Here is a 61674-nt window from a genome sequence, read left to right as displayed (position 1 = left end):
GATCAATCATGTTAGAGTCGTAAAGTAGAGAGGTCAATTGTGCTTTATATGTACTTTTTAGCTCTGGATTTCGACCACTTTTAAGTACTAGTTTAGGAGCGACAAACGAGTAGGTTGAGCTGAATATGAAAAAGTCGAAAACAAGTTGAATAAAAGATGAACAAAATATGTGATTCGTAGAGATCTTTCACTCTTTATTTGTAGAGTAAGGGATATTGTGTTGCCATGTTCTGTCTAGAAATGATCGATCATGTTAGAGTCATAAAGTAGAGAGGTCAATTGTGTTTTATATGTACTTTTTAGCTTTGGACTTCGACCACTTTAAGTACGAGTTTAGGAGCGACAAACGAGTAGGTTGAGTTGAATATGAGAAAGTCGAAAATAGGTTGAATAAAGACGAATAAAATATGTGATTCGTAGAGATCTTTCACTCTTTATTTGTAGAGTAAGGGATGTTGTGTTGCTGTGTTCTGTCTAGAAATGATCGATCATTTTAGAGTCGTAAAGTAGAGAGGTCAATTGTGCTTTATATGTACTTTTTAGCTCTGGTCTTTGTCCACATTAAGTATAAGTGTAGGAGCGACAGACGAGCAGGTCTGGTTAAATATGAGAAAGTTGAAATTAGATTGAATAAAAATAAATAAAATATGTGATATGTAGAGATTTTTTTATCTCTATTTTGTCGAGTAAGGGACATTGTGCATTGTCGTGTTCTGTTTAGAACTGATCGATCATGTTAGAGTCGTAAAGTAGAAAGGTCAATTTTTCTTTGTGCGTACTTTTTAGCTCTGGTTTTTAACCACTTTAAGTACCAGTCCAGGAGTGACAAACGAACAGATGGAATAAAATATCAGTAAATCAAAAAGAGGTCGAATAAAAATGAATAAAATATGTGATTCGTAGAGATTTTTCACTCTTTATTTGTAGAGTAGGACGTTGTGCGTTGTCGTGTTCTGTCTAGAATTGATCAACTTATATATACATAGATATTGTACAATAATTTTTATATTATGATCATAATTTAATATGTTATAGCTAGAAGAAATAGAGGAATGAATCATATTATATATATCTATATATATGTGTGATTAAATTTTTCGTGTAAAATATAATAAATATTGAACTCTCTAGACGAAACATGTCTTTGCGAAATCAAAAAAAATGAAAATCCATTTTCTTCTAAAACATATTTCATATTTTAAAGAAACTTACCTATAAATATCATTTAAATGACCTGATAATGTATAACAAAAGTTCCTTACAGTTAACAATAATATATATTAACTTACTTATACTAATTAATACATTTATTAGCTAGAAAAATTATATATAAATACTTGATTATCTATACAAACAACCTCTATATGATGGGATTAAATAATCAGATCCATTATTATTTTCATGATATATTTGAGGAGTAAATGAAATTGGGAATAAACAAAGTCCTTTGCTCCTTAAATCAACTTCATTTTTCTCAAATCCTCCCCAATACCTTTCCTAAATCATCAAAAAAATATATATATATTAGTATTAACGAACAATTAAACAATTTAATTAACGCTGAGAATGTATATCTAGACACTTAAACTCATTCTTACTATGTCTCGTGAGACACCTGATGCTAACGTGAGATATAAATTTTGAAGGTTTTTAGATGATTATGTTGAAAAACTTTGTTAATATTAACTTTGCGTAATAAAAACAACCCTAACCTTTATTTAGTACTTTAATCATAGTATAATTATTAGTGTGTATACATGTATATTATACATACATTATAAATGGTTATACATTGAGTATACACCAATGACCGTTGTAATTTATTATGGCGTTAATTGGTAATTAAACACTTTAACTTTGAGAATGCACATTGAGATACATGAACTGTTGATTTTACGAGTATCGTCATTCTTTCATGGACACTCAATGCTCGAGTGCTGACATAATAGATAAATTTTAAAGATGTCTGAATAATTATTTTGTAATTTAGAATATTTAACTAACACATTGAAAACGAGTGTTACTTAAAAATTAGAATTAACTCACCTTGCATGTATTGCTCTTCATGTAAGCATGGCTCAGTAGCTACACAAAATGAAACAGTAATTAATAAAAAATTTTGATGTTTGATATATATATATATATATATATATATATATATATATATATATATATCATACCTGTATTTGCCCTTGTAAGAATCTAACATAGTTGATTGTTTCCCATAAGACAGATGCAGTATCAGTCTATAAACAAAAAAAGAAATTTTTCAATTAGAGATAATTAAATATTCTGGTTGAAATAATAAAATTATTCTAATATTTTTTATCATAGTAATATATAAATTAAAACTAAAATTCGAGCAATATACACGATTAACATTAAAGTAAAATTATTATCTAATTTATTTGAGTACATTAAATTGTTATTTATTAGTAACAATGAGCATAAAAATAGAAAAAAAATATAAAGTATTAAAATGATGTGGAATAAGATGACTTAGCTTCTTGCATTTTACATATGATAATATGTATTTTGATGAAAATTATTTACATTCTCCAATTTTATTTTTAAAAATCAAAACTCCTCTATATTTCCTTGACTTTGAAAAATAATCATTCTCATTTTGTGTTTAGTAGCACGATTGGACCTCAGAGTTTTTCTCGTTAGGCATATTATATTATCTTCTTTTTTAATTTATGTGCAGGAAGAAAGTATTACGTACTTCTCTGATTTTATAATATTATTTGATTGAACACGAAATTTAAAAAAGAGAAAAAGAAGACTAACCTTTCCAAATGGGGATACAATTTGTTGGAGAGCCGTAATTTTATCTCCAAGTCTCATTTTTGGAACTTGTATCTATAAATCAAACCACATAAAGCAATTTTTAAAACCAAAGTTCAATGAGTTATTTAAAAAAAAAAAAAAAGAAGTAAAACATCATATATATGATATATTAATTAAGAAATAGTACTTATATATTGTTAATCTCATAATTCAATATATATATATATAGAGAGAGATAGATAGAGTATTAAATAGGGTGTATTAAAATAAGAATAGTATCTCGTATTATTAATAGTACCATCTATTGATAATGTCATGGTGTAGTAGTAGTTAAATAAAGTGTATTAGAATAGAAATAGTACCTCGTATTATTAATATCATGATTTACTATGTATACAAATAATATTGAATAAGGTGTATACATAGATTAAAAATGCAAATAATACCAAAACTAATAATAAATAATGGAAAAATAACATAAACATACACATTAACTTACCATATTTACATAAATTTCCACCTTTATAAAGTAATTTTAAGAATTTCAACTAAATTATGTACCGAAAGCTAATTATGTATCTTGATAGACTCAAAATCAAAAGAAAAATGTATCAGAAGCTAATTATGTATCTTTACAAAGGAAAACATTTATCGGCGTTGCATCTATTTTACGTATCTCGACAGATTCAAAATCAAAAAAAATATATCGAAAGTTAATTAGGTAAATAATGCCCTTACCGTTGTAGAGGAAAATTCATTCTTTTGCCTTTTTGAGTTAGTCTCTAAATTGTCTTCTAATTTCCTTTTTTTTCCATCACTTTGATATTCTTGTGCTCTTCCATTGTTTCTCTTCAAAGTGTTGCATGTTGATATTGTACCCCTAGACTTGGTCTAAGAAAAAAAAAATAAAAAAAATAAAAAGAACAAAAACAAGTGGTATTAGTTTGAGTGCATTTCTATCAGAGACTATTGCGCGTATAATTTTAAATTGAATTTCCAAATTACACTTTTTGTTTATCAAAATTTGTTATTATACTACGAATAAAAAGGAATTAGCTACGAAATTCATCAATAATCTAGCATCAAATAGCCAGGTAGCACGATAACCTAATTTTTTGACAATCCATCGTTAAATAGAATTAGCGATGAATTTTTTTCACGATTAGCAATAGAAGTTGTCCATCGCTAATTCCTGTTCTTTTAATGTTTCTTCTTCTTTCATGCATCAAATAATAATATGTACTTTATACTATTTTTTTTTCATGTAACACCGGATGGAAAATCAAAAAATAAAAATAAAAAATCTAATTCTAGAGAGAGAGTGTTCTTACTATTTCTTCTTTTTTCATGCATCAAATAATAATATATACTTTATACTAATTTTTTTTTTCATGTAATATAATTCTAGAGGGAAAGTGTTTTCTTACTATTTCTTCTTTTTTCATGCATCAAATAATAATATGTACTTTATAATATTTTTTTCATGTAATATAATTCTAGAGAGAGAGTGTGTTTTAATACTATTTCTTCTCTTTTCATGCATCAAATAATAATATGTACTTTATACTTTTTTTTTCATGTAATATAATTCTAGAGAGAGAGTTTTCTTACTATTTCTTCTTCTTTCATGCTCAAATAATAATAGAATAAAGCATCCAGTACCCCCTCGAAGTATGGTCAAATTTGCTACAACACACTCCAATTTCACAGGGGTCCTATTACCCCCCTCCCCACTACCCCCTACCCCTGAACTCAATTTCAATATATTTTTGTAACATTTTTTAGCTGACGTGACACCTTTGATATGGGCTCCATTTTTATATAATAAAGGTGGTACGTCAGCACAAAAGGGTGATAAAAATACGTTAAAATTGAGTTCAGGTGGGTAATAACTAATAAGACCCATGTAAAGTTGGAGCGTGTCATAACAACTCTGGTCATAGTTCGAGGGGATACTGAATGCTTATCTCATAATAATAATATAATAATAATATGTACTTTATAGTATTTTTTTCATGTAATATAATTCTAGAGAGAGAGAGAGAATTCTTACTAGAGATGGTTGGAGGCCATGCATCTTTTTGTGTTCCCCTAAATTCAATGTTTTGAACCTTGGTTTGAAGTCATTGAAATTAGTATCATCCACCAATGGCTTGCTTAAATAGTCACCAAAACATATACTACCAAAATTTCTTGAATTATCCACTTCTACTCCAAAGTGATTATCATGTATAGGAAATTTCACTTCTTGATGAACAATATGATGATCACTTTTCATTGGAAACAAAGTGTCCATAGCATTATTATTATTATTATTATTATTATTATTATTATTATTATTATTATTATTGTTATTTGTAAGTGGCCTTCCAAGAAGATTACTATAAGGATGAAATGGGTAATCATCATCATCATCTTCATTATTAGCTAGTTGATTGTGATTATAACAAGATTTAGAAGAGATTAAGGTTGTTGATCCCCCTTCTAATAAGCTCATCTCCATATTGTTTTCCAATAGATTTTTAGTATTAATGCTCCCATTTGTTCCACTAGTAGAGTTGCTTCTGCAAATTTGGTTAGTATAGATACAAGTTAGGAAAAATGTAGGCCAAAAAAAAGAATGTATATTCAATGTATACAAATCATATAATTCTACAGGCGGAATCCCTCGACAGACCCCTAAAGTTGGTAGCGCTTTTCACTTAAACACCTCAAGTAGGCCTTGTACATTTTAAACACTCGAAGCAGGGTCCCGTTGTTTCATTTTAAGGGGCCGCGGATGGTCCAAAGGTATACAACAATATGAATAGTTGAATCACACTGTTGAATATTTTTTAAGGTATAAAACATGTAAATTGTATACCCTAAAGGTATAATACATACCTACCTACCGAATATTTTGTAAATATTTTTCACTTAAACGCCTCAACTAGGCCTCGTACATTTTAAACACTCGAAGTAGGGTCCCATTGTTTCATTTTAAGAGGTTATCGATGGTCAAAAGGTATACAACAATACGAATAGTTGAATCACACTATAGAATACTTTTAAGGTATACAGCAATACGAATAGTTGAATCACACTATAGAATAACTTTGACGGAATTTGCTGTAACACACATTAACTTTGCGGGGGTCGTATAATCCTCCCCTGACCCCCCCCCCCCCCCACCGGATTATTTATTACTGTATTTTTGTAGCATATATTTATCCAGCTGGACCACTGCGTGGATACACGCACACTGAACGCGTAAGGGTCTGAACTAGTCCAGCTGGACAAATATATGTCACAAAAATACGGTAACAAATAGTCGAGGTGGGTTATAGGATCTCCACAAAGTTGAGATGTGTTACAATAAATTTCGCTAAAATTTAGGTATGTTTCTGACTCTTTTCCCAATATTTTTCCTTTTATTTTTTCTCCACTTAATTCTCAATAGTGCTTCAAGAATCAAAAGTGATGTTGGTTTCCATTTAGAAAATAAATAGAGAAAGGCTAATTGGGTTTATAGATAAGTGGTATACTAAGAATTATGCTATAGATTCAAATATATATAGTTGGTGAAAATTTGTTATTTACTAGATTTTAACATTATTAGTGCCCCACTTTCAACAATGATCTTACTTTCCATATATCACATATATACTATATATTTTTAGGTATTTGAATAAAATATACTAGAGTAATATTAGAATTCTTCAATTTGTTGCTCACTTTTATAATTGTAATTTAATTTTTTTCAATTTATGCATTTTACTTTCCTCTTCTAATATGTTAAAAAAGAATGTTATGTGCCTCAAAGTTGATTAGATCAACTATCAATTGTTCCGTTTTCCTATTAGTTCAGATAGGAAAAGAGAACATCTTATCATAGTTGAGTTATAAATCTCTTTGAAAAAGCGATAGTTCAAAAATGTGTTTTCAATCATTAACTCTAATATTTAACACGTCATTTCTTGCTTTATTTTTCAGGTATATAACTAATTTTACATATTACTAAAAGTATGAACAATTACATGTAATAACATAGTCAAACAAAATTTAAAGGAAAGTTCGGTGCACTAAGCTTATGTTATGTGTGACGTCTGGACCACAAGGATCTATCGTCCAAACTTACTTTATATTTTTGCAAGAGGTTGTTCCCACAGCTCGAACCTAAGCAGTTCGAACCTTACCTTGCATTTCTGCAAGAGTTTGTTCCCACAACTCGAACCTACGAACCTTACCTTGCATTTCTGCAAGAGTTTGTTCCCACAGCTCGAATCTTACCTTGTATTTCTGTAAGAGGCTGTTCCCACAGCTCGAACCTTACCTTGCATTTATGCAAGAGGTTGTTCCCACAACTCGAACCTAAGCAGCTCGAACCTTACCCTGCATTTCTGCGGGAGGTTGTTCCCACAGCTCGAACCTTAACCTGCATTTCTGCAAGAGGCTGTTCACACAACTCGAACCTTACCATGCATTTCTGCAAGAGGCTATTCCCACAGCTCGAGCATAAGCAGCTCAAACCTTACCCTGCATTTCTGTAAGAGTTTGTTCCCACTGCTCGAACCTAAGCAACAACTTTACTAGCTACGCCAAGACAAACTAGTAAAGTAGTAGTAGAAGAAGAAGAAGACAAACTCACAAGAGAAGTTGGCTCCAAATAAGATGATTGTGATCATTAGAAGCATGAGGAGTTTCTCCATTAATCAAAGAACTATTAATATTCTCATCATCATGAACACCAAGTAGAAATTGATATTGATGAAGATTACTATTATTTGTTGCACTATTTCCATTATTATTAGAAATAGATATAACATCTTGATCTTCACAAGATGAACTTCTAGTTGTATTACATGAAGACAAAGAAGAATTATTAGAAATTGGATGAAAAATAGTATTGTCTACTTGTGGCCACCAATTTTGTGACAACAAATTATAACAATTTGGATTTATGTTGTTGGCTAAATTGGAATTTTCAAGAATGGATTTTTGAGACATGGTTTATACTATATGCTTTGTATTTTTCTTAATTTCTAACAATGGTGGACAATGTTTTTAAGTTTTTTTTTTTTTTTTGGTTCTCTCTTTAGGGCCAATGGTGGAATGATTGGAATATAAAGAGAATGTTTTTGTGGTTTTTTTTTTTTTTTTTCGGTGTGACGTATTTTGGTAGGTATTAGAACAATATTTGGGGTGGACAATATTAAATGCTTGTGAGCTTTTTAGCACTAGAGTTTGTGGGCAATTATTATAATATATGGTTGGAAAGGGAGGGGGTGTCAATCAGTGGCGGAGCCAGAAATTTAATGAAGAGTGTGAAGACTTTCTTTTCAGTTGTTTTCCGCAAGTATGCGACGCGAATCTATGCTTTCTATCTTTCAATCGGATACCAATTGCTTGGGAGGTTTTTAGTTCGAGTTGGAGTGGAACCAATGAAGGAGACCCGAAAAAGCGGCTCGCTTTTCAATATCTATACCAGCTGTCACGCAAGAACCAATAGAAAGGATTTCGACGTCCTTCTCCGACCAGTCAAGTGTTAAGGTGTGCAACATAAAATACACAATTATCATAGCTAAAACATTTAGCCTATATATACAACATAATTTTCCAGACGAAGGATATACAACTGACCATCCTTTGATATAGATATCTCCGTTCATGAGGTATTATATATTAGTTTGGTACGTAATTTCACAAGTAGAATATGAGAGGCTGTGCGTTCACAACCTTAATTTTATCTTTCCACAATAGCCAATTACTTTTACTTCTTTGATTGTGACTTGTAATTGCTCCTGGTCCTCAAATTCCATTACTTTTTACCTTCTAACTTATTTGACTTTAAATCACCTTTTATAATTAAAAGTATATAATAAAATGTACAAAAAATTCTACTAAACACAAATTATTTGACTTCCCAAACAATAAATGTATAGTATAAAACAAAACATAGAATGTTTGGAATGTCATAAAATAAAAATTAATTGACATGTTATACATTTTTGTTGTATTGCTTATGTCTACGTTGAATTTTGTCAACATATGAGTTTCATATCATCAAATCTCTAGAGTGAAATTTATAAGTAGATTAAATTAATATTTGAAATAAAACAACTAAAAATATTTGAATCTAAATAAAAATTGATTGCGTATTTTCTCTTAAATTCTTAAAAAAACTTCAAACGCTTATTTTTACAGGGCCAGAGAATCTATTGTCGTTTTGGTTGTGCTACGGGAAGCTTTAGTAAAGTCGGAATAGAAGAACATTCATTTTGAAGCAAACTTACTACTTAGATACTTTCAGTAGTTGTCTCCTTCAGCACTTGACTATCCAACATTTATTATGAACACGATAACTAATATATCAGAGGCGCTTCATTCGGGTCTTCTTGTATCAGGAAAAGTTCCTCTCAATACTTTAACGTCCACTTTAAATATGAATCAAACTATTTCACGATATTCTGAACTCAATTCACATACCACTTTAATAGTGTAACGCATTATAGTAACAATGTAAATGATGAATTCTTGAAATTAAAAAAAAAAAAAAAACCTAAGACATCCAATTTAAAATGGAGGGAATTGACTAATAACTTTGTCTTTTTTAGTGTTGGAATTTCTTGTGGTGTATATAAATCCAAAAAAACACTAAGTAATTAAACAATTATATATTCTATCAAAAAGTAAAATAATAAAATACACTTTACTATATTACTTTGGTGCTATATAATTAAAATTATTTTACGTTGCTTTCATCTTTAATTTGCTTTGATTTGGAATCCATCAATCTTTTTTTAATATTTGATCACTATATATCTTTGAAAAAATGTATTGTTTCCACTCTAAACTATACACGAAATTGTTGAGATACACCCGAACTTTAGGAGGGTCCTATTACCCCTGAACTAATTAAAACCGTATTTTTGGCAATCATAGTGCCTACGTGGACCTTCAGTGTGTTGATTCACTGATGTGCCATGTAGACACTAATGTTGCCAAAAATATAGTTTTAATTAGTCCAGGGGTAATAGGACCCTCCTAAAGTTGACTGTGTCTCAACAATTTTGTGTATAGTTTAGGGTGGAAACAAAGTATTTTTCCTATATCTTTTGTTATAATAATTTTAACCTCGTCCCCTCGAATAATATGGCACATTTCCAATTATTTAACTTGTAATGACGCATATTATAATTATTCATGTTTATATCGACAAGTATTTTGAAACGGAAGAAGTAATATGCTTTTTCTTTCTCCGAAGACAAAAGAAGGGAGAGTTTGGTGACTACAATAAAATATATGACATACTTTATTTTCTTTATAATTTAAAAGATATCCAATAAAAAGTCGACAAATGGGTAAAATAAATAAATTTGCACCCCATCCATGAAACTCTTTTTCCTCCAAAAAGTATTTCAGGATTACTTATATTATTTTTTAAATTCGTTAATCGATATCTGACTCGATTAATTTAAAATTATATTAGAAAATTTGTCTGTGGGAGTAAAATATTATAATAATCTTTTGTGAGTCTTCCTTAATGCTTCTATTAAATCATCAATATCCCTTTGATCGTCTCTTTATTCAATATATAGGTCATGTTAAGAATTAAAAAAAATATAAAGATGAAGGTTTTATTTCGAGATTATCAAGTGTCAAACTCTCATAGGCGATAGATAGATAGAGAGAGAGGTGGCGAGGCTGTTCTCAAAAGACCCTCGACTGTTTTTATTTTGAGATTTTAGGTGTCGAACTCTCACGAATGAATGGACTCCACTTTCCAACATTCCTTTCCTCACAAACAGGACACTATAGATGTACGTACGTACGTACGTATGTATGTATGTGTATATATATATTTAGGTGGCGAGACTATTCTCGAAAGACCCTCAACTATTTTTATTTTGAGATTTTAGGTGTCGAACTCTTGTGGATGAAAGGACTCCACTTTTCAGTATTCCTCTCCCCACGAGCAGAACACTATATATATATATATATAGAGAGAGAGAGAGAGAGAGAGAGAGAGATGGCGAGGCTGTTCTTAAAAGACCCTCAACTGTTTTTATTTTGAGATTTTAGGTGTCGAACTCTCACAAGTGAAGGACTCCACTTTCCAACATTCCTCTCCCCACGAGCAGAACACCATAGATGCAATATATATATATATATATATATATATATAATCATATCAAAGATAAGTAAAATATAATATTGAAAGGCAAATCAAAACCAAAAAAAAAAAAAAAAAAAAAAGACAAATTTGTATCTCCATTAGCTTAGTGGAAGAAGTTGTCCAATCATAACACATGCCTCTTAGTTGCAATGAAATTATAATCAACTAGTTATTGGTACAACCTTAGTAAACAATGAGTCAAAAGAATGTCCACTAGTTTATACTTTTATGGAAAATACACCTTATTAATTTGTATATGAAAGTATTCAGTTTTGTAGCTCTTTACAAATTTATTTGAGAAAATACTTTATTTTCACCTTGAACTATACGCGAAAACGCTGAGATACACCCGAACTTTAGGAGGGTCCTATTACCCCATGTACTAATTAAAACCGTATTTTTGACAACCTTAGTGTCTGCATGGCACAACACGCTGAAGGATCCACATAGGCACGCGTGTGTGCCACGTATGTGCTACGTAGGTACTAAAGCTGTCAAAAATACGATTTTAATTAGTCCAAGGGAGTAATAGGGTCCTCCTAAAGTTTGGGTGTGTCTCAACCTTTTCACGTATAGTTCAAGGTGGAAATAAAGAATTTTCTCAATTTATTTTAATTAGTTTTAGGTCTTTTTTAATCAAGAGTCTATTGAAACAGTCTCTTTATCTATCTCACAAAACAGGTATAAGATTGCGAACACACCATCCTCGGGCAGCTCGGTGCAATGCGCAGGGTCCAGGGAAGGGTCTCATCACAAGGGTGTGTTGTACGCAGTCTTACCTTGCATTTCTGCCAGAAATTGTTCCCAGCGCTTGAACCCGTGACCTCCTGGTCATATGAAAACAACTTTACCAATTACTCCAAGGCTCTCCTTCATTCGTTCTTACGTAAAAGAGATAAGAAAATATCATTTTCTTTAACTTAATTTATAAGTGGACATAAGAGATAATTTCGGTTTTTGTTTTGTATACCATGTGGAAAGTTGTGTATTAAAGTTGGAATTTTTTTTCGTGCTTACTTATAAACCAACAATAACCACATAAATATACTAAATTAATATAGATGTTGACCCTATTTAATTTTTTATAATTGGTCTTTTGAGTGGACATATAAGTATAGTACCAATTATTTATAATGTAGATGTTGACCCTTTTTATTTTTTGTCTTTTGAGTGGGTGACTAGTAATTGGAAGGTGGAAAATCAAGAATTTGAAAGTATAGTGCAATAAACTAAATAGTAAACATTGTATTACTTCCCACCCATCTTTTTTATTAAAATAAAAAATACTTAAATCAATTCATATAAGAATTTTATTTCAAGATGCAAAGCGTTAGATTTATTTTTTTAATTTTAACTTTTTTCCTTGTGTAAATCCACTATGAATTGTGGTCCCTTTACTTTCTTTTAGTGGAAATTCAAGAAGGGTTCCTAATAAAGATGTCCTCCGCCACCCCACCCCCACCCAAAAAAAAGTCAAATTTTATAAGGAGAAAGATTTGCTCATCGATTTTCATTCGGTGTTTGATATCCAACCAATTCAGATTCATGCTGAAAAATTCCCCTTTGAGAAGTAAAACGCTCCTTATCACAGGTGACTGACTTCATATATATCGTAACTCAAATCCGAGATCTTTAATTAAGAAAGAAATACTTACCACTCTATCAGTTCCTATCATATAAATTAGAAAAAAGTAAATACATAATTACCCCTGATGTTGACCGAGATTTTCAAAAAGACACCTAAACTTTGAATTTGACTTATTACCCTACGATTCTTCTTTATTTCGTTGCAAACACATCATTTTTCACTGAATCTCAGTCACAACTCACAACAAAGAGAGTGAACACACGCACCAATCAAGTGTTGTCACGTGTTAAATACGTTTAATTTCATATTTTTTTTATTTTTTCAATAAAAGTTTCCTTTTTATTTAATTTAACACCCCACCCCTTCTTCCCCCCACCCCCCCCCCCCCCCCACCACTCCGTCTGCATTTTCATCCATATTTTTTTTTTGGTTCAAATCACTTCAAAAAGTAGTTTTATGATTGAATTGAGTTTTAAAGATAGTTAAATGATATGATTTAACTAAAATAGAACTTTAATGATATGATTTTTTTTAAAGAAAAAAAGCTTCAATGGAGGAGCTTTAATGGTGACATTGTGTTAAAGAGCTTTAATGGTGTTGAAGAAGACATTGTGTTGAAGAAGAAATGGTGGATAATTAAATGATATGATTTAATTGTAAAATGGAGCTTTAATGAATGATTTTTTTTTTTTTTAAAAAAAAAAAGCTTCAATGGAGGAGCTTTAATGGTGAATTGAGTTGAAGAAGAAAGGGTGGGTGGATTGGAGGGGTGGGGGGGAGAGGGGGAGACAATTTTTAAAAATAAATAAATATTAATTTTTTTAAAAGAAAGAATATAAATTACATATCAATTATTTTACACGTAACTGCTTTTAATTGATCAAAAAAATCAAATTTGAGCCCTTTCATGCGCCTGCGGTATGTGTATACACGCAGAGGGTCAAAATGGTGTGTTTGCAACAAAATAAAAAAGAATCATGGGGTAATAGATCGAAGTGAAAGTTTAAGTATCTTTTTACAAATCTCGGACAAGATCAGAAGGTAATTATGTATTTACTCATTAAAAAATTTAGATTAAACAAGGATGCATGCATGCATCTTCACATACACGTGGATCACACCAACTAATGACTTATACTGCTTTCTTATTTATTATAATATATGATATAGTTTGAAACAGCACAAGCTTAATATAGAGTTTGAAGTCTAAAGAGCCACATTTTAAAGTTAAAACTTCATAAGGGAAGTTATGAAGTATATACCTCAAACAATTACTACTACTTAATTGTTTATTATTCACCAAATTTATCATCTGATTAATAAATGTTGATATTTTTTTAAAATAATTTCATTATAATGTATTATACTTTTGTCATGAACTTTTTCTTATTTGATGAGATTGTATAAAGAATGGAGACAATTTTAATAGTTTTTACAAATTATGAGTCTTTTTTATAAGAAAAAAAATATAACTTAATATCTCAAATTGCATGTCCAAACAGAACTTCAACTTCTTCTCGTATGATTTCATCTCACGTAGCCAAACAGGCCCTAAGAGTAAGTAAACTGATTACAGAACCCAAACTGGGAAACAACAATGAAATTTCACAAGGGAAAAAAAAAATGAATCAATTGAAATGTGACACATAGAAATACAAAATAACATACTAAAAATCATAAATACACTTCACAATTCCTTCTTTTAACTAATAATAAATACAAAACCAGAACTACAATCTGTCAAATGTGATATTCCCATTTACATTAACACTCTCCTCTTGTATTTCTTGCTTTCAAATCACATCCAGGTAGAATAAGAATCATAAAAAGCCAACTCACTCAACCTGATCCCGCAAGCTTGATTTCCGTTTTTTAAGTATCTTGTAGCGAATTAGCGAATAGGGTGGTACTGTGTGATCCCTCGCTTTGGAGGCAATTTCCGCAAAATGAAAAGAACAAGCGAAGAAGGAAGTATCTCTACTAACTGCAAAGAGTTTAGAAAGATTGCTTAGTGTCGAAACACAGAGAAGAGGATTCCCCACTCTTTGTATCTTATAGTGGGTATGAGGAGAGGTAGACACTGGCTAGAGGTGATTAGACAAGACATGGTACACCTGCAGCTTACCGAAGACACGACCCTGGATAGGAAGATCTGAAGGTCGAGGATTGCGAAAGAAGATTAATAGGCTAATCGAGCGATGTCTAGTTTCCTTTATCAGTATTGTCTTTATTACTCTTGTACTATCTTCTTCTTCGATAACTTATCATATTATTTGTTGTTACAACTGTTCTCTTCTCCATTGTTTTCCGTATGGACTTTTCACTACTGTATTTGCTTTACATGAAATTATATACTTGATTTGAAATTTAGTTCTAACTAAGGTATAGATGGGACATGGTCAAATAAAATAATAATCATGATTTAATTTCCGAACAGGATTCCAACTCCTTGTGTCTATAGTGTGAGAAGAGGTAGAGGAGAGCCGAAGAAGTATTGAGGAGAGGTGATTAGACAAGACATGGCACACCTGCAGCATACGGGGCAAATGACCCTAGATAGGAAGATTTGAAGGCCGAGCGTTGTATAGTTTCCTTAGCAGTATTGTTTTAACTACTCTCCTGCTGTCTTTGTCTTCGATTGTATTGTATCCTTGGCTTCACTTATCATATTATTTGTTGTTACAACTGTTCTCTTCTCCATTGTTTTCCGTATGGATTTTTCACTAATGTATTTGCTTTACATACTTGACTTTTAATATGCTTTACTTGAACTGTGGGTTTATCAAAAAACACTGCCCCACCTTCTCAAGGTAGGGGTAAGGTTGCGGACACACCACCCTGGCTAGACCCCACTTGTGGGATTACACTGGGTAAGTGGGGTCTACTAGGTATGTTGTTGTTGTTGTTGTTGAATCCCAATCCTTGTGTCTGAAGTGTTTCACCATAATCTTAAGTTCGAATCCAATTTTCAATTTAACCGAAATGTCAACCAAGAGAAAGAAACTCTCATCCTTAACTCAAATGACTAAATAGAAACGGAGCCAGACAGAAGTTTGGCGCGAAAAACAGATTGTAAGATATCACAAGCTGATAATGTGAATTATCCAATTTAGTTATATGATTGGGCAATTATAATATACGAAATACCGACAGCTGATACTTTTTTTGATTATGGCACAACGATCAATATGCATACCTTAAGAAGTACTACTCAAAGTTCGGTGATATGAAACTCACCAGGTAATATATCAAATTCAAGATTGGATGATCCAAAACATCAAGATCTGCAGCTTTATCAAATGCATTGAAGCACATCTGTAGCAAAGATGAACAGAGAAAAACTTACTATGAAGCCAAATAGAATAACCAAATAGGCTTCATGCCCTTTAGAAAGAAAGTTAATGCATCAGCTATGTTTTTTTTTCTGAAAAAAAGGATGTCCGGTCCTGCCAGCACGCATCTCGGCTAAGAGTAACTTATTGTATCAAGTAAGGTTTTTGAGAAAAAGAAACCGTCTAAGGCAAAACATAGATATCACACACACACCACAAACATGGGCTAGTTATGGCTCTGACATAGTAATAAGTCAGCTAATAATTGGTTAGTTCACAAGGAATATAGACTTACCATAACGCATCTAATGAGGAAACATGAAAAACATATTGTCGTGACGTAGCCAACCTGCAGAAGCCAAAATGTCGGAGCAGTCAATAGATCTAATAAGAAGAAACAACCCAACATGAAAATTACCAAGAAAGAGAAAGTACTATAATGTACCTCCTGTAGCTTCTTTCGTCTCCCTTTTGATTCTACTGGAAACCGCTGTAACATAAGGAAAAGCCTGGTACGAAGTGAAAGAATATCAAGGTAAATAGTGAGGAGCTATTAAACGATGAATATGAATGACATACAAGTTGCATGCACCTAATCATTCAAACATAAGAGTAAACAAGGTAGCTATGTGAGAATATAGCAAACAGCAATCAACAACATAACCAACTCTAGCTTCTAAAGAAGTATTAAGAATAGCCATGAATCAGAATATAAAGCATCCTTTATACAAACGATAAATAGAAGTGCTTAGCTTTATGTTTGTGTGCTTGGTTTATACCCATTCTGTATGCCAGACAACAAATGTATATTTGGTAATTACTGTCAGTGACAAAGCGACTGATAATAGAAAGTAGACTTTACCTTCCACCATAAAGGAGAAACCCCAATGCTGCAAATAGGGATAGACCTGCCAGTACATTGTGTTAGTACTTTGCAACAGATACATGCATTGGAAAGCACTTAAAATCAATTAAATCTTAAACAAGAACCTGCAAAGAACATCTTGGATATGATGACGAGTACTCGAACAGGTTTCCACCATATTATCAGCCATAATATAATCTGCAAAATATGAAACAAAGAAAATCAGCAACGAACATCCACCAAATAGGTACAGCAATTAAAAGAGTAAACCCTCGTCTGACACGTTTCATACAACAGTTCCACGAGAAAACATAAAGCCACATCATCAAACAAAATGTATTCCTGATAAAGTATCTCCAAGCCACAGACATATTGTCCTACCAATGACACTTCATTTGATGTACCTAAGATATATGAGTAAATCTCAACATTTTATGAAATATTAGGCACTGTGTCAGTTCTCATTTCTGCTAATAGAATTCGAAGGGAAAATTTTAATATTACCGAAGCTCAGTTAGAGGGTGTCCTTTTTGTTTGGGAGGTGGAGGGATGCCAGGGAACTGTGTGAACTACCTCATGAACGACATGTTTTAACAAATATTAAGTTAAATTCTGATCATATGAAACTTGTTTTCATTTTACAAAATATATTGATGTCCAAACTCCCAGACCAGAGTTTATTTCTAGCAAGCACTAAAATAAATTGATGCTCTTACAAGAAAGTACTACCATATAATATATAAATACTACATTACTGTCGCATGTTTACCTGAATAGCATAAACCACTCCATTAATTCTGAAGAAACTAGGTCTAAGCCCATCAGTGGATACAGCACGTGCCTGTAACAGGAAAAACAGATATGTAAACCTCGAGAAGAGATAAATCTGCACAAAACTGAGACAGAGACCACAAGAACCTGATAGTATATCTCAGCCCAGAATAATACTAGCAGGGCATAAGTTGTGAAGAATGCAAGACTTGGCATATCAAGCAAAATATGTTGGACAACCTGCAAAAATGTAGCATACAACGTCACAAATGAAAGGAGTATAAAGAAAAAAACATCCCACAGACGTCAAGATAGTTGGTGGCCTAACCTCTGGATGCAACTTCTGAATATCCCGACGAAATGCAAAAACTAGCGACCGAACTGCCAAAGAACATGAAGGCACAGTTACATAACAAAGCCAACACATCAAAACAAAGTGGAGTTTACAGGACCAATCATTTGAAAAGCAAGTGCAATGAAACTCCCAATCAGGACGTTTAGAAAAAAAAAATAGAAGGAAAGAAGGAAAGATACCAACCTCCATTCACAAAGAAATTGAGAAAGTGGAAGACTTTTTGAGTGGTCCAACCATACTCAGGAACTCTCACTTGAATGCGAACTAATTGAACCTGCAATTATCAAGTTGCAAATTCAGAAACTAATTCCGGAGCTGCAAATAATTTAAGTATTGGTAACAGTGAAACTTGTTTTTTTAGAGCAATTACTGAATAACAATATGATTATACGATACACAAGAACACATCTTTGACATGGAATTTAAACAAGTAGACCAAAATCAATCAAAAGACACATACAAAACCAACTTGGCAAAGCTTCAAATTTCATACTCCAAGCCATGTACCCCTCTTTTTTGGATACATAAACCAATTAGTGGAAATTAGAGAAAGTTCAACTTTTGCCAAAAATATACTCCCTTCGTTTCAATTTGTTTGTCTTACTTTCCTTTTTAGCCCATTTCAAAAAGGATGCCTCTTCCCTTTTTTGGCAACTTTTTAATTCTAATTTCTAATTTTCCACATGACATGTTTAAGACAAGAAGATTACTGGACATTACGGTACATTATACAATCTTTAGTTTAAGAATACTAATTTCAAAAGTCTTCTTTATTTTTGTTAAACACCGTGCCAAAGTCAAAATTCAGACAAAGAGATTGAAACAAAGGGAGTGCATATTTTAAGAGCAAATTTCCCCGGGTAACATATATAGTTTTGACATGACTAAATTACCAACTGAACCCCAACAACAACAACCCACCTCACCCGCCAAACGAATTAATAATCGTAAACTTTCAGGGAGGAAAAGGTGCAATCCTCTAAAAGTCTCACCTACTTCAACAACTTCCTTTTAGTTTCAAGTTTTCCTATTCATTTCAAGGACCATCAAACACAAGTCTAATATGCCTCAAATTTGAAAGTTCCACCCAGAATTCCACCCTTGATGAAAAGATTAAATTTTGAAGCTACATGATGCACAGGACATTCAATTAGAACAAATTACTACTAAGTACATGCAACTCATTCCATTTTAACTTGTATATTTTACTTTCTTTTTTAGTCTGTTTCAAAAAGAATGTCTCTTTCTTTTCATTTTTTGGCAATTCCTTAAGACCATGTCAAGTCATGTCAAGTACACTCTACATATCTTTAATTTAAGACTACAAGATTCAAAAGTCATTCTTTACATTCTTAAACTCCGTGCCAAGTCATCCATCCTCTTGTTTCTTTGATTTTTATTTTATTATTTCCTATTCTTTTTTTCGGTTATGTCATCCATCCCCTTGTTTACTATCCTTTATCTTGAGCCGGGGGTCTATCGGAAACAGCCTCTCTACTTCTTCGGAGGTAGCGGTATGGACTGTGTACATCTTACCCTCCCCAAACCCCATGTTGTGGGAATACACTGGGTTTGTTGTTGTTGTTGTTGTTGTTGTTGTGCCAAGTCAAAACTGGACAAACAAATTGAAATGGAGGGAGTACATATTTCAATAGCAAATTTTCCCCGGTAACATAGTACGATGACTAAATATCAGTTGAACCCCAACTACAACCCCCCAAAACCGTCATACCAAAAATATCAATCGTAAATTTTCAGGGACGAAAAGGTGCAATCTTCTAAAAGTAGGTAAAACTTCAACAACTTCCCTTTTAAATTTCAAATTCAATAAATTTCATGTTTTCATATTTGTTCAAGGACCATTAAACACAAGTCTTATATGCCTCTAATTTGAAAGCTTCACCCAAAATTGTTTCCTTGACAAAAAGATTAAATTTTGATGTTACATGATGCACAAGATGTTCAATTTGAACAAATTACTCATACTACTCACTTCATTTCAATTCATTTGTCTTATTTTCCTTTTTAGTCTGTTTCAAAAAGAATGTTTCTTTTCTTTTTCTTTGGCAACTCCTTAATAATAACTCTCCACATGACAAGTTTAACACCACAAGATTAAAGAACATATTCTACATATCTTTAATTTAAAACCGCAAGATTCGAAAGTCATTCTTTACTTTCTTAACTCTGTGCCAAGTCAAAAACAGAAAAACAAATTGAACCAGAGGGAGTCTCCAGTAGATAAACAAAAAGAACGCCTCTTTCCTTTCTTTAGCAACTCCTCAATTATAACTTTCGACATAACATGTTTAAGACCATAAGATTAAAAGGCATTTTGGTATATTCTGCACATCTTTAATCTAAGAGCATGAGATTCAAAATTCATTCTTTACTTTGTTAAACTCTGTGTCAAGTCAAATGCAGACAAAAGAATTGAAATGTATGGAGGTCTTAGGTCAATTCCCGACAGAGACAAAAAACACTAGGTGATTTCTTTCCATTTTTTTTAGCCTTAGTGGACAAAGTTACCTAACAAGCTTACTACCTGTTGCTTGCTGAAACAATACGTGATTTCTTCTCATATGTTCTAGCTTTGGTGGACAGTGTTACCTAATACCTATTGATATCGGTTGCTAAAACATTACGTGATATTTTTTTTGATAACTGTGCTGTTCGGGCCAGCTTGCGCGCACCTCGACTAATTCCACTAGATACCTTCCACCTCCCACCAGCAACACTACATGATTTCTTCTCATATGTTCTAGCCTTGGTGGACAGAGTTACTCAATACATAGTGCTATCAGTTGCTAAAACATTACGTGATATTCTTTTTTTTATAACCATGGGGTTCGCGCTAGCTTGCGTGCACCTCGACTAATTCCACGAGATACCTTCCACCTCCCACCAGCAACACTACATGATTTCTTCCATCTGTTTTAGCCTTGGCGGATAGAGTTACCTAATACATATTGTTATCGGTTGCTAAAACATTACGTGAATTTTTTTTTATAATTGTGGTGTTCATACCAGCTTGCGCGCACCTCGACTAATTCCACGGGATACCTTCCACCTCCCACCAGCATCACTATGTGATTTCTTCCATTTGTTCTAGCTTTGGGGGACAGAGTTACCTAACACACGTTGCTACCTCTTTGTTGAAACACTTTCCCATGTCTTCCTATCAATTCTAGCCTTGAAAGACATTATTACCTAAATACTTGTTGCTAAAACACTATGTAATTCCTTCCTATCTCCTCTAGCCTTGATGGACAGGTTACCTGTTGCTCGTCAAAGGCAACAAGTATATCATACTCGCAAGCTGGCTCGATCACCACGATTATCATAAAATGAAAACAAATTGACCCTGAACTCTGAAGTGTATCTAATAAACAAGCAAACACTAAACAAATTACCAAATTTATCATACATCTCCAATACAATTAACATCAAATTCCGGTAAAATTATGGTGATGTCGAAGTCAAATTTGTAACTTTTTTGACTTCAAAAACTAATTAAAATAATAATAACAAAAAAATATAAAAATAAAAAAATAAAAAGCAAATTCCGGTAGAATTACATTCACAAAATTCAAAATTCAAATACCTTGCAAACGCGAGCTTACTTTACCAATTAACATTCAAATCTGTTACTTTTTGCACATCAATCATCGTCGAAGACTTTAAATTAATTAATTAATTAATTAATAAGAATAATAATAACTAAATAAAAATCAAATTCTGCTAATATTAAATTCAAAAAAAAAAAAAAATCAAAATTCAAAACGGAAGACTTCACCAATGTTACTTTACCAATTAACATTCAAATTTGTTACTTTTTGTACATCAATCGTCAACGAAGACGTCAAATTAATTAAAAAATTAAAAAAAAAAAATCAAATTCCGGTAAAATTAAATTCACAAAATTCAAATGAGCTGAGAGAATAGAAAATTTTACGAGAGCAACGGCGGCGACAAGCCCGTAGAGAACAGCAAGTAAATGGAAAATACGATTTTGCCATTCAACAGATCTATTCACATCTTCCCACCAATTTATCGTCTCGTTCAGTTTATACGCCGTCGCCGTCACCGTCGCCGTCGCCGTCGTCAAAGGCAGCTGCTCCGCCCATTCCATCGCCGGAGAAATTTAACTGAAATTGAAAAAGGAAATCGGAGCTCAATTTGGCAATTTCCTTTTTGGTACCGAAATTAATTTAAATTTTCGTTCTATTTAAATTTTGACTCTTTATTTATTTTTTAAAAAAAAATGGCCGGCTAGAAATATAATAGCCACGTTTTGTTATTTAGGGGTAAAATTGTCAATGTAGTACTCCCTCCATTCTTAATTTGGCGGTCACACTTTTTAATAAACTACTTACTAAAAAAAATAAATGTTACTTTACCAATTTACCCCTGATTAAATTTTATGATTTATATTTAAACTCATCAGTATATTAAAAAGATTATGATCAAAGTATTTTTAAAGACTTAAACATATAATTATTTAGGAATAAAATTAAGACACAAAAGGAGGATTTATAAAGAAATAGATGGAGGAGTTTTTAGAGGTTCATCGAGTTTCGGTACTTGTTATACTTCTAATCTAACGATAGATAGAAAAGGTGGGCGAGGGGTCGAGGGACGACGAACATATAAAAATAAAAATTAGATGGCATGCGTACGTTAAATGGTAGGTCTATTTCGAACACGTGGTCTCCAATATCGTTCGACTCGAGGAGATCAGCTGAACATGGCGAGAAATTTAATCATATGATATCTCGATGAACATATTAGAATCCAGTAATCACGTTTTCTTATCCTTGTCGGATTTTAATTACAATCATGTCAGTTTGAGTTGTACAAGAGTAATATTGTCATAAATGTACAAGTCCTTAGGATAGTTGGTAAGCAAATTAAATTATCCTGAAATTATAATTTTTTGACTGATTTAGTTTATATCTAAATTAATTTATCCCACATAAAGATTGAATAAAATAATCTCAATTTAAATTGAATAAGATGAAATGTCTTAAATTAATTATGAAATAAAATTTATACTACATCTAATAGTCGAAAATGGATCATATACAATAATCGTGATTGATTCAAGAATCTTTCGTAGCGAACTCTTTTATCGTGCTATATTTTACGAGCACCCCACTATTTATTATTGGTCTAAATGACATTATTTATTATTAGAGAAAATGGTCAAAAACCCGTCCAACCTTTACCCCAAATCTCAACTACACACTTATACTTTACGGGGGGTCCTATGACCCCCTGTACTATTTAAAAGTGAAACTATTAACCCCTTAAAAACTCATACCAACGTGTATTGGAGAGTGAGCACCACGCGTGTGCCATGTAATGCCACATAATATTTTCACGTAATTTTTGATTTTTATTATAAAAAATAATAATTATTTTTTTCTTTAATATTTCCCTTTTCTCTTCCCTTTTCCATTCTCTTTTCTCTTTTCCCCTTTTGTAAATTTCCCGTCTTTCATTATTCCGACAACCGGAGAGCCACCAATAATGAAATTGGAGATGAGGAACAAGTGTTACCGTTGTGAAGATCTTGGTCATATAGAAAGAAATAGTCATAATAGCCCCAAGAAATTGAAGTATCCATCTTATTTTCACCATGTATATGCTTTAATATTCTCGAATTATATAAAACCAGAACAAAAACTCTTATGGGCAACGAAAATATACTATTAAAAGTAACACCTTCCATAAAAAAATGACTGGCAAGCAAGAAAATATGTGGTGTTGTTGCTTTGATACCTTCTTTATCGCACTCGTAAATTCCTTCGAATATATAGACTATTGGAGGAATAATCCTATAAGGGCTCCAATAGAAACGTACAGATTTAGAATTTTGTTGTTGAAAATCGGAGGATTTGTTTTAGATGAAATTTTTGGGAAGGCAATTTTGGAGAGGAAGAAGATGTAAATAAGGGAGAATAATACGAAGGCGAGATCTTCAAATTTAACCACATGTTGAGCTGTCGTAAATTGAAAATTCCTCCATATTGTTAGTGACTAGGGGATTTGATGTAGTGGAAATTTTCATCTTTGGGCAAACTAATGTCACTAGATGAACCAACTCCACCTGACATTTTTCTACGGAAAATTTGAAGTAAAAATTTGATATTTTTGATTGAAAGATTCAGAAAGTGAAGAATCCACTTGCTAACAGTTATAATTTCATTAGTAATTGTACTGATAGTGAAAAATTTAAGTGATATGATAATATAATTTTTATTAATGAGTTCAAAAAAAATAGAGAAAGATAATGAAATTGGAGATGAAGAAGATGAGGAACGCCATTAATGGGTTCTTGTAATTTTTTGTTTTGAGAAAGAGAAGAAGAAGACAAACGAAAAGAATAAGAAAAAACAATAATTGAAATTATATATATTTATATAAAAAATATTTAAAATAAATTTTTAATATATAATTTTCATTGTTCTCACTCTCTCAAGAGAGAGTGAAATGCACTCTCTTGCCATGTCAGCCTTTAGGGATGTTAATATTCCATTTTTTAAATATTCAGGGGGCCATAAGATCCCCACAAAGTATAGGTGTGTAATTGGGATTTGGGCTAAAGATTAGATTTTTTTTTGGCCATTTTCTCTTTATTACTATAATAATAACAACATACTCGATAAAATTTCATAAATAAAGTATAAAGTGAGTTAAGTGTATACAAACTTTATCACTACGTCGGATGTTAGATTGTTTTTTACTAACACAAAACAAAAATATGTACTTCTTTCATTTACTTTTACTACTTATTTCTAAAACCAAGATTTATTTTTCTTGTCACTTTTAGCATATAATAAGAGATAAAAAAGAAAAAAAAATTAGCCTAGTATTAATTGTTTATGCTCCAAATTATTTTCAAGATATAATACTAAATATTCATTAATAACGGTAGTATGGTAAAATAATCACGTCAGTAATTATTTTCTTAATGGATGTGAGTTAATATATGATAAATAAAAGTGAACGAGGGAGTATATCCATTTGAACTAAGTACCCCCTCCGTCCATACTGATTAACAAACAGTAAATAACATGGATAATTTTACTATATCACTCTTTGAATATAATAAATTTAGGGTTCGTTTTGTTGGAAAACTAGCTATCCCGAGATTAACTATCCCGGGATTAGTTATTCTACCATCCAGAAAGGACACAAATAACACTACAATTCAAGATAATTGATCTCGGAATGAGTTATTCCATGATTTTATCCCAATCAAACATGAAATAAGTTCATTCTAAAATTATCCTCGGGATTAGTTATCCTTTATTCCTCTCATCAAACGGTCTGAATAGTATTTAATAGGAAGTGTAGAATGAATAGAAAAGGTAAACTATGTATTAATTTTTCAAGAGATAAGCATTTAGTACTCCTCCGAACTATGATCAAAGTTTTTACGACACACTCCAACTTCACAGGAGTCCTATTACTTCTCGAACTCAATTTTAGCGTATTTTTGTCACCCTTTTGTGCTAACGTGACACTTTTATCACATAAAATGAGGTCCACATCAAAGGTGATACGTCTCCTAAAAATATTGACAAAAGGTGACACGCCAGCTAAAAAAGAATAACAAAAATATGTTAAAATTTATTTCGGGGGTAATAGGGCCCCATAACGTTGGAGTGCGTCGTAGCAAATTTGATCATAATTCAGGAGTACTGGATATAAATATTTTTCGACATCTGTTTTTAGTATAGTGAACAAGTATTGTTGGACGAACAAAATAGTAATTGTTAGAATTTGTGATCGGAATTGTGTTGATCCGGCCCTAAAACGTTTGCGGTGCGACCCATATTGGAGATTTTTTTGGGGGTCTGTGGTAGTAGCAGAGGGATTGGGCCGATAGTATGGAACCATATAGACCTGTATGGATCTGTATGTTTTTGGGCTTACAATTTATTTATATGCGCGTATTATATAAGTGCGATTCAGTGGGTCATTGAGGCTTTTGTCTCTTTTTTGTATTCCTTTCCATTATAGTAAATTTCCTCCTCCTCTGCTCGTGGTTTTTTCCAGCAATGATTTTCATGTAAAATCAATGTGTTCTTCTCGTTTTTCTTTTGTTTGTGTTATGGTTCAGATAGAAAAGCAAATCACAAGTAAAAGAAAAAGACAAAAACAACACACAGATTTACGTGAAAACCCTTGTGGGAAAAACCACGAACAGAGGCAAAGGAATTTCACCATGAAAGAAGGAGAAGAGTACAATGTGGAGAATGACATAATTTCTGAATAATCCAAAACCGACTCACTAATTGCACTTAAATATGGGTCGCACCACAAAACTTTCAAAGCTGGACTAACAAAATTCGGATCACACCTCTAACAGTTTGTGGTATTGCTTATTTTTGTCCGTTCAATAACAATAATAATACAAGATAAAAAGATGTGTATCCAAATACTTAAAACTTAGCAGAAGGGGAGCCTTCCTTGGAGTGAAGGGAGCCTTGAATAACCGATAAAATTGCTGGTATACGAGCAGGAGGTCACAGATTAAGCCTCGGAAAAAGCCTCTAGCAGAAATACAAGATAAGACTGCATATAATACACCCGATGAGACTCTTTCCCAAATATCATGTATAGCAATAACTTTAGTACACCAGATCTTTACGCTTAGAACTTAGTAATAGAATCTTTGAAAGTTTCTTTAATGGGATAACAATAATTTTTCAGTCAAAAGGAACAGAAAAGTGTAGGGACAACTTATATCAGTCTTATTTTTGTCCATTTTGATATTGACAAGATTCACCCACCCCACCCCCACTCCCCACCCCCACCCCCACCCCCACACCCATTACACTCTCATTCTCATTATACTACTATAATTTTCACTCTTTTTTTCAATGTCACAAGAAGGAGCAAGGTAAAAATGGAGTATGAAAGAATTGACAAGAGAAATTTACAGGTAAAAAATTGACATTGTTAGCTTTGTTAATCTTGAAAAATCTGTCATTAATGTAGTAAAAGTACAAATCTTGATGTATTATGCAATACTACTTAGTTGTTTAATATGTTTCTTTATATGCTTGGTGATTGGAATCTTGAAATTATGTGCTTAGAATCTTGGAGAATAGTGAAAATGGAGTAAAAGTACAAGCATTGATGCATTATGTACTACTGATTAGTTGTTAGTTTTCTTGCTTGTTTACTCACTTTGTGGTTTGGATTGCAAGCAATTTTGTTTCCTTTTCACTTTCTTCAATGTGGGGTTTTTGTTTTCAAGGGAAAATTGACATTTTGAGGTTGAATCTTGAACAATGGAGTAAAAGTACAAACATTGATGCATTTTGTACTACTGCTTAGTTGTTAAATTTTCTTGCTTTTTTGCTCACTTTGTGGTTTGGGCTGTAAGCAATTTTGTTTTCTTTTTTACTTTCTTCATTGTGGGGTTTTTGTTTTCAAGGGAAAATTGACATTTTGAGGTTGAATCTTGAACAATGGAGTAAAAGTACAAACATTGATGCGCTATGTACTACTGCTTAGTTGTTAATTTTCTTGCATTTTTACTCACTTTGTGGTTTGGGTTGTAAGCAATTTTGTTTCCTTTTTACTTTCTTCAATGTGGGGTTTTAGTTTTTCAAGGGAAAATTGACATTGTGAGCTTGAATCTTGAACAATGGAGTAAAAGTTTGCTTTTTTACTCACTTTTGTGATTTCCTTGGTGACTCGAACCTACAATCTTGGTTGGAGGTGGAGGGTGTTTAGCATGCGAGCAACCTTTTTTGATCCGAGGTTTTATGTTTTTTTAGCTCCCACCCTTTTTGGTTCTTGGTGACTCGAATCCACAAACTCAGTATTGGAGGTGGAGGTTGTTTACTGTCCGAGCAACCCTTTGTGATCTGAGTTATTCATTTTTAGTTCCCACCCTTTTTGGTTTTTGGTGACTCGATCCCACAGCCTCAATATTGGAGGTGGAGGGTGTTTACTATCCGAGCAACCCCTTTAGGATCTAGGTAATTTTTGACGTTGTCAGCTTGTTAATCTAGCTGAATCAGTGACAATAGAGTAAGGGTAGAGTACAAAAGACTGAACCTTGCAACCTTGGGATTAGCGGTGAAGGGTGTTTACTATCCAAGCAACCCTTTCGTGATCTGGATTGTGAGTTAGTGTACTACTTAGTTCATTATATTTTTGTTTCTTTTCTCTTACATAACCAATTTTCAGTAAAGAAAAAAGTTGCTTTTTTTCTCACTTTTGATCTGAGTTGAAAGCAATTTTTTTCACTTTCTCTTTCCCCAATGTATTGATATTTCATTTTCATTACATTTGGGCTTTTCCTACTTTAGATGTTGTTGGTTTTGTTTGTTTGTTTGTTTTTCTACTTCTTGCAATATTCTCCTTTTGTTTGAAAAAGAAACGTTCTGTTTGTTTTGTTGTAGCTGTCTCCTAGGAAGCTGAGGTCTATGCTACTCGGAGCAGAAAAGAAGAGAAAACAAGAAGGAAAGGATGATGTAGTAGAAGATCAAGATCTTGAATCTGCTACGTTGTCGTTGAGATCTCATTTGCCTGAGATTCATGACTCCGGTATAGTAATGCATTGACGTTTTGTACAGTCTCTTTGTTTCAATTTGTATGTCTGGTTTTGACTTGACACGGAGTTAAAGAAAGTTAGAAAAAAAATAGAACTTTTGAATCTTGTGGTTTTAGACTAAAGTTTAGTCTAAAACCTAAGTTGCTTGGACTCTCCAAAAATGTTGTTGCACCAGTGTTGGATCCTTCAAAAATGCACTACTTTGAAGGATCCGACACACCCCCGCGATGACATTTTGAAGAGTCTGAGCAACATAGGTCACTAAAGATATGTAGAATGTACCAAAATATCATTTAATCTTGCGGTCTTAAATGTGTACTGTGGAAAGTGGAAATTAATGAGTTGTCAAAAAAGGACAGAGGCATTCTTTCTGAAATGGACTAAAAAGGAAAGTAAGACGAAGTCTGAAACAATGATATTTGTACTTGGAGGGTGTCCTTATTTATTGCTTTATTGCGTACGATTTTAAAGTAGACTGATCTGTATTTTCTTGAATATCAACTTCTTTCAGTTCTGTTGTTGTCTAATTTCTAACTTGAAAGGCGTAAAATGTTGTAAAGATAGGCATGGTCTGCTTCGCTGAAGTTCTAAAAAGAAGAAGATAGGCATGATCTGCTATTGGCTTGTTTACGCACTTCGTTAGTTTGAATTGAAGTACTTGTTTTTTGTTTAACAGGTTGTAATTTGGAGAATTGCAAAGATGTAAATGTTGTAACTGTTGTTCCTGAGAGTTCGACTTCCTTAGCAGTTGATTCGTCAATGTCCTTGGAGATGAATAACGACATGAGAATCAAAGATCATTCTTTGGTCGGTACAAGAATTAGGTCTCAAGATGACAGTATTTTGGACTGTAATAGTGGAATCGATGTTAATGTTAGTGCTATATCTCCGCTATTTGAATTTCAAAAGGCCGAGCGGGCTGCACAGAGAGTGCCCCTAGGTCATTTCTCGAAACCTGCCCGTTCCAAATGGGATGATGCGCAAAAATGGATAGCAAGCCCGACATCTAACAGACCGAGGACTGGACAGAGCAGTCAAGTTGTTGGATCTCGTAAGACTAGTCATTCTGGATATGGCTATCGACAACAATCTACAAAAGTTGTAGTTGAGGTTCCTGATCAAAAATTGGTTCCTTATGAGGATCCTGTCGACACAAAACAGATAGACTCAGGCCAACCGAAGGACAGCGGAGTTCAGAAGTTTGTGAGTTGGGAGGCTGAGCCGCACCCAATTGCTGAATCATATGCGAAGCCAGTGCTCATGATTGAAAATTCCATCGGACAATCAGCAAGTAAGACTAATTTTGATGAACAATATTCTATATACCAACTGTAATAGATAGATATATTGGTAGAGAGATATGAATAATTACTATAAGCATGGAACTTAAGCTTTATGGTGCATTTGCGTCTTACTTGAGTCATGGTCGTCCACAGTAAATCGTTGAAATATGATGAACTTTTGGATGCAAGATGATAAACGGTTGTATATTTTTGCAGTAAATTTGAGTCGTCATGATTCATCTGTTTCGATACATAGTGCAACTGTTATTCCCCCACCATCGACTGCTAGGTCAGTCTCGATGAGAGATATGGGCACAGAAATGACTCCAATTGCAAGCCAGGAGCCTTCGAGGACAGGGACACCCGTGAGAGCAACAACACCAACTCGCAGCCCAACTTCTTCTCGGCCATCAACTCCAGGAGCTGCACCAGCTTCCTCTCCTTTTCGTCCTTCAAATGATAATTTGGATGCTCGTATAAATGAGTTGTCTGACCAGGAATTACAGATGAAAACTCGTAGAGAAATCATGGCACTTGGAACTAAACTTGGTAAGATGAATATAGCCGCCTGGGCTAGCAAAGATGGTGAGGATAGAAATGCATTGAGCCTGCTGAAAACTGATAAGCAAGACCAACCAAATACAACTCTCACCGAGGCACGTGCGGCTTCTTGGGAGGATGCAGAGAAAGCGAAATACTTGGCCAGGTATTTCCGGGATATTAGAAATCTTATTTTAGTTCACGAGCCTTTTGGTCGTAGTTTAGAATATAGTTATAAGTCAAGCTAGGTTATTCGCGGGACCTCCTTGGAGCCTCATTAATGACAGCTATGCTGTTATAAAAAAAATCATACCGAGTGTAATCCCTCAAGTGGGGTCTGCGGAGGGTAGGATGTACCTTTGCAGGAAGAGAGGCTGTCTCCGATAGACCCTCAGCCAAAAAAAGCGGAGAAGTAGGAGAGAAAAAGAGACAACTAAATAACGATGCACAAAACAAATGTAGCAACAAATATTGATACACATTGGAAAGAGAAAAGAAACGAAGAAAAGAGGAAAAAACTACGCTATACCAAAGTCATACTGCTAGAAGTACGAGAACACTCGACTAACCTACTACTATTAGTTGATAAATGCTGATTGCCAATGTTAGCTTATGTCGGTTTTCTATTAAATTGCTTCTTTCAATTTGCTATATAGCGTATGACTTGTTAGTTATCTTTCTCCAGGTTTAAACGAGAAGAAATCAAGATACAAGCATGGGAAAATCATCAACAAGCAAAGACAGAAGCTGAGATGAAGAAAAATGAGGTAATTATCTTTTGCGCGATCAAGCATCATGCTTCTAGTTCAGTCACCTACACAATACAAAATTCACTTTCTGCACCAGAAACAGATGACTTACAGGTTTTCTCTGTCGATGTTACATGTTTTTATTTGTTTTGTGATTTAGTGCAAATTTATAGAGAACCGATAAAACTAAAACTGCTCTTCACATTCTCCCTTCGCCATGGATAAAATTGTAATTGAGGTTCACGATATGTACCTCATATTCATATTTGTTGTCTCTGGTCTGTTACGTATTCGGCTGCATACAATGTAACTGAACTTGAATCTGCATGAACAAGAAGCAACAACATTTCACTAAAACTCGTTGATCAACATGATCTGAACTTTTCGTGAACTAAATATTCTTAGCTTTCAGGTGGAGGTAGAAAAGATGAAGGCGCTCGCACAAGACAAGCTAATGAACAAGCTAGCTGCGGTGAGACACAAAGCCGAAGAGAAACTGGCAGCAGCAGAAGCCAGGAGAAACAAACATGCTGTAAAAATAGAGAAGCAAGCAGAATACATTCGCAAAACTGGCCATTTACCAAGCTCATTCTCCTGCTGCCGTTGGTGCTTCTGAAGAGCTACGAATCGCTATAAATGCGCTGTATATTTATGCATTTCGACTAGCTAGTACTGTGAAGTTGGAATCTGGCATTATGTATGCTTGAAGCTCTTGTACAAACTCAACTGTTTTGGCCACTTAACATGTAATTGTTGATCAATGGAAGTTGAAGTTCAGGCATTCTACCAAAGCTTATTTTACATTTAGTACTCACATAGTCTCTTATTTTGTAATGTGTAGTATTATTTATCGCTTCGTTTGCTTTGTATTTTGCTATTTCGATATAATATTTTCTAGATACCCTGCTTCGTTGACTTCTCTTTTGAGGCGACGGCCTAGCGGAAACAACTTCTCTACGCTTTACCCTCTCCAAACCCTATTTATGGGGATTATACCGGCTTTATTGTCGTTTTTATATTTGTTGAAATTTGGATTTTTTAAATTGGTTATACCCTAAAAAAAAATAGGTCAGAAATTCCGACTGTCCGTCAAGACTTGTGAACAATTAGTCCCAAAGTCGTTAGGACTAGTGGCAAGGCAAGTCTCCGTCCATCCATCAGAAGTCTAACGGTCCATCACAATTAGTCCCAAAGTCGTTAGGACTTGTGGCAAGACAACTCTCCATCCATCCATCATCAGTTCTAACGATCTGTCAAGACTTGTGAACACTTAGTCCCAAAGTCGTTGGGACTTGTGGCGAGACAAGTCTCCGTCCATCTATCAGAAGTCTAACGGTCAGTCAAGACTGTGAACAATTAGACCCAAAGTCGTTACGATTTGTGGCTAGGCAAGTCTTTGTCCATCCATCAGAAGTTCTAACAGTCCATCAAGACTTTTGAACAATTAGACCCAAAGTCGTTAGGACTCGTGGCAAGGCAAGTCTCCATTCCATCCATCAGAAGTACTAACGGTCGGTCAAGACTTGTGAACGATTAGTCCAAAAGTCAATAGGACTTGTGGCAAGGCAAGTCTCCGTCCATCCATCAGAAGTCTAACGGTCCGTCAAGACTTGTGAGCAATTAGACCCAAGGTCGTTAGGACTTGTGGCAAGGCCAATCTCCATCCATCCATCACAAATTCTAACGGTCCGTCAAGACCTATGAACACTTAGTCCCAAAGTCATTAGGACTTGTGGCAAGGCCAGTCTCCATTCATCACCAATTCTAACGGTCCGTCAAGACCTATGAACACTTGGTCCCAAAGTCATTAGCACTTCTGGCAAGGCGCCAGTCTCCATCCATCCATCACAAGTTCTAACGGTCCGTCAAGACCTATGAGCACTTAGTCCCAAAGTCGTTAGGACTTCTGGCAAGGCAAGTCTCCGTCCATCCATCACAAGTTCTAACGGTCCGTCAAGACTTGTGAACAATTAGACCCAAAGTCGTTAGGACTTGTGGCATGGCAAGGCAAGTCTCTATCCATCCATCAGAAGTACCAACGGTCTGTCAAGACTTGTGAGCAATTAGTCCCAAAGTTGTTACGACTTGTGGCGTTGTTACGACTTGTGGCAAGGCAAGTCTCCGTCCATCCATCAAAAGTACTAACGGTCTGTCAAGACTTGTGAACAATTTGTCCCAAAGTCATTAGGACTTGTGACAAGTCATCCATCAAAGGTTGACAGGCTGTTTCCGATAGATCCTCGGCGACAGTCTAAAGCAGTCCAAAAAATGTAAGCTAAGTAAAAGCATAACAAAACATACTGAGCAGCAACTATGAAGGCTCTTTCTCTTAAACACCCTAAAAAGTTACATACACAGTCATGCCCTTTTGGGCAGACCTAGCCCCTACCAAACTAAAAAGTTACAAACAGTCATAACCCTTATGGGTAGACCTAACCCCCACCAATCACATAGTTTAACTACATGAGAAAAAAAAAAGTTTCTACTACAACAAAGGGCAAGAAAAAGAACCTGTTTCCCTACTTAAACCTGCTCATTAGACCTAAGAAGAGTTCATTAATGTATAGAAAACAAATGCAGCTTAGAGCGACGATGTCCCCGTCATTTACGAGGAACAACGCCCAGCTTCCTTGCAAACTCGTCGTCATCCTCATCCGAGAATTCGTCATCAGGATCACCTTCGTCGAAGATGTAGTCTTCACCTTCAACCGGCTCATCGCCAAGACCGCCTGCTCCTTCCACGACCATCTTTTCTTCATCAGCTTGAAGTTCATTTTCCAGGTTTTGAATAGGAAGGTCAGACACGTTCTTGGTGAAAGCGGAAGGAAAATTCACGTTCCCTGCAGTCATGGAAGTCCTTTCCTTTCTCTCACGTTGATCGTGTTCACTCCCACCGGATGGCATGCCACCTCCACCACCTCTTTTCCTCTTCAGAATCTCTTTTAACGGCATTGGTCCTTCAAATGACAGATCCTCCGTGCTATCAAGCTTTTGGAACTTCCGCTTTCGCAGGGGTTGTTGCTCATTGCTCTTGGCAGTTCTCCTACCTTTGACTTCTGCGAGACTCTTTGGACGTAGGAATTCAGATTTATTATCATTTATTTCATCTCTTCTTCGACGAGGAAATCTGTTGTTTCTGCTATCATTATTGAGATCCTCTTGCAATCTTCCTTTTATTCCGTCTCGAGGCCTTCCTTGGTAAGAGTACAGCTGTGGTCTTTCTGAAATCAACCTGCCACGGTCTCTCCCCCTATCCATTTCCCTATCCAACCGTAATCTTTCTGAAGTCAACCTGCCGCGGTCTCTCCCCTTATCCATTTCCCTATCCAACCATAACTCACCCCGATCAGCTAGAGAAGATGACCTAACAGGAAGCTTTATTCTTCCTCGAAAGCGACCACTAAGAGAATTGTCATGTGAAGGTAAGTAGTGCACATCCCTCCTAGAGCTCTTTTCGGTTCGATCTTCAAAATGCTTTTCCCTTGAAAAATCATGATCAATGACAGATTTCAAATCATTATCTCTCCTATGCCTCGATAACCTATGTCTCACATCTGACCTTTGAACACGTTCAGGGCTATCTACTCTACCATAGCGTCTCCTTTCAAGATGAGCTGATCCTCCTGGTTTTATCTCAGAAGAAGCTATAAGCTGCTCCAAAGCACGGCGATTCTGAATCCTGTCATATCCACGCACATCACGGTACATATCGCGCTCAATATCTTCCACTGAATCATAATCACCAGAATCGCCCTTTTCACATTCATTTCTCCTGACATTCTCCCTTGTTCCGCCATAAAGATCTTCATCATGATAATAATCTGAACCTTTGAGCTCATCGTCCACAAGAACATCAAAACCAGGAGAAGGCTCCCTTGAAATTCCATCACCCTTGTATTGCATGCTACGGTGATCGTCAATCCCAATGGGCCGCTGCATTCTGTTGGGGACACGGAAAGGATTGCCACTGGTTGGAGGAATACTTGTTGGCTTGTACTCGGAATGCTGTCTGTTTACGACAGAATTTGGTGGTAGTACCTTCTCATCAAAGGTATTAACTTTCTTATTCAGATGAATTTCCAGTTTCCTCGTAGGTTTAGGCAGTTCAACAGGCGTCGGAGCATTTATATCCGAAAGCTCCTTGACTTCCATAGACTTTTCAACCCCACCAAATACCTTTTTAACAGTCGAAGTATCACTAGATGCAGTAGACACCGGAGGTTGTGCAGGTTTGTTAGGAAAAAAGCTCGGTGCATGCATGAACGCGCAGTAATCACCGTTTCGACAAATTCCTTGCTGGAAGAATTTACAGGGCACGCTTTGTTTACTCAAAACATACGGAACCTGTAGCATAGGTGCAACAGGCATCATCGGAGCTATAGAATATCCCATAGCAGTTGGAACTCGAGCTTCCGACAATCCATCAAGAGGCTGCAGGGAAAAGAATAATAGTCAATTAAATGACTAAATACATCTGCTAGTAAACGTAGAAACTTTACAAGTACATGACGACAAGGATCTTTGCATATTTATATCACGAAGATGATAAGAATCTAGAGCAGTTTGAGAAAGAAATAACTTACAGGGTGCCGGTATGCACACGTAGGGTTTAAGCAGTTTCCGTTCAACCAGTACCGGCAATCCCTTGGATTCAGCCGAGCCATGTCACTATGACGGTACTCACACTCGCTTCCCTGTTAACCAAAAAATTGAAGCATCAATAGAAGTCATCTAGATCAATTTGGTCGTTTAGGTGTTTTATCCAGGGTTTGCTTATCCCGGTATCAGAATCCATGTTAAATCCGGTATAAAATAGGTATTGCTCATATTGGAAACAAAAATCCAACCAAGCGTGGGATTAAATAATCGCGAATTTATTAGCGAGATTATTTTCCAAATCCTCGTAACCTACGACCCCGTAGAACATTATATAGTGTGGAGAAGTCCACCATATATGTATTCACACACTAAGGAATGTAGATCCTGTAATAAAGAAAGATGATAAAAGGCATTTGTACACAAGAGGATTTCTTAAACAGCTACGACAAGAGAAATAAATGAGAAACAATTCCACGTGTTGCGTCGATTAACTTTGTCTAACATGATAAGAGGGATTACGCATACACATAGCTGATAGATTCAAATGCAAAACCAACATACCAACAAAGACTATAAAGACAAATGTGATTGCCTGTGATCCGTAAAGCATTAATGCACTTTTTGTCGGAATCAAAGACACCACTTTTAAGATTGCTCCAAGATAGACTAAATCCAGTTCGATAAAACTATCATCAAAGCGACAGAAACAAAACAAAATCGCATTAAAAGAAACAATCAAGCTCATAATTCCTAGAAGAAACCTAAATGTTCCGGCAGAAGGTCAATCATGCCATGTAATAAATGGTTTTATGATCTGTAAGCCAGACAAATGTGATTGCCCGTATAGCATTATACATGATCGAAGGGCATAAACCAATGCACTTTCTGTCGGAATCAAAGTTACCAAATTAAATTTGCTCCAAGATTGACTAAATCTAGTGAAACAAAACCATCATAAACGACAAAAACAAAACTACTTCGTATTAAAAAGAAACAATCAAGCTCATAATACTTTAGCGAAAACCTAAACATTCTAGCAGAAGGTCTGTCATCCCATGTAATAAATGGTTTGCCGATCGCCAAGAACACACTCAAAGCAGAAATATAAAATGAACGCTAAGCCAGTAACAAATGATGTCTGAAAACTATGGACAAGCTTCAGACAGTTCTTACTGGAAGACGTATATGTATATTCTTGAAGACTTTTTCTCAAAAAAGAAGTTGCTACATCAAATTCAACAACACCAAAGTCCATGTAATCCCACATGTGGGGACTGGGAGGGTTGAGTATACACAGACCTTACCCCTAACTCGTCGAGACAAAAAGGTTGTTCTCGATAGACTCTCAGGAGTTTGCTTAATCAGATTCAACAACAACAACAACAACTCCAATGTATGCACACAAACCTTACCCCTACCTCGTAGAGATAGAGAGGCTTTTTCGATAGACCCTCCGGAGTTGCTACATCAAATTCAACAACAAACCCAATGTACACACACAGACCTTACCCCTACCTCGTAAAGATAGAGAGGCTTTTTCAATAGACCCTCGGAAGTTGCTACATCAAATTCAACAACAAATCCAGTGTACGCACACAGACCTTACCCCTATCTCGTAGAGATAGAGAGAGGCTTTTTCGATAGACCCTCGGAAGTTGCTACATCAAATTCAACAACAAACCCAGTGTACGCACACAGACCTTACCCCTACCGCGTAGAGATAGAGAGGCTGTGTTCAATCGACTCTCACGCGTTACTACATCAAATTCACTAATTCACTTCAAAAAAACAAGATTATCTATCTGAGAAGCAAGAATCTTTTAAGCTTTAAATCATGAAACAGTACTTCATTCCAACTTCCAAAAGAGAAACCACAGCTGCCAAAACAAAGGGTTTACATACACCACAAAAAAGATTGAAATTAACAAAACAAAATCTTTATCTCTTGCAACACAAAACAACAACAACAAACCCAGTGTATTCCCACTTAGTGGGGTCTGGGGGGGGTAAGATGTACGCAGTCCATACCTCTACCTCTGATGAAGTAGAAAGGCTGTTTCCGAAAGACCCCCAGCTCAAGACACAAGATATCACACAAACACATAGTAAAGCACAGAAGCAGATGACATAACATAAATACGGCACCCATAAGAAATATAAAACAGCGGAAAGCAGAGGAAAGCACACAGATTCGTAATAAGCATGGGACACTGAATACGGAATCATAACGGGAATAAAAATAAAAAAAAAACCCCACCGAGTAATTCCCTACACTAGCGACCCAATCTGGCCCTACTCTTCTGCCGTAATTCGCGTCTTCCAGACCTTCCTATCTAGGGTCATGTCCTCGGTAAGCTGTAACTGTTCCATGTCCCGCCTAATCACCTCACCCCAGTACTTCTTCGGCCTACCCCTACCCCGCCTAAAACCATCCAACGCTAGCCTCTCACACCTATGGACCGGGGCATCCATGCCCCTCCTCTTCACGTGTCCGAACCATCTCAATCGTGCTTCCCGCATCTTACACTCCACTGAAGTCACACCAACCTTCTCCCGGATAGTCTCATTCCGAACTCTATCCCCTCGAGTCAGTCCACTCATCCAGCGCAACATCCGCATTTCTGCCACCTTCATTTTTTGGATGTGTGAGTTCTTAACTGGCCAACACTCCGCTCCATACAGCAAGGCCGGACGGACTACCACCCTATAGAATTTGCCTTTAAGCTTGGGCGGCACCTTCTTATCACACAGCACCCCCGACGCGAGTTTCCACTTCATCCATCCCGCCCCAATACGGTGCGAGACATCCTCGTCAATCTCACCATTACTCTGGATCACGGACCCGAGATACTTGAACTTATCCCTCTTACATACCTCCTGTGCTTCCAGCTTCACTACTACCTCGTTCTCCCGCCTCACGTCCTTAAACTTACATTCCACATACTCTGTCTTGCTTCTGCTCACCCTGAACCCTTTCGACTCAAGAGTTTGCCTCCACATCTCTAATTTGTCATTTACACCCCCTCGAGTCTCATCTATCAGAACTACATCGTCTGCAAAGAGCATACACCACGGCACCTCCCCTTGAATACGCCGCGTCAACACATCCATTACTAACGCAAACAAAAAGGGACTAAGAGTAGATCCCTGATGCAATCCTGTCAGGACAGTGAAATGCTCTGAGTCTCCTCCCGCCGTCCTCACCTGGGTTTTCGCTCCCTCATACATATCCTTAATTACTCTGATATATGCCTGCGGTACTCCCCTCACCTCCAAGCATCTCCAAAGCACCTCCCTGGGGACTTTGTCGTAAGCCTTTTCCAGATCGATAAACACCATGTGCAGATCCTTCTTCCTTTCCCTATACTGCTCCACCAACCTCCGTACCAGGTGGATTGCCTCCGTCGTCGAGCGGCCGGGCATAAATCCGAACTGGTTTTCCGAGATAGACACTATCCGTCTCAGCCTCACCTCGACCACTCTCTCCCAGATCTTCATAGAGTGACTCAATAACTTAATCCCCCTATAGTTATTACAACTCTAAATGTCCCCCTTATTCTTATAGAGAGGGATCATGGTACTCCACCTCCACGCCTCGGGCATCTTTGCCGTCCTGAAAATTTCATTAAACAATCCAGTCAACCACCTTACACCAGCCTCTCCAACGAACTTCCAAAACTCCACCGGTATCTCATCCGGCCCCGTCGCCCTACCCCTGCGCATCCTGCGGACTGCCTGTCTAACCTCTTCTACCTTAAAACGTCTACAATAGCTAAAATCCCGACACTCCTCTGAGTGCTCCAGTTCCCCTAACACAATAGCTCTGTCCCCCTCGTCATTCAAGAGCCTATGAAAGTACGACTGCCATCTCTTCTTTATGTGGCTGTCCTCCACCAACACTCTGCCGTCCTCCCCCTTAATGCACCTCACCTGATCGAGGTCACGACCCTTCCTCTCCCTAGCCTTAGCGAGTCTAAACAACTTTTTCTCCCCTCCTTTCCCCTGTAACCCTGCATACAAGCTCTCAAAAGCGGCCGTCTTAGCTGCCGTAACCGCTGACTTCGCCTCCTTCCTCGCTAGCTTGTACTCTTTCCTGTTTACCCGCTTCTCTTCTTCGTCCTTACTTTCCACCAACTTAGCATGCGCCTCTTTCTTGGTCTCCACTTTCTTCTCCACCTCTTTCTTGGTCTCCACTTTCTTGCAACACAAAACAATTTTTAAAAAAAAATCATGACATAATCCCTCATTCCAACTGATAAAAAGAAAAACCACAGCTACCAAAACAAAAGGTTTTACATATACCCCACACACAAAAAAAACATCTTGAAATTAACAAAAAAAAATTCTTGATAACCGTGGTGTCCAAGCCGGCGTTCACAAACCTCAAATAAACCCACAGGATACCTACCACCTCCCACCACCACCAACATATACCAGGTAACTCTGTCCACTAAAAAAACACAATCTTTATCACTTGCAACACACATCAAATCAACAAAAAATTCAAAAAAAACATAAAGTCACAAAAAATCTTGAAATAAACCAAAAAGTGTTTTTTTTTTTGATAACCGTAATGTCTTGGCCAGCTTTGGCACACCTCAACAAAATACACGAGATACCTGTCACCTTCCACCAGCAAGAAATATCGACATATATTAGATAATCCCATCCACTGAAAAAACACAATCTTTATCACTTGCAACACACATCAAATCAACAAAAAATTCAAGAAAAACATAAAGACACAAAAAAAATCTTGAAATGAACCAAATTTTTTTTTTTTTTTTTTGGATAAACGTGATGTCTGGGCCAGCTTTGGCACACCTCAACAAAATCCACGAGGTACGTGCAACTCCCGTGCCACCTTCCACCAGCAACAAATATTAACATATATCAAATAACTCTATCCACCGAAGCTAGAACAGACAGAAAGATACAAAGATACACAATTTTATCACTTGCAACAAAGACCAAATCAAGAAAAAAAATCAAGAAAAAACATAAAATTCAAATTCTTAATACACAAATAAAATTCAAGAATTCAATAAACATACAAAGATTGTACCTTTTTGCATGTAAATGGAGAAGCAAGAAAATACACACAATCCGTCTTCCCCTTAACAACAGCTTCTTCTTCTTCAGCTGATAAACCAACCATTTCCACTGCCATTTCCACTCCCATTGCCTGTGCCGGAACCGCCGTCGACGGCGTCGGCGTCGGCGGCGGTGGTGGTGGTGGCATTGAGCCATCCATAATTGAGGTGGGTTTTCAAGCTTTTCACAAGAATCGTTAATGGTGGATCTAGAATTGTTGTATACAATGAGTGTATATCATGTATACAAATGGGGGTGAAGTGATACTGTTTATATAGAGTGAAAGTGAAGTGAAGTGAGGCTTTAAGTAGTTACGTTTGTTTGCCTCTTTTTACTTCTTCTTACTATCAATTTTGTCATTTTTGTACATTTATTACACTTGTTTGTTAAGTAGGAGTAGTATATATAATTTTTGAAACTTTTTTTTTTTTTTTTTTTTTGTAGTTTAGAGTGTATCGAAAATAATATTTTTTACGTTTGATATGTAAGTAATAAGGTTTATGTATATTTCGCTTTTTTTATATATTTTTTTAAAGTTTAGAGTGTATCGAAAATAATGTGTTTATTTCTGGTGTAGCAATAACGTTTATGTATATTTTGAGTTACTAGTGTAATCGCACGTGTCCTGCACGTGCCTTGCACGTGTAATCTTTGATTATTTAAAATTAGACGATTTTGTCATTTTTGTACAAACGTTACACTTGTTTGCTATACATTGTTTTGAAACTTTTTTTTACTTAGTTTAGAGTGTATCGAAAATAATATTTTTATTTCTGAGGTAAGTAATACGATTTATGTGTATATTTTTATGTTATACTTTTATTTTTGAAGTTTAGAGTGTAGCGAAAATAATGTGTTTATTTCTGGTGTAGCAATAACGTTTATGTATATTTTGAGTTACTAGTGTAATCTCACGTGCCTTGCACGTGTAATTTTTGATTATTTAAAATTAGACGATTTTGTCATTTTTGTACAAACGTTACACTTGTTTGTTATACATTGTTTTGAAACTTCTTTTTACTTAGTTTAGAGTGTATTGAAAATAATGTTTTTATTTCTGAGGTAAGTAATACGATTTATGTGTATATTTTTGTGTTATACTTTTATTTTTGAAGTTTAGAGTGTATCGAAAATAATAGTTTTACTTCTGGTGTAGCAGTAAGGTTTATGTTATTTTGGGTTACTAGTGTAACTGCACGTGTCCCGCACATACCTCGCACATGTTTGATTGTTTTAAAATTAGACTATTTTATCTATTGCGAAGATTTTTAATGAAATGCAAAAATTCAAATTACTTCTCAGAGATCATTCACACTTTTATATAATAACGGAAATATAATGTATATTTTATTATAAGCACGTATATATTTTACTACCAGAAGTTTTAAGTGGTTAATGGATCGTCATTTTTGTGTGGATTGATTTGAGCCAAATTTGTAGTACGATTATTAATTTTAAAGTTAAATCTTTAGGAAATCTCTGAGTACTTACTTAAAACTTTTTAAAATTTGGTTCTTCTTATATTTTTCTTATTTCAACGCTTTAATATTTATTTATACAGTTTTAAAATCTTCTTAAAATCAACCTTAGTCGATTTAGAATTCTTAAAATAATGAAAAAGTTACTAGTTTTCATTCATTTTGATGACTTCTAATAAGAAAATATTTTACTATTTAATTAATTTTCTAACTCTTAAATATTAAAAAAATAGTGAAAAGATGATTTTGTCTAAAGCAGCGACTTATAATAAAGGACAAAAAATTCAAACAATATTTTGAAGACACTTTATAATAATGTCTTTATTTCTAACATAACTATAGAATTTACTTCCACTTTGTAATAGTGTGAATAGAAGAAAAAAAAAGGCTTAAGTACTTATGTTAATTTGTGATTTTTTACACTTGTTACATTTTTTTGTTAGATTGTTTTGAATTTTTTTTTTTCTTTTTAGTTTGGAGGGTATTGATAATAACGTCTTTATTTTTGAGTTAGTTATATGTATATTTTGGGTTATTAGTGTAATTGCACGTGCCCCACATGTGCCTCGCACACGTAAACTTTAACCTTGAAAAAAAAAAATATAACATAAAATATATATAAACCTTATTGCTACATCACAAGTAAAGACATTATTTGTACACTCTAAACTTTTTAAAAACAAGTATTTATATTTATATCTATAATCTATATCTAATCTATAATTTTATATATATATATATATATTAAAAGTGTGAAGGGCCTTGAAAATATTATTTGAACTTTTTGTCCTTCATTACAAGTTTATATTTTAGATAAAATCGTCTTTTTACTAATTTTTTAATATTTAAGAGTTGAAAATTAATTAAATATTTATAGTAAAACCTTTAATTCATCAAAATTAATGAAAACTAATAAACTTTTCATTAGTTTAAGAATTTTAAATCAACTACTGTTGAATTCTAAATCACTATTTTTTTTTTTTAAGGGGAGCCTTGGAGTAACTGGTAAAGTTGTTGTCATGTGACCAGGAGGTCACGGGTTCAAGCCTTGGAAACATCCTCTGGCAGAAATGCAAGGTAAGGTTGTGTACGATACACCCTTGTGGTGGAGCCCTTCTCCGGACACCGCGCATAGCGGTAGCTTTAGTGCACCGGGCTGCCCTTTAAATATGAAAGATTTAAAATCAGAAGTACCAAATTTTAAAAAGTTTTAAGTAAGTAATTAAAGATTTTATAAAGATTTAACTTTAAAAATCTGAATAGATTTTAAAAATATATAAAAAAATCGTACTACAAATTTAATTCAAATCGACTCACGCAAAAGTGACGACCCATTAACCACTTGAAACTTCTGGTGATACGTGCTTATAATAAAATATATGTGATATTTACGTTATTATATTTTGTGTTATTTTTTTTTTTCAAGTTCAGGGTCTATCAAAAATAATGTCTTTAGTCTCGGATAATGATAAGGCTTATGTATACTTTAACACACTTATTTTTTTGAGTTCAATATCTATCGAAAATAATGTCTTTACTGTAGCAATAAAGTTTATGTAAATTTAGTTTTGTGTTATAATTTTTCTTTTCTGAGGTTAGGGTTTATCGGAAATAGTGTCTTTAGTTCCGAGGTAACGATAAGGTTTACGTATGATTTGTTACTTTTTCTTATTGAGTTAAGGATTAATCAAAAATAATGTCTTTACTTTTGAGTTTAGCGATAAGGTTTGCGTACACTCTATGTTAGTTTATTTTTTTCTAATTTAGGGTATATCAAAAATAATGTCTTAAATTTTGAGCGTAGCTATAAGTTTATGTACATTTTATGTTATACTTTTTTCTTTTGTTGAATTTAGGATCTATCAAAAATAATGTTTTTAATTTTAAAATATCGATAAAGTTTACGTACACTTTACGTTATACTTTACCTTTTGTAGAATTTAGGGTCTATCGAAAATAATATCTTTATTTCTGAGGTAGCGATAAGATTTACGTACACTTTATGTTATTTTTTTCTTTTGTTGGATTTAGAGTTTATAAAAAATAATGTCTTTCTTTCTGAGGCAGTGATGAAATTTTATTTTATATATGTTACTTATTTTTCTGATCTTTTTATAAATAATATATTTATCTCAGGTAGAAATAAGATTTACGTATAATTATATTTTATAGGCTTTGGAATTTGTGAAGAAGAAGACAAGTGACTGACAAAGTAGTAGTTATGATTATTTTCCCTTTTTTTTTTCTTTTTTTGTAATTACTATGGCTTTAATTTTGTAATATATTTACAACCGTTACACTTTTTTGTTAAATTGTTTTGATTTTTTTTTTCTTAGTTAAGAAGGTATTGAAAAAATAATGTCTTTAGTTCTGACGCAGCAATGGGGTTTACGTACATTTTATCATTATTTTTTGTTAGAGAAATTTGAATCTTTTTTTCTGAGTTTAGGTTCTATGGAAAGCAATATCTTTATTTTAGATTTTTGTTAGATTGTTTTGTACCTTTTTTTTTAAAAAAAAAGTTTAGAGTGTATCAAAAATAATATCGTTAATTTGTTTGTAAGATAGCGTTAAGATTTACGTACACGTTATGTTACTCTTTCTTTTTTGAGTTTTGGCTATATAAATTTTTTTAGTTCTGAATTAAAGATAAAGTTTACGTACACTTTATTTTTATTTTTTTTAAGTTTAGGATGTATAGATAATAATGTCTTTATTTCTACTATAACTCTACAATTAATGATTCTAATTAATAACCAATATGGATTGTGGTGCGGTGCATGGGGCTGCTCCACCTTTAATCAGAAGTCGAGGGTTCGACCCTGGGTATGGAGAAAACTCTGTTGGGAGCGCTGCCACCTTAATGGGCCCTGCAACGTGCGATCCAAATTAGTCAAGGCTCCAATACGGATACCGACCATCGAATGGAAAGCCAAAAAAAAAATTCTAATAGTGTGAATAGAAGAAAAAGAGGCTTAAGTACTAATGTTAATTTGGCTTTTTTTCCTCTTATTGTTACCAACTCTTTTGTCATTTTGTACATACATAACACTTATTTGTTACATTCTTTTGATTTTTTATTTTTTTCCTTTTTTAGTTTAGAGCGTATTGAAAATAACGTCTTTAGTTTTGAAGTAGTTATACGGTTTATAATAAAAATAATATATTCAGTGTATTTTTATAAAATAAGGTTTGAGAAAGGTATAGTATACACAGTCTATACATAGGCATAATGTATTCAATGTTTCCAATAGACCTTCGACTCAAGAAAAGAACAATCATAATGGAAGTACAAGAAGGTAGCGATACGGTTTACGTACATTTTATCGTTACTTTTTGTTAGATTGCTTTGAACCCTTTTTTTTTCGAAGTTAAGAGTGTATCGAGGCATAATGTATTCAGTGTATTTTTATAGAGTCCTCTACCTTAGAGGTGAGGTAGAGAGAAAGTGTTTCCGATAGACCTTCGGCTCAAGAAAAGAACGATCATAATGGAAGTACAACAACAACAACAAACCCAGTGTATTCCCACATAGTGAGGTCTGGGGAGGGTAAGATGTACGCAGTCCATACCTCTACCTCTAAAGAAGTAGAGAGGCTGTTTCCGATAGACCCCCGGCTTGAGACACGGAATACTAAACAAATTCATAGTAAAACATGAAACAAGATGACATAACATAAATACGACACCCACAAGTAATAGTAAACAGAGAAAAGTAAAGAGATTCGTAATAAAGCATGAAACAAGGTATCGTAACAAGAATAATACCCCCACCAAGTAATTCCCTACACTAGCGACCTAAACTGACCCTACCGTTCTGCCCTAATTCGTGTCTTCCAGATCTTCTATCTAGGGTCATGTCCTCAGTGAGCTGTAACTGCTCCATGTCCCGCCTAATCACCTCTCCCCAGTACTTCTTCGGCCTACCCCTACCCCGCCTAAAACCATCCCAAGCTAGCCTCTCACACCTACGAACCGGGGCATCCATGCCCCTCCTCATCACGTGTCCGAACCATCTCAATCGGACTTCCCACATCTTATTCTCCATTGGATTCACACCAACCTTCTCCCTGATAGTCTCATTCCGAACTCTATCCCCCCTAATCAGCCCACACATCCAACGCAACATCCGTATTTCCGTCACTTTCATTTTTTGAATGTGGAGTTCTTAACTGGCCAACACTCCGCTCCATACAACATGGCCAGACGGACTACCACCCTGTAGAATTTGCCTTTAAGCTTGGGCGGCACCTTCTTATTACACAACACCCTCGAAGTGAGCTTTCACTTCATCTATCCCGCCTCACTACGGTGCGAGACATCCTCATCAATCTCACAGTTACCCTGAATCACGGACCCGAGATACTTGAAACTATCCCTCTTACATACCACCTGTGATTCCAACTTCACTACCACCTCATTCTCCAGCCTCACGTCATTAAGCTTGCATTCCAAATACTCTATCTTGCTCCTACTCAATCTGAACCCTTTAGACTCAAGAGTTTGTCTCCACACCTCTAATTTATCATTCATACACCCCGCGTCTCATCAATCAAAACTACATCATCTGCAAAAAGCATACACCAAGGCACCTCTCCTTGAATACGCCGCGTCAACACATCCATCACCAAAGCAAACAAAAAGGGACTAAGCGTAGATCTCTGATGCAATCCTGTCAAGACAGTGAAATACTCTGAGTCTCCTCCCACCGTCCTCACTTGAGTTTAGCTCCATCATACATGTCCTTAATTGCTCTGATATATGCCACCGGGACTTCACTCACCTCCAAGCATCTCCAAAACACCTCCCTGGGGACTTTGTCGTATGCCTTCTCCAAGTCGATAAACACCATGTGCAGGTCCTTCTTCCTTTCCCTATACTGTTCCACCAGCCTCCGTACCAAGTGAATTGCCTCCGTCGTCGAGCGGCCAGGCATAAATCCAAACTGGTTCTCCGAAATAGACACTATCCGTCTCAGCTTCACCTCGACCACTCTCTCCCAAATCTTCATAGAGTGACTCAATAACTTAATACCCCTATAGTTATTGCAACTCTGAATGTCGCCCTTGTTCTTATAAAAGATCAAAAAAAATAATTAATATAAGAAATTTAATGTATAATGAGAACTTTTAAATTCTTTTTTATAATTGATTGAACGTGTCTAAGTTTCGAATGAGTTTATTATTTATTCATTAAGTGTTTATTCGAATGAATTTCCGTCATTGTGATTACAGATTATGGTGAAATATTAAATACTCCTTCGTACTTAATAACAAATCTCGTATTTAAATTTAATAATGATGTATATTACTAAAAATTAATTTTCTCCCAAAATGGAACATATGCCTCGTGAGAAATGTTCCAATAACGATTAATTGCATAAATAAGATTATGAGCAAATTGATTAAAATACATTTAAATGATTATTCATTTCAACGATTCAATATTTACCTACTTAAATTATTACATTTCGATGTTGAATTGATCAAATATTTAAAATCAATCATCAATAAATGCGCGGAGACAGCTTTAAGAAATCGTAAATTATCCACATGACGTATATTTTTTTCTTTTTTTTTTTCCAACGAAAGTGAATGTCTTTTGTAAATATTATAAATGGTGTTTTTATGGATAATTACATTAAAGAGTAATTATTTTTCAAATTATTATAAATTAACGGATTATGTTTTTGTCAAATGGTTTTACTTTTTTTTAAATGATTTGATTGAGGGTTGTGTTGCTACTCAATTAAAGTTAGTAATTATTAACTTGAAAAAGAATAAAATGGAAATTGTGACTGAGATTTGAAGATGTTGTTATTTTGATAGCTCCAAGTCTTTTTTAAAACGGTATGAGTCGAGTTTTATTTTAATACGCCACTTCTAGTTTTGATTATAAGTAATATGGGTTGATTTGGATTTGATGAAGTCCAACAACAATAATATACTGGGGTGGGGTCTGAAGAAGGTAAAGTCTACGCAGTCGATACCACTACCTCAGATGAAGTAGAGAGGTTGTTTTCGATGACCTTAGCTCGGGACAAATAACAGTATAACAACAAAAAAACATAAAAATAAACAATAAAACGGGATAACACGTCGCTAGATAATAAAAGAAATAAGATACCAACATAGTAATACTATATACTATCAATTCGAGACCACAATCATCCTAAGAACACTACGAACAAGAAACAACACGTGCAGATACAAACAAAGCACTCCTCTTTATTACTTCGAACGCACCCCTACCCACCAAGTCTCTACCCTAATTTGCGTCCTCCACCACTTTCTATAAAGAGTCATGTCCTCCGTTATCTGTAATCGCTCCATGTCATGTTTAATCACCTCCTTTCAATATTTCTTCGGTCTACCTCTACCCCGTCTAAAACCATCTATAGCTAGCCTCTCACACCTCCGTACTGGAGCATCCGTGCACTTTCTCATCTCATTTTCGCATTTTGTATTCCACTGAAGTCACTCCCACATTCTTTCAAATAATCTCATTTTTATTCCTATCTCTCCCGACAAGTCCACGTATCTATCTCTTTCAACTTTTGGATGTGAGAGTTCTTAACTGGCCAACACTTCGCTCCATACAACAGAGTCTCAATCAGACTGTCATTCTGTATAACTTACCTTTAAGCTTATGAGGCGCATTCTTATTACACAAGGCTCTCGAACCTAGCCTCCACTTTAACCACCCTACACCAATATGGTACATGATATCTTCATCAATCTTTGCATTCTCCTGAATATACAACAACAACAACAAACTCAGTGTATTCCCACAGTGTGGAGTCTGAGGAGGGTAAGATGTACGCAGTCCATACCGCTACCTCCGAAGAAGTAGAGGTGCTGTTTCCAGAGACGGACTCAGAATTTTCAGTGAGGGGGTTCAGTAGTACATATATGGACTAGTCGAAGGGGGTTCAACCTCTACTATTTATACATAAAAAAAAAATTTACCATGTAAAAATAGTATAATTTTCCGACGAAGGATGTTCGGATAAACCCCTGGACCCTATGTAAATCCGTCACTGGCTGTTCCGATAGACTCTCAGCTCAAGATAAAGGATAATAAATAAGGGGATAGATGACATAACCGAAATTAAAAATAGGATCCATTCTTCTGAATATAATTTTAATATAATCTTATTAAGCTATCAATTTAACCAATAACTAAAACATTAAAATCGAAAATCGAATTAATATTCCAATTAAATTTCTTTAAAACTATTTAAAAATCGTTAACTCAATAACCCTGTATCAATAAATCTATAACAATTTTTTCAATTTGATTTATCGGTCAATTCAATTTTTAGACGGGCGTCGTCCATCACCTAACCTTCTTTCTCCTTTTTGTACTTTTTCCCAAAACTCTTAAACCCTACCACACACTCTGCTAAAACCTCCGCCGTAAACCTCCCATCGCCGTCGTAAACCTCCGTCACCCCACCATGAACTCCACTTTAACTATCAATTCATCATCATCCTTTCCGTCCATTCTCACAGTCCCAACAACAACAACAACAAGTCCTCGTAAAGCCATCGTGGTTCCATCTTGCGTAACGAAAAATGATAAGTCAAACCCATTCGTATCTACCCTCAAGTACACGGGACTCACAGCCATCATTTTCTCAGCCACCATTGCCTTAAAGAAACTCCCAGCACGAGCTGAAACCCCACAAATTGTTCTAACAGAACAACAACAACAAAAAAAAAATCAAGAAAACCCATTAACACAGTTCTTGGAATCGAATGCTGAAGCAATCGACGCGTTAAAGAATCTCCTCAAGGAGAAGTTAGAATCAGGGGAAGACGAAGAAAGCTTGAGTATTCTAAAGAAGTTGTTATTAGCACAACCTGACAATCAAGAATGGAAGTTCTTGGTTGCGAGGTTATTGAATGAAATGGGTAGGATTCAAGAATCGAGGGAAGTATTCGAGGAGATATTGTTGGATAGTCCTTTATCATTCGAGGCATTGTTTGAGAACGCGTTGTTAATGGATAGGTGTGGTGAGGGAGCGAATGTGATTAAGCGTTTAGAGGAAGCGTTGAAGCTTGCTGATGACGAAGGGAAATTGAAGGAATGTAGGGATATTCGGTTTATAATAGCACAAGTACAGTTCTTGCAGAAGAATATTGACGAAGCGTTGAGGAGTTACGACGAACTTGAGAAAGAGGATCCGAAAGATTTTAGGTCTTATTTTTGTAAAGGAATGATATATAGTTTGCTTGATAGGAATAAGGAAGCTACAGAGCAATTCGCGAAGTATAAGGAGCTTTCGCCTAGGAAATTCGAAGTGGAAGGTTATTTGAGGACGGCTTTGTCAAGGATGAAGCTCTTTGGAACTGATGAAAAAGAGAGTTGAATTCGATGAAATGGAGCTTTAAGGTTTAAGCAGCAAATCAAATTTTCGAGGAAGGTGGAAGCTTTAACTTTGGTATACTTTACGCATTCTTAAATTATGTCGAATATAGGATGATAGATTAGAAAATGCAATAAATGATTGTTATAGTCTAGTTACATACTAGACGGATTCTTATGGATCAATTTAGATTACTTGTTTTCTCATGGCGTGTTGTTTTTGATTAGATAGCTGACGTTTACTTATGTATCTCGGCTGAGGTTTCTTTTTATCGTTATGGGAGTGCAAGTTCAGTAGGAAAGTTTTATGCTTTACTTTGTTTTGCTAAAGATGAGTGTGCTTTAATTGATACTATGTTGTTGTATATACGAAATCAAGCTTTTATACCAAGGGCGGGTTGGGATATTCGGTTTATAATGGTACACGCACAGTTCTTGCAGAAGAATATTGACGAAGCATTGAGGAGTTACGACGAGCTTCAGAAAGAGGATCCGAAAGATTTTAGGTCATATTTTTGTAAAGGAATGATATATAGTTTGCTTGATAGGAATAAAGAAGCTAGAGAGCAGTTCGCGAAGTATAAGGAGCTTTCGCCTAGGAAATTCGAAGTGGAAGGTTATTTGAGGACGGCTTTGTCGTGGATGAAGCTCTTTGGAACTGATGAAAAAGAGAGTTGAATTCGATGAAAATCAAACTTTCAAGGAATGTGGAAGCTTTTAACTTTGGTATACTTTACGCGTTCTTAAATTATGTCGAATATAAGATGAAGATAGATTAGAAAATGAAATAAAAGAATGATTGTTATAGTCTAGTTACATACTAGATGGATTCTTATATGGATATCGAATGATTTCTGCTTAGGTTCTTGACTTACAATTAAATCAATTTAGACTACTTTCTTTCTCGTGACATGTTGTTTTTGATTATGTATCTCGACTGAGGTTTCTTTTTATCGTTATGGGAGTGCAAGTTCAGTAGGAAAGTTTAGTGCTTTATTTTGTTTTGCTAAAGATGAGTGTGCTTTAATTGATACTATGTTGACTTATATATGAAATCCAACTTTTATACTCAGGGCGGGACCATTAACGTAGAGAACAAAGCGAAGGAGGGTCGGGATATTAGGTTTATAATGGCATAGGTAAAGTTCTTGCAGAAGAATATTGACGAAGCGTTGAAGAGTTATGATGAGCTTGAGAAAGAGGATCCTGAAAATGATTTATAGTTTGCTTGATAGGAATAAGAAAGCTAGAGAGCAGTTTGCGACTAAGTTGCTCGGACACTCCAAAAATATTGCCACAGTCGAATCCTCCAAAAATGCACTGCTTTTGAAGGATCCGACACGCACCCAATGACATTTTTGAAGAGTCCGAGCAACATAGGTTTGTGAAGTATAGGGAGCTTTCTCCTAAGAAATTTGAGGTGGAAGGTTATTCGAGGACGGCTTTGTCACGGATGAAACTCTTTGGAACTGATGAAAAAGAGAGTTGAATTCGATGAAATGAAATTTATGGTGGCTTAGATTCTGAGGTTTAAGTAGCAAATCAAGTTTTTGAGGAAGGTGGAAGCTTTAACTTTGGTATACATTGTTTTTGAATTATGTCGAATATAAGATGAAGAATAATTATTAAGAGTCTAGTTACAATTTAGACGGATTCTTATATATATATCTCAAATCAGTAGGTGATTTCTGCTTAAGTTCTCGACTTGCTTTATCGTGGCATGTTGTTTTTGATTAGCTAGCTGAAGTTTATTTGCGTATCTACGGCTGAGGTTTCTTCTACCCTTATGCGAGAGCAAGTTCGGCAGGACAGTTTTATGCGTTGTTTTGTGTTGCTAAAGACGAGTGTGCTTTTATTGATATATGCTGGTGTATATGAAATAAAACTTTTCTACCAAGGGCGTGTCTCGTGACGACTGACCATTGATGAGGTTGGAACAAATACCAGGGCAGAACAGAATTTGAATTCCAGTAGAGGTAAAAAGCTACACGATTTATTCCCGTCCGGACAGGATTACTAGTACCTGTAATAGTGTGATGTGTGCACAAGGTGGTTTAGAAAAGGATTCAAACATTTACGGAGTGCCATAATTTCAACTAGAATCTTTCCGAAGGATGTATGTTTTGTTAGCTGAAGTTATCTTCTGCGATGGTGAATGGGAGGAGCCTGTAACTTAAGCCGGTTGCCTTCTTATTTGGGAGCATCAGGGGGCTCCTTATGTTGCTCGGACTCTTCAAAAATGTCAATGGGTGCGTATCGGGTTCTCCAAAAGTAGTGGATTTTTGAAGAATCTGACACGGGTGCGGTATTGAAAGTGAAGAGTTTGTGTAACTTAGCTCATCCCCTCCCTCCTATTAGTCGTAATAGTTAATACCGCGTAGTTTCTTATTGTTCAGTGTGTAGTGTGTGGTAATATCTGCTGTTTCATTTCCTTTTGTTCTTGCTATTTGCTATCGTACTTTCCTTGCTTTTAAAACTTCTCTTTTTACACTGGGTATGTTGTGTTATTGTACTTATGCCCCAAGTTGCGCGAACTCTTCACTTTCGATGCCACACCCGTGTCGGATACTTCAAAAATACACACCTTTTAGAGAATCCGATATACACACGTCGACATTTTTGAAGAGTCCAAGCAACATAGCGTAGCACGAACACTTGTTTAGATGACCAATTGAGTCATAGACTGGTGATACATGCATGCAGCACGACGTAACTTCATAAACCATCTTTCTGTGTTGTACTCGTGGATCTTCGGGTTGTCAGCGGTGGAAAGAAGAGAAAAGGTTAGCCCTACGACTAAAGTTCGTCGCTATTCCTTACTTGTTTAGCTATTTTAATACCACTCTGCAAGTTTCATTTATGAATGTTATCTTGTGTTTAATGGTACATCTCGGAATCAGGAAGTATTTTGGATATGATTACTCCTAAACTACTCGTCGATAAAAAAGAAATGGCCATTCCGTGAGCATCTGTTGCTTGTATTACAGTCTATATAGTGCCTGTTCTTGCAAAAAGAACAAGTCGAGTTGCAGAGAAGTTGAAACTCCGAACTATCTCTCGGTTGGCAACTTAGCTATTCTGCTGATGATTATTAGTTATCTAAGAAACTTTGTGTTGTATGGAATTAGCTGTGATATGCTCTTGTTTTAGTGATGAAACATCTCTTCTCCTCGGTTTTGGAAATTAGTCGCGGGTAAAATTTGGAGAGCGTGAACTTGTTGAATCGCGATCTACTGATTTCGCAAGAGCTTGGTTATCTGATCATTCAAGGTACGTACTTGTTTACATACGTTATCCTCTTGCACGTTAGGTTGAAGTTCGCGCTCTTCATTTTTGCTGTCGTTTTATGTAGTTACTTGTTAGAAACATCATCGTCTTGATTTCCCATTCGCTGTGATTCTGGCATTGTCAAGGAGACCTATATGTGCACTCCGTTGATAAGACGCGGATGATCTAGCTATAGCTGTGTTTTGTGTATTTCGTTGTCTCGAGCCGAGGGTCTACCGGAAACAACTTCTCTACCTCACAAGGTACGGGTAAGGTCTGCGTACACCCTACCCCTCCCCTGACCCCGGTTGCGAGATTACATTGGGTATCGTTGTTGTACCTCTCTTGGATTGCGGAGTAGAATAATTTTTCGACTAAAAAGATCCTTGCCGTTGGCCTAGTCTAGCACTTGTCAATCACTACACGCCTTTTTCCGCAGAGATAAGCTCCAGTTTGGAGCTCCATCTCGACAAGATAATGATTTAACATGGTATCAGAGCCAAATCGTCGTTAGTGGTGAGGGACAGTTCTAGCCGAGTCTTCTTGGTGGATCTTCAACATTCTCTAGACCCCACTTGCGGGATTCCACCGAGCACAGATAATTCACTAACGTACTATACAAAATTGCTTAATTTTAGGGCAAACATCATAAATCCCGACAGTTTGGAGTTGAATTACAGAAAAGTCCGACACTTTGCATAATTACTGAAAATTTCAATTTTGGGTCTGTCGAGATACGTAATTAGCCCCCGATACATCCAACGATGATACATTTTTTTCTTTTCTTGATATACATGATTAGCTCTCGATATATTTTTTCCTAGGTCGAATTTAGACCCCACTTGCGGGATTTCACTAGGCATCTTCTTGTAGTAGTACTAACATTCAAAATTTACGCTTCACTCCGGGTTGATTCTACATTGTTTGATGTATTACTGAGCCCGACTAATTCGAATTCACGTCCCGTAAGGTTCCGTGGAAGTGTTTTCTGTCAGAATTTTTTTCATTCTCACGATTTAAAATCTGAGATATCGAATAAACGAATTTTATTCGTCTCATATATACATATACATACGCTTCACATACAGTTGACCTGCACATACGGTTCGAAAACACGTATATATACACATATAATTAAAATCAGATATTGTATTTGCTCAATTTCAATTAGGATTAGATATTATATATGTGCAAATACAATATATTTTGCTACATTTTGAAAGAAAAATACTACAACATTTTAAAGAGAATTTTTTTTATATAAAATGTTATATATATATATTACAAAAACAAATGCTAATTAATAGAGCTATTGTTGCAAATGCAAGCCATTGTAAATAAAATATTTTACCTTAATAAAATATGATTCTAAAAAGTTGGTGCATAATCCATGTGAGATCTTAATTAAAGTTTGTATTAACAACTAAAATCTAAGTCAAATTACTTTATTAATTATTATACTAGCATATATTATACTAATAAGTTTTTATAATAAGCACCTTTTGGGGTTTAAGTTATCTAGTACAACATAAAGCACTTAAATCTTTTTATATGATCCCATGTGGAAGGCAATTGAATTAATCATCCACTATTAATTAATTACACACTATGACCAAATGTGCTACGACACACTCCAATTTTATGGGGATTCTATTACCCCTCTGAACTAAATTTTAACATATTTTTGTCAATCTTTTTAGCTGACGTGAGTTCTGTTGTTACGTAATAAAGGTGACACGTCAGTATAAAATGGGTGACAAAAATACGCTAAAATTGACTTTGGGGGGGGGGGGGGGGGGGGAGAGAGGGGTTAATTGGACCCCTATAAAGTTGAAGTGTGTCGTAGCTACTTTGGCCATGATGCAAGGAGATGTTGGATCAGTATGTTGTTTACACCTTTCGATAAATATGATCATTTCATTCCCTCATTCATGTTAACAGAAAAGAAGGGGAGTCTTAGAGTAGCTGGTAAAGTTAGTTGTCAGGTGATCAGGAGGTCACGGATTCAAGTCGTGGAAATAATTTCTTGCCTGCAGAAATGAAAGGTAAGACTGCGTATAATAAATTCTTATGGCTCGATCGTTCTCTAAACCTCGCGAATAGCGAAAGCTTCAGTGCATTGAGTTGTTCATTCACGATAATTGAAAAGTCACTGTCATGTGACCAGGAGGTCACGAGATCGAACCTTTGAAATAATTTCTTACATGCAGAAATGAAAAGTAAGACTGCGTATAATAAATTCTTGTGGCTCGATCGTTCTCTAAACTTCACACATAACGAAAGCTTCAGTGAACCCAGCTGATCACTCATGATAATGGAAAAGGACTTTTGGAAATAAAGCAAAGACAAATCATAGCTTCATTTGAATGTGCTCAAAATCCACCACACAAAAACCTAAGTGGATACAACCACTTTGTTGTTATATCCCAATTTGCTAAATAAACATAAGTGGATCTTCCAAATGAAGCACAAATATCATAATTAAAATTATAAAAAAAAAAAAAAAAGCAAATATGATAATATTCTCTATATAAATTAGTGGGTAATAAATCTTGTTAGATTACATATAAAGTTGTATAGTGGAAAAAGTGGCCATCATGTTCATTGTGCATGCTTGTACTTATTATATAATCTTATTATAAGTTTCTCTTTATAATGAAAGTAACAAAAAAAAAAATGTTTCATTTCCATAAATAGCATAAACCACAAGTAGAGGAGACACTTGTCACTCTTTTGCTGAAAAATTATACTGTGTAAATAGTCGATTTCTTTTTTTAGTGAAGCATCTAGTACCCCTGAATTACGACCAAATTTGTCATGATAAAAATAAAAAAAAAATGTTTCATTTCCATAAATAGCATAAACCACAAGTGGTGGAGACACCTGTCACTCTTTCGCTGGAAAATTGTACTGTGTAAATAATCGATTTCTTTTTTGAGTAAAGCATCTAATATCCCCATGAACTATACCAAAATTTGCTACGACACACACCAGCTTCACGGAGGTCCTATTATCCCCGTGAACCAAATTTTAGCATATTTTTGTTATTCTTTTTAGCTGACGTAACATCTTTTGTAAACTTTTTTAGCTGACATGACTCCTTTGACGTGGGTCCTATTTTATGGAAAAAGGTTTCACGACGGTACAAAAGGGCGACAAAAATGTAGTAAAATTGAGTTCGGGGTAATAGGACCTCTGTGAAGTTGGATTATATCATGACAACTTTGACCATAGTTCGAGGGCTACTGAATGTTTATTTTTATATATATATATATATACACACACACTATAACTTTGGTCATAGTTCGTGTATTTACTTTTTTATAGTTTAACTCCCTTCGGTGAAAATTCAACAATGCTCACTACCTCTTACCTTATCGTAACATTTATCACTTAACGATATGATATATATTTTATTTTTGTTTTTTAACGGTTAAATATAAATCGATTGAGTTGATATAAACATCGATTGTGAGTAACTATTTACCATTTTAGTCATTTATTTTCAAATATTGAATGCCACTCTAATAAAAGTAATAAGCAATGACTTAATGGAGAAGAATAAGAATTTTTTTGTCATAATTGTCAAAAGTCAAACGTTGTAATAAAGTTTACTATTAAAGCTATATCGATATTAGATATTATCAATAATCAAATTAAGGGATTATATAACTTTGGGGATACTTAAAGTAAGAAATTAAAGAATTTTTTATTTTTTAATGCTATGTAAATTGAAATTTGTGTAATATTTTCTTGAAACTTCAAAAAAAAAAAAATAATTGTTAAATTGTTCCATGTGAATACATAGAAAGTCAACTATTTACAACGCATGAAGACATAATTCATCTATAACCCATGCAAAAATTATTATTATTATTATTATTAATAATAATAATAATAACAATAATAATAATAATAATAATAATAATAATAATAATAATAATAATAAGGAGAAAAGTAGAATTAAAGAAGTTTGACTTTGATTTAATTTTGGTGAAAGTTTGGTTATTGAAAAAGATAATTATTCAAATTAGTTTATTTATTCACTTCAAAAATTTCAAACAAGTAGTTGTTTTTTTTCCTTCTTTTTATATATAATTCTCTTTTGACATATGATGTCTAGTTATTATAGCTTCTACTTTTTATATTGAAAGTATAGTTTATTATACAAAATATCTGGCGTTAAAAGGATTCAGAAAAGAATCAGTTCATGAAATTTATAAATATTAGTGTTATTTTTACGACTCTAACTTGTAACCTATAAATAACATCTGTTTTTTTTTTAATCCATAAAATACATTTTTAAAAATAAATATACTTATTTCAAGAGAAAAGCTTGACTACTAATAAACATATGACTTTATTATAATTTTTTTTTTAATACTATATGTTATATACTTAATTACATCAATTCCAAGAATCAATGGTAGTTGGTCTTTGGAACTAGAAATTAGCTAAAAGTCTTAATTTCCTACCTACAATTGACAATATTGGAATTTAAAAAATATATATATATATCACTTTCTTTTTTCTTTTTCTTTTTTTCCCTTTTAAGGTATGTATTTGCTAATTGATATTTTGGGGTAAAATTTATAAATAATTATTTTTTAGTTTTTGTAATTGAAAAATAGTCACTATCATAAAATTTCAAATTTCACTTAGAAACTCTGCGATATTTCTTTGAAATTTCATGACAGAGTATGAATACGGCTGCGTATATATCACCTTTTCTAAATTTTATTTATGAAATTTCACTCAATATGTTACTGATATTTAGTTAGTTTTTGTTAGATTTTTAATAAAACATCTAGAATGTTTTAGTGACATCATTTGAAAAGTTAGAATAAAAATATGTAACATTTAAAGTCTAGGGAAGTAACCTAATTCAAGCACAATTGAATTTGTTGAGTTTACTATAAGGGGCGTTTGATTATAAAAAATCTCGATATTTTGTATAATTACTGAAAATTTTGATTTTGAGTATGTCGAGATATATAATTAGCTCCCGATGCATCAAATGAAGATACATTTTTTCCTTTGTAAAGATACATAATTAGCTCACGGTTCATTTTTTTCAATTTTGGGTCTGAACGAGATACACAATATATCCTACGAAGATATATTTTTTTTTTGTAAAAATACATAATTAGCTCACTATTGATTTTCTCCGATTTTGATCTGACGAGATACATAATACATCCAATGAAGATATATTTTTTCTTTATAAAAGTACATAATTAGCTCCCGATGTATTTTTTTTTTTATTTTGAATCTGTCGAGATATATAACTAGCACCCGATACATCCAACAAAGATACATAATTAAATGAGATTTTTGTAATTACTTTGTAAGGATGGAATTTGTGCATTTTTTTCTTTACAAGTACATAATTAGCTTCCGTTATATTTTTTTAGATTTAAAATCTATCGAGATACGTAATTAGCTCTCGATACATTCAACAAAAATACATAATTAGTTGAGATTTTTGTAATTTATTTATAAGGATGAAATTTGTGTAAATATAATAGTTAAGATGTATGTTTATGTTATTTTTCCAATTTTAATAGGTCCAATACGATATAAATTTAAATTACTCGAATTAGTAAATTTTGAATATCAAATGATTACGAAAATAAAAAAAGTATATAAATAAGAGTTGAAAATATGATTCAAAATAACTACCGCACCAACTCCAAATTTGACTCTCTTAATGTTTTTGTACCCAACTTTTTGACTTTTATTTTATTCTTTCTTTATTAAAAAAATAAAAAATCTTCTTATCTAATTTTTTTAGTCTAATTTTGATATTCATAGTGAAATTTTAATTAATTTGAATACGTGTTACGTAAAATCCATTCAAGGGAAAAATATTTTCTAACAAAGTTGAATTTACTTATACTTAAAATTCAAATCCAAAATTTATAATTAAAGACGAAAAAATCCGATCCAACTCACCACATTCTCGCAGTTATTATCAAAAGTTGTAATGACCAACGAATGACAAGCGTTTTTTCTTGGGTTCGAGCCCAGTGTTTTACCCCTGAAGTGAAATTTTTTAACGTAAATTTGAATTAGTTGAGCTGCAATATGAATACGGAAAATAATTCTCCTAAGTCTATTGTCCACTTTAATACTACAAAAAGAAGAAGAAAATTAATACTAGTTGACTTAGGAAACAAGAAAAAGTGCTGGCTTTTTTATTTAAAATAAAAGTATTTTATTATTTTGTTGGACTTTTTTTTTGTGAAGATAATACAAAAGTATAGCTTTGTGTTCAACTAGCATTTTTCAAAATTTATATTGATATTTTTGGTTATTTATTAAATGGCAACCATAAAAGGAAAAAAAAAGAAAAGAAATAGCCGGATGTGTTAACCTCCCGTAATGCATAGAATTCGAAAAAAAATCAAATTACAAGGGTCTACTGTATGTCATGAACTGAATTTCAACATGAAACATGTGAATATAAATTTATCGAGAAAATAATTATATATATAATGTATAATGTTAGATTAAAAGTCTAACTAAAATAAATAGTATATGCACACATTTGACTTTTTTTTATTTTGAAAGACTTGAACCCTCTTAAATATTGTTTCCTTTAATAAACATACATTTCATTAGATTTTTTATTTAAAACAAATTGGTCCATTAATTCACCACTTAATTCTTTTTCTTATTTTTTAATTCCTAGTGGTATAAAAAGCCAAATATTAATTTATTAACTATTGGAACTCCACCCCAATTCTCACTATTAATGGCTCAGATATATTAGCACTTCATTCGATTCATTTTATGTGTCATATGTTTTTTTACGTCTCTTAAAAAAAATATAAAAAAAAGTAATTTAACTATATTATTATTATTTAATTTTAATTTTAATTTAATATTATTTTCTTTTATTATATAAATCTAATCCTTCTCTTCATTTATTGATTAAAGATAAATATTTAATCAGACCTTAATTTTAAAAAATTACAATTATTTTTAGGAACATAATAATTAAAATGAATTAACATTCAAATATATGATTTATTAGTGGATGTGAATTGACAATCATCAGATCTCATATTCAAAATTCGCCGAAAATAAAAATACCTAATGATTTTGTTCGTGTGTTTTGACTTCGATGATAAAATTATCTGATATCATGTTGTTGGTTGGAGATAGTAATTAGTTCATAAATTCATATCCAAAAAATGTGATTTAGTATTCAATGAAGTAAGTTGACAACTATCAAATCTCTCGAAATCTGTCATACAAACACACATAATGATTTCTTTCATATGTTCTGACTTCAACAACGGAGTTACTTGATGCCTTATTACTGACAGAAAATGACCGTTATTTCGTTTAATTATTTAGGATGCACAAAACTGAAAACTTAGTGATTTCTTTCATGTATTTCGACTTTAAAAAGTTGCTTGATACCATATTACTAATAAGAAATGACCGTTATTTCATAAAATTAGTTAGGATGCACAAAATTGAAAACTTAATGTTTTTCTTCCGTATATTTTGACTTTACAGAATTTCCTAATACCATATTACTAATAGAAAATGACCGTTATTTCGTAAAATTAGTTAGGAAGCACAAAGGTGAAAATTTAGTGATTTCTTTCGTATATTCAGACTTTACAAAATTGCCTATACCATATTACTAATAGGAAATGACCGTTATTTCTTAAAATTAGTTAGGATGCATAAAGGTGAAAACTTAGTGATTTCTTTCGTATATTCAGACTTTACAGAATTGTCTGATACCAAATAATACTGACAAGAGATGACAACTATTCTGTAAAATTAGCTGAGATGCATAAGCTGAACACTTAGTAATTTCTTTCATCTGTTTCGTC

At 34.2% G+C, this 61674-nt stretch overlaps 5 protein-coding genes and 1 pseudogene across 8 annotated transcripts; 2 read left to right on the top strand and 4 right to left on the bottom strand.

Annotated features, from left to right (window-relative positions):
• Nucleotides 1-1194: 1194 nt before the first annotated feature.
• On the bottom strand, nt 1195-8111 carry LOC107838750 (transcription factor bHLH111). 2 transcript variants are annotated; one of them, XM_047394268.1, is made up of 7 exons: nt 7418-8111; nt 4844-4901; nt 3529-3681; nt 2791-2862; nt 2181-2246; nt 2047-2085; nt 1195-1497 (listed from the first exon to the last, which is right to left on the bottom strand). In XM_047394268.1, the coding sequence occupies exons 1-7, from the start codon at nt 7774-7776 to the stop codon at nt 1342-1344; spliced, it is 903 nt and encodes a 300-aa protein (XP_047250224.1). In that variant the 5' UTR covers nt 7777-8111; the 3' UTR covers nt 1195-1341. The 2 variants fall into 2 exon arrangements, with proteins under 2 accessions (XP_047250224.1, XP_016537422.2); XM_016681936.2 differs by having other exon boundaries at nt 4844-5354; nt 7418-7992.
• Nucleotides 8112-11019: 2908 nt separating this feature from the next.
• Nucleotides 11020-22105, bottom strand: LOC107838749 (tobamovirus multiplication protein 3). 2 transcript variants are annotated; one of them, XM_016681933.2, is made up of 11 exons: nt 21812-22093; nt 18040-18130; nt 17830-17882; nt 17649-17741; nt 17500-17571; nt 16856-16928; nt 16728-16773; nt 16311-16374; nt 16161-16214; nt 15771-15848; nt 11020-11772 (listed from the first exon to the last, which is right to left on the bottom strand). In XM_016681933.2, exons 1-11 carry the CDS (start codon nt 21986-21988, stop codon nt 11611-11613), a joined length of 963 nt encoding a protein of 320 aa, XP_016537419.1. In that variant the 5' UTR covers nt 21989-22093; the 3' UTR covers nt 11020-11610. The 2 variants fall into 2 exon arrangements, with proteins under 2 accessions (XP_016537419.1, XP_016537420.1); XM_016681934.2 differs by lacking the exon at nt 11020-11772 and adding an exon at nt 14187-14517 and having other exon boundaries at nt 21812-22105.
• Nucleotides 22106-23359: 1254 nt separating this feature from the next.
• LOC124886528 lies at nt 23360-23975 on the bottom strand (annotated as a pseudogene).
• A 2613-nt stretch (nt 23976-26588) lies between these two features.
• On the top strand, nt 26589-31801 carry LOC107838748. 2 transcript variants are annotated; one of them, XM_016681932.2, is made up of 6 exons: nt 26589-26812; nt 28287-28431; nt 29115-29729; nt 29938-30427; nt 30947-31028; nt 31423-31801. In XM_016681932.2, exons 1-6 carry the CDS (start codon nt 26777-26779, stop codon nt 31624-31626), a joined length of 1572 nt encoding a protein of 523 aa, XP_016537418.2. In that variant the 5' UTR covers nt 26589-26776; the 3' UTR covers nt 31627-31801. The 2 variants fall into 2 exon arrangements, with proteins under 2 accessions (XP_016537418.2, XP_047250222.1); XM_047394266.1 differs by having other exon boundaries at nt 26679-26812; nt 31416-31801.
• Nucleotides 31802-33414: 1613 nt separating this feature from the next.
• Nucleotides 33415-41060, bottom strand: LOC107838746 (zinc finger CCCH domain-containing protein 17). The gene is made up of 3 exons (XM_016681931.2): nt 40675-41060; nt 35594-35704; nt 33415-35441 (listed from the first exon to the last, which is right to left on the bottom strand). Exons 1-3 carry the CDS (start codon nt 40861-40863, stop codon nt 33612-33614), a joined length of 2130 nt encoding a protein of 709 aa, XP_016537417.2. The 5' UTR covers nt 40864-41060; the 3' UTR covers nt 33415-33611.
• An 8085-nt stretch (nt 41061-49145) lies between these two features.
• LOC107838745 (protein SLOW GREEN 1, chloroplastic) lies at nt 49146-50758 on the top strand. Its single transcript, XM_016681930.2, has one exon. The coding sequence runs from the start codon at nt 49641-49643 to the stop codon at nt 50553-50555; it is 915 nt and encodes a 304-aa protein (XP_016537416.1). The 5' UTR covers nt 49146-49640; the 3' UTR covers nt 50556-50758.
• The last annotated feature ends 10916 nt before the right edge of the window (nt 50759-61674 follow it).

Source organism: Capsicum annuum, chromosome 8 (genome assembly GCF_002878395.1).
Source record: "Capsicum annuum cultivar UCD-10X-F1 chromosome 8, UCD10Xv1.1, whole genome shotgun sequence".
NCBI lineage: Eukaryota > Viridiplantae > Streptophyta > Magnoliopsida > Solanales > Solanaceae > Capsicum > Capsicum annuum.
The sequence above is the reverse complement of the archived record's forward strand: the minus strand, read 5'-3'. Positions and strand labels throughout refer to the sequence as shown.

Bases quoted from the DNA above. Each gene is read 5' to 3' on its own strand.
- LOC107838749 (XM_016681933.2), bottom strand. From the start codon at position 21,988: ATGGAATGGGCGGAGCAGCTGCCTTTGACGACGGCGACGGCGACGGTG. The intron at 18,131-21,811 runs GTAAAATTTTCT...TGATAATTGCAG, and splicing joins TTGTCGCCGCCGTTGCTCTC to GTTCAATTAGTTCGCATTCA. The intron at 16,375-16,727 runs GTAAAGTCTACT...ACTTCGTACCAG, and splicing joins TTTCTCCTTTATGGTGGAAG to GCTTTTCCTTATGTTACAGC.
- LOC107838750 (XM_016681936.2), bottom strand. From the start codon at position 7,776: ATGTCTCAAAAATCCATTCTTGAAAATTCCAATTTAGCCAACAACATA. The intron at 2,863-3,528 runs GTAAGGGCATTA...TTTGATTTATAG, and splicing joins ATGAATTTTCCTCTACAACG to ATACAAGTTCCAAAAATGAG. The intron at 1,498-2,046 runs GTGAGTTAATTC...TTGATGATTTAG, and splicing joins TGAAGAGCAATACATGCAAG to GAAAGGTATTGGGGAGGATT.
- LOC107838745 (XM_016681930.2), top strand. From the start codon at position 49,641: ATGAACTCCACTTTAACTATCAATTCATCATCATCCTTTCCGTCCATT.
- LOC107838746 (XM_016681931.2), bottom strand. From the start codon at position 40,863: ATGGATGGCTCAATGCCACCACCACCACCGCCGCCGACGCCGACGCCG. The intron at 35,705-40,674 runs GTACAATCTTTG...TTTGGTTAACAG, and splicing joins CTCCATTTACATGCAAAAAG to GGAAGCGAGTGTGAGTACCG. The intron at 35,442-35,593 runs GTAAGTTATTTC...TTTTCCCTGCAG, and splicing joins CGTGTGCATACCGGCACCCT to CCTCTTGATGGATTGTCGGA.
- LOC107838748 (XM_047394266.1), top strand. From the start codon at position 26,777: ATGGAGTATGAAAGAATTGACAAGAGAAATTTACAG. The intron at 28,432-29,114 runs GTATAGTAATGC...TTTGTTTAACAG, and splicing joins GCCTGAGATTCATGACTCCG to GTTGTAATTTGGAGAATTGC. The intron at 31,029-31,415 runs GTAATTATCTTT...AAATATTCTTAG, and splicing joins CTGAGATGAAGAAAAATGAG to CTTTCAGGTGGAGGTAGAAA.